The sequence below is a fragment of the Sardina pilchardus genome, chromosome 14, assembly GCF_963854185.1.
Source record: "Sardina pilchardus chromosome 14, fSarPil1.1, whole genome shotgun sequence".
In the NCBI taxonomy this organism is placed as follows: domain Eukaryota; kingdom Metazoa; phylum Chordata; class Actinopteri; order Clupeiformes; family Clupeidae; genus Sardina; species Sardina pilchardus.
This window is the reverse complement of record NC_085007.1, coordinates 4,496,490-4,561,803: the sequence shown is the minus strand read 5'-3', so window position 1 is coordinate 4,561,803 and position 65,314 is coordinate 4,496,490. Positions and strand designations below refer to the sequence as shown.

The following is a 65,314-nucleotide window of genomic DNA, read 5'->3' as shown; positions in this document are numbered from 1 at the left end:
TATTGTGATCAACACTGAGCAAGAAAGAAAATCACTTTTAGGTTACATGACAAACCAAATTTAACAAGACTAACTGTTCCCTGTTCAACTGAAGCAGATAACATCCTGTACTTACATCTAATATCTGTCCCCATAAATCTAGTTCCTATATCTGCTCTGTAGTTAATACATGGGTGCAGCCAATACAAGGTTTTGTCTTTCTGAATGGGCATACTATACCATCATGTGTTTCAAAAACAGAGCATTACTGTACCTGTCTCCACATTCTGGGTATGATATAATTGAAATATAACTAATGAGAAGACCAGGATGCAGTTGATGATCCACGTCGGTACTTCCGTATAATTCCACATGTTTGTGCTATTCTGAACAACACTGTGAGATAAATATAAATGCTTTTAGGTTATGTAATGACAAACCAAATTTGCTTTTTATTTTAGAGAAGATTAAAGAGGAACTAGGATGGCGATTTCATCTCTGGTTTCGGTTTCGTTTTTCTTTCTCGCTCGTTTTATGCTTGCATTTTCTCTGCAGAGCTTCCCCGACAGCTTTAGCGTGTATATTTATACATGTATAGGCTATATTTAAATATATAAATTGCAAGCGTGGTTCTTCGTCTCAGACTTCCAGATGTAAACAAGGAGCGATCGTCTCCTGCAGAAAGTTGCATAGGGTCTCTTTAAAACAGTTCAGTTTGACTAGTGCTGGTTATGGCCTTGCTGACATCATACAGTATACGGAGCCCAGAAGAAGTCATAAGGTGTTTTCTAAATCAAGTCTATATATCTATTTGACTATCAAATTGTGAGCTCATTTGACGAGATTGTGTGCACAATAGACCTCTGAAGTTCGCCTACAAAAATAGGCCCCATATACATTTTTAGATAGTTTACAAATGAATTACTAACAAATAAAAGACTAAGGCCCAACTTTATCATAGCCATCTGAAAAACAAATATTGTAATTGTTTTTAACTAACTGTTAATCAATAGAACATAATTTATAGTTCAATAGTTAATCAACCTTTGTAATGGTGTGTAGCACCGCATTATGTAATAACACCGCATTATGTAATAATGTAATAAATGTGCACGCCATTATGTAATAATTGCCGCATTCTGTAATAATCTGCCGCATTATGTAATACACTTCTTGAACGCAATATGTAATACATTTTGCTGCATTATGTAATAAGTTATTACATATTGCGGTTGTTACTACATAATGCGGGTGTTGCGTTTTATTTTTTTGCCAAATGTAACAAATGGTGCATTATGTAATAACCAACCGAAATTGACATTTTCATTGATTAAAAACAGCTTGATAATGTGTATTTTACTCAAAAGTAATGCTTACAAATAAGTATTAATTTAACGATGCAATTGAGTATTTAAGCAACTAAATGAAAAACAATTCAGCTGCAACATACAGCCTAACACACTGATCACACAATGGAACTGCAGAATAATAAAGTGAATTTTAACAATGTTCTTTACCTACAGTAAAACAGGCCATGACTCACATTTCACACACATAGCCTAACTATCAGTATATGGAGGGAACTGCCTGTTCAGGCACTTAGCCTAAGCCGCTACTTGATATTGCTCCTCCTGCAAGGTACTGATTGGGACTCAGTGCTGGCTATAGGCCTGCTAGTGGAAAGGCAATGTTTAAATGTAAGTTATTAGGGCCCGAGCACCGAGGTGCTGAAGCGGCTACACCATAGGTGCAAGGCCCTATTATTTTTGCTCAGATTAAATTTTTTCACCTACTTGGCATTTTTGCCTTTTTTCACCTACTTGGCATTCTCTAAAACTCTAAATTGGTAACACTACTAAGTGACAGAGCTCTGGCCTAGGGTGTGGCTCAGGGACTCTATAGCGCCACCTAACGCGTTGTCTGTTGTGATTGACATTCACGGAAATGGCCCAGATTTGGTGGATATGTGTGTTCTATTAATCTAAACAATTTTACATTTAAACTTCATAGTGAATCTTAGAGGAATTTGAGTTATGATTAGGATTATGATTTCTGCACATCACATATTTTGAAAAAAATCTCCTAGATGGTTTATCGAAATCATGTCATATAAGCACTAAAATAATCTTGAGGGGTTGCTCAAGAGGAATTGCGACCAGATTTTTTAATTTTCGAAGTATATCGAAATGGCGAAGGTTTGAATTATGGCGTCTTATTAAGAAACAGGAAGTTGGTGTTATAAGCAGAAAAAAGGTTTTAAATTGGATGTAACTTGGCAGCTACATGTGGAATTGCTTCTGCTAGTCAGAGATAGAGCTCTGGCCTAAGGTGTGGCTTCGGGACTCTATAGCACCACCTAGCAGCACGTTATCTGTTGTGGTTGACTCAAACATTCAAGAAAATGAACCAAATTTGGTGGGCACATGTGTTATTGCTATCGCTAGTCAGAGACAGAGCTCTAGCCTAGGGTGTGGCTTAGGGACTATAGCGCCACCTTGCGTGTTGTCTGTTGTGGTTGACACATACATTCACAAAAATTAATCAAATGTTGTGGGCTTGTGTGTTATTGCTACCGCTGGTCAAAGACAGAGCTCTGGCCTAGGGTGTGGCTTAGGGACTCTATTGTGCCACCTAGCGCATTGTCTGTTGTGGTTGACACATACATTCACGAAAATTAACCAAATTTGGTGGGCTTGTGTGTTATTGCTATTGCTAGTCAGAGACAGAGCTCTGGCCATAGACCTAAAAGAAATGGACAAACAGACTCCGTTGTTCTCAATGGGAGGGGGCTGAAACAAAAATCTGTTTACTTTCCATCGTACTGCGGAGACTCGTACTCATTTTGTGACGTTAGCCATCCTGAATTAGTGAATTAGTGAATTAGTTTTGCCTTCGATACCCTATATAGAATACACAGAAGCTATAAGGGCGACACAGGGCACATGTTACATGAAGTTATGGGATCGCAATCTATGGCCGTCCATGGGAGTTAGCAGAGTGTTGATCACCAGCTCAATTCGTGTCTCTACCTCCGGGAATATGCCTGCCCCCTTGGCTGTGGCCTACGGTGTGGCTTAGGGACTCTATAGCGCCACCTAGCGCATTGTCTGTTGTGGTTGACACGTACATTCACGAAAATGAACCAAATTTGGTGGGCATGCATGTGTTTTGCTATAGCTATTCAGAGACAGAGTTCAGGCTGAGGGTGTGGCTAAGGGAATCTATAGAGCCACCTAGTGTGTTACCTGTTGTGGTTGACGTATACATTCACAAAAATGAATCAAATTTGGTGAGCTTGTGTGTTATTACTGTAGATGGGGGGGGGGGTGGGGTTCGTGTCGGCTCCATTCGCCAGTGGCTCTGCGTGGACGTATATTGGCGGTCTGGCTGGGGCATGCGGTCTGATCAGATGTGCACGGCTGTGCATTTAGTGGGATGGGGGGGACGGGGGAGGTGGGAATGCTGGGAGTGGATGGCGGAGGGGAGGGCTGTTGCGGCATTGTATTTGGATTGGGCTCGCGGTCCGGGCCTTCTTGGGGTGGTGTTTCTAGAGTGGAAGTCCAATGGTTTTAACGATTTTAATTACATTACACCAATGTCCAATGATTTTAACGTTTTTAATTACACTACATCGCCTCCCTACGCCTCCCGACCCTGTCAACAGGATGACAGGATGACACGTCCAAAGACATGAAGCATTCTGGACTTTTGCTCTGGGGGCGCTGCTTCCGGGGGGCCTGGGCGGCGGGGCGGATCAGACTGTGTGTCCTGGTCGGGCCGTGGTGTGTGTTCGCGCGGTGTTGTGGTTGGGGTGGGGCTGGCGCGGGCCCCGTTCTCTCTGCTCGCGGATGGTGGTGGGGGGTGTCTGCGGATGGGTGGCGCCGCCTGTGGGCGGACTCTGGCTGGCCATGCTCGGCCATGCTGCTCCGACGCGCGGTTCAGGGGTGGTGTGTGGGTTCGCCTGGGGGGGGCATTGTGGGTGGGTGGATGTTTGCATGCGTGGTGGACGATGTGCGGGATGCCTCTTCGGGTTTAACTGGGTAACCTATTCCTACGCACCTGTCCCCACAAAAGAGGTGTGTAAAAGCGTTTTGTAAACCCTCTATAGTATAACCATTTATATCACCATTGATATACTTATTAATACTTAATATGACTTACAGTAATACTAACACACTCTATTTCTCTTCCCTTTCCCCTATACCTCACCTGTGAGGTAAACCATTACCAGCCATCAACCATCTCTGTGCCTGTCCCTCATCACACCTGAAGTCACATCCCTCTGACTGCCCTACCATCGCCATTGCCTTCGCCATCCCTATGACTGCCCTAACATCGCCTGCTGTGGTTCCCTGCCCGAATCTTTGGCCCTCGGATCCCAGCGACCCATCACCTTCCGAAATAACTAATGGATTACTAATGGACAATTTATTCCCTACACTGGACTATTTGAACTGTCATTGTCATTGTAACTACAAATGACTGTACTGTAACTGACCCAAGGCAGATGGGTTGGGCCCTTGAGTCGTGGGTCTGTCTGAGGTTTCTTCCTATATGTATCTCCAATTCTAGGGAGTTTTTCCTTGCCCCTGTTACTCATGGGCTCTCTTTGAATGTCTAACACTCTGTAAAGCGCCTTGAGACATGTGTAATGTATTGGCGCTCTATAAGCGACATTAAATTGAAATTGAAATTATTACTGCCGCTAGTCAGAAACAGAGCTCTGGCCTAGGGTGTGGCTTAGGGACTCTATAGCGCCACCTAGCACATTGTCTATCATGGTTGACACATACATTCACAACAATTAGTTAGGCTTGTGTGTTATTGCTGCAGCTAGTCAGAGAGCTTTGGCCTAGGGTGTGGCTTAGGGACTCTATAGCGCCACCTAGCCTGTTGTCTGTTGTGGTTGACACATACATTGATGAAAATTAACCAAATTTGGTGGGCATGTGTGTTGTTCATGCACATGCCCACCAACAATTACGTATTGCTTTGTTAGATTCCAAAATGACCGGGCCCGCCATCGCCGCTTGCAGCTATATTTATTATTATTAATTTTGTTTTATTTGGTTGTACTACAAACTAAGCAGGATTTAGACTGAGATACTGTGTCCTCAATGAACTTGAAAAGACAACCTTTTATGTTAATATGTGTTAGCTTAGCTTATGGTTGGCTATGTCAACACCAGCTAACTTAGCCAATAATATAATAATATCTGTTAACAGAAAACAGAATGCATGGCACACCCATCTTGTGCACAGCCCATGTTTAATTATTTGGTGCTGTATGTCTTATCTTTGCTGCTGCTTGAGCAAAGACAGAGATTTACTTGACAATCAGAAGCACTTACCTCCAAACCTGATCTCATGACTAATATGACTGCAAATATTAATAGAAAAGAACCCCTTGTGCGTTTAAATGAGCACAACCAAAGTTAAAAGGTGGATTGTTACAATTAGTCAGGTAGAACTTTGTGGAATTTGGGCATAAGTGTGACATAAGGTACTAATGCAATTTTTTTGCATAAATTGATAGTTTAGGGGGTGTCCTTTCAGAATCTCATGGGTGCCGCTCCGGCACCCTTGAGCATTTTCTTTAAAATGACATCATCTGCCACGCCCCTTTTTTATCATAGAAAGTCGTCTGAATATACATTAACATATAAACCCATCATGTATGATATCAAATTAAAGGTCTTCTCATGCATGAATCAGCTTTGACCATCAAAAAGATAAAAAAAAATAGTTCAGGTCCCTTCAGAGAACAAAATACCATTTGCAAAGTGACCTTTAAGGTCATATTACGTTCCTTTTTGCTGCATAATAGCTGACTCTAAATCATGTCATATTTTGGTATTAAATTGAATAAATGATGGAACTGCCATTTAGCCTAATACAGTGATTCTTAACCACAGGGCCGTGGCTCAGACTTATGGTGATTCTTAACCAGAGGGCCGCAAGAAATGTTCAGTGTTGCACCTGTTGGCCGCAAGGGCCGCGGTACTGAGTAGATTATCAAATGAAGACATCAGAGATATGTAATGCATGAGACTTAATTCCATTCACCAGAGGTGGAAAAGTCCAGCTTCAGAAAGTAAAAGTCCTACCACATATCTGTGCCAACCACTCACTCAAACCAGCTGATTCTATTTAACACAACTCTTCAGCCAGGTCAAGCAGCTAATTGATGAGATCACCTGTTAAGTGCACAGGTAGAACCAATACATGATTGGACTTTTACTTTCTGAAGCTGGAGTTTTCTACCTCTGCCATTCACCTTGTGGGTATATCTGTATCGAGGATATGTACTGCAAATGCTGCTAGCTACGTTAGCACATTGTCGTTATACCTATGCACTCACAAGAATCCTTACAAAACTGCTGGGATTCTGACACTACACATTTCACTAAAGGGGAGACTTGCCCAACGTGTTAGAATGAATGGATGGCCAGAAGTTCATCGCCAGAAAGCTACCATTAAGTGAATCCAGCCATGTCTAAAAACAAATACCGTTAACGTAACGTAATGAAATTGCACTTGTGAAATGTCTACCAATAAATACAAAAACGTGCGCTTTTTGGATGTGAATTATGAATATTAAATGGGCCCCGGGCCACTTTCTACTATAACAAATAGGGCCTCAAGGTTGAAAAGGTTAAGAACCCCTGGCCTAATACATACAGGAATACAATCATTCAATAGTAATTCATTATATTGTGAATATTATAGCAAGTCTGATGCACCCTAGTTAGTTAGCATGTTAGTTATAATTTCCCTTGAATCTGTCACTGAATTTGACAGCAATGTTGTGAGGTACTTCCCAGGTAGTTAAGCACATTAATTATGACTGTCCTTGGATCCCCCACCCCCCCCCCCCCAGAATTACAGAAAACAATATTTTTCATCCTATCATTTTTTTAATGCTTTAAGAATAGACACCAAACAGGGTAAAGACAGCTTTCTTCTCTCTATCCTGGTCACCCGTAGCCACTTGAAAGTAACCCATGTCAGGTCCAAAGTGGGGAACAGCTGTGCCTTGCCCGGTGCATGAAGCGCCTCCTCTATCCGTGGAAGTGGGTATGCATCTTTGCACATGACCATGTTCAGCTTTCTGTAGTCACAGCAAAAGCGCACACTCCCGTCTTTTTTTCGCACAATGACCACTGGCGATGCCCAGGGGCTGCTACTCTCTTTGCCCCACTATTTCCTGTACATGTTGCTTGAACTTTTGATCGGGTGGGTGTCACCAGTTTATATGTTATGTCATGTGTCACTGTAGTTGTGTAGCCATAGTCATTGTCGTGGCTTGAGAAGACATCCCCGTAGCTTTTCAACAGTGCACTAAGCTTTACATGCTGTGCCGAGTTAAGCTCTCCTGCAGCTATCTGTACTGGAAGAGGCATACATTGGTGTCCATCTTTGGTAGCCTGAACACTGTTCAACATGCAATACCCCATCCATTTCATCAAACCCCACCACCTCTTTTGGACAGATCCTCTGTGACTTGGACACCACAGCTACCCTGGCCCTGGATATTAGTTTTATGGCCTTCTCACGGGTATTCATAACCCCGACAGGGACTTTTCCACCTGCTGCCTTTCTGAGTATGTTGGCAACCAGAAGCCCCTTCTGGATGCTGATCTTTGGAGTGGCTTCCACCAGGAATGGCATTCCACTGTTGGAGGCACCAGCCTTCAATCACCTTCTTACTGTGTGGTGGGATGGTGATCACTTCTCTGCCAGCCACCTTGACAAACCCAATTTTGCCATCTGAATCCAAGAATTCCACCTCATTCTTGACCCTAGCCAACACACGATGGACACTTGCCTCTGGTGGAGCAGCCTTTTCATCCTCATTGCATCCACACCCAGCAGAGAGGTCACTAGATCTTTGATGATGTTCATCCCCATAATGCCAGGGAGCCCATTTTTACATCTTTACAACATCCAGATGGGTGTCTCTCAGTATGAAGATGCGACGCCACTAAAGAGTGGTTCCAAAACACTCAACATCTGCTTCAAGACAACCAAGGACCGGCATGTTCAGTCCATAGGCTCCACCCAATGGGTGGACTTTAGCTGTTCCTCCCCAAAGTGTTCTCTAAAGTGAGACTCTTTGATGGTGGTGACCTCAAACCCAGTGTCCCAAAGGCAGCTTGTCTTCACTCCAGAGATCATCAGGTCAACCGTCCAGCAGTGACCAAATGCATTTTGTTTCAGGAACTGGTCGACTTCAGTGTCAACACAGTCTGCCAGCGAACTCCTGATCATTGATTAACCAGGGGGCCTTGGTTCGCTCTCTGGTGGAGTATTCTGTGCACTGTCTGCCTCTCCTGGAGCATGTCTTTGCCGGGTGACTTGGCCATGACTGTTGAGACCGGACTCTCCACATGTGTAGCAGATGTACTGCCCTTCCTGGTCTCTTAATGGCTCTCTCTTTGGGTCACGAGGTGGTCGTCTGCTTCAGGGATCCATTGCAAAGGTGATGAGCAGTGTGCAAATAAAAATGAGACTTTCAGTGGAGGATACTGATGACAGCGAGGGAGAAATGTCTGATTGAATGAATGTTCTTTGGAGGAGACATTTGATGTTTGTGATGTGTACAAGGCCAGCCTGGCAACATGTTCTTGATATAGTTGCTTTCAGAAATCTGTGATAAAGTACTACTTTGTTGTCTATTTGATTAATTGGTGAGGGTTGATACAATTTGTTGCTTAGCCTACCATTTCAGAGGTGTGACCGTACCAGATTTTACAGTAATTATGTTCTCTGGAGGGATAATTTTTAGCATTTTTTAAATTGACATCATTGATGTGTGTTTGAGAGGAGCTTTCATTTGATACCATACATGATGGTATGGTTTTATACAGTAATGTGAGTCTAGTTCTTTTTTTATGGTCAACAAAAGGGGGCGTGGCAGATTATGTCATTAAAAACTTTTTTTTTTCATCTTTTTGATGGTCAAAGCTGATTCCTGCATGAGAAGAGCTTTAATTTGATACCATACATGATGGGTTTATATGTTAATGTATATTTAGATGACTTTCTATGATCAAAAAGGGGTGTGGCAGATGATGTCATTTTAAGGAAAATGCTCAAGGGTGCCGGAGCGGCACCCGTCAGATTCTGAGTCTACACCCCCTAAACTATCAGATTATGCAAAAAAATTGCATTAGTACCTTATGTCACACCTATCCTGGGGTTCTACCTGACTATATATCATGGGCTCTCTCTGTAAAGCTCATCAGGATAGGAGCAGGCTTCACTCACAAGTTTGGCTATATTATTTTTAATATAAAATTATAAGCTACAATTGAAAAACCATTTATTCAACAGACGCGTTTCGGCGTTCTGCCTTCCTCAGTGTGTATATGGGGAAGGCAGAACGCCGAAACGCGTCTGTGGAATAAATGGTGATTATTTATGCACTCTGTAAAGCCCCATGTGTAATGTTTTGAGACATGTGTAATGTTTTAGCAATCTATAAATGAAATTAAATTTAAATTGAAAAAGAGCCATGGGACTGAGGTAGAGTTAACAAGCCATTTTCCTCCTGCAAATACTCCACATTATACTGCCAGTTTTGTTTCTCACTGACTTGTAGTCTGTCATAATAACTTCTGTGGCTGCCTCAAAATATGTTTGCAGTAATTTGTTTTAGAACCAATTATGTCTAACCAATAGTATAGATATAAAAATCTCATCTCAGATCTTAACCTATATATTAACATCTTATTTCTTTATATTGACTTCATTCACAAATAATGTATTGATTTGTTTGCATTACTGTCTGAATTATCTGTAAGTGTTCAGATACCAGTTAGATCCAGAAGACATGTTCATGTCAGGGTCAGACGTTGTGTCTGTTACCAGTGCTACAAAATACATTTTTATACTCTTTCAATACTAAATCAACTCATGACATTGCATGCAATGAACAATAAAGTTAACACATAAACAAATGTTTTCAGCATTTTGTAAGCTAATTTCAATATCCCACAACACAAACAGCCCTCTTGGTTTGCGTTTAGTTGACCCTAGAACAAAAACACTGAAAAGACAGGGAGATGAATTTAAATGGTCATCGTAGGCTATCACAGCACAGCAGTACTGGAAGTGCAATCAACTCAGTCACTATGTTTATAAACATCCGCTGAAATGTTCCGAATTCTCAGACAACCTTTTGTAAGCACTTTCAACAGTTTGTATCACTGGAGTAATGAAACGCTCCAAATTTTCAGAGGGAAGCGTTCTTGTTTTGTTTTTCGTACCAACAGTACTCGGTGGTCTTGATAAACAGAGATCTATGATCATGTGTTTTAGCAGATTATATTCATATTTATACATCATACATTAGGAGTTTGGAGAACAATAAATGCACTTCACTCCCAAAGAGGGACCATGCTCTGGACCATTTCAGCAATAATACAATACAGTACAGTCAGTGTTCTCTTTGTGCTGATAGAGCCGCCATGTGTCTGAACATCAACATAGTGAATGTTCTGCATCCGGTTACATAATGAATGCTCTGAAGACCTCACTGGACATGGACCAGACAGATAAAAAGACACATGCACAGGAATGTAGTAAACAGCCCCAAGCTTTGGTACTGAGGAGATGAGCAGAGCCAGATGTACAGTATACAGACGGTCAATGTATAGCGGCTATACTATATAGCCTATAGGAGACAACAGCTTTATCCCATGCAGTCACTGTTCTTCTGCTGTCAAATTTGCAGAAGACAAAGACAAGTTTGCAGCCATTTGTATTTGTTGTATTGATAATGAGTCTCAAAATAAGTCAAACTAGATTGTTTTCTCCCTAACCCTCGGTTAATGACACTTGGTTAGAAGTCAGTTTATGCAGTGCAGTCAGTCACCAGTGATACTGTACATCAGTGGAGCGTTTGGCTGTGCATCTGTAAATGTTACACTGCCATCTTCTGCACTGGGATGGCATGAACTTTTGTACACTAGAGGGGGGTATACGACAACATTATGCATTGTAGGTAGATGGAGACAATTTGCCACCTTTGAGTAGAAAGTGAAGAAGTATCTTGCGTAGATGTCCTGAAATGGAGCTCTACATTTGAGATGGTGTTTGGCCAGATGACTGCGAATTCTGCGGCAGTGGTTTTGGAAGATGTCTAGTTTATGTCTGACACCAGGATTCTTCTCCATGTAGCATGATTGACAAGATATTCTTTATTCAGAGTTAAGTTTCCAGCCGTGTGACGTTTGAGTTCGAGGTGTTGCACGAGGAAGCGAATGCCTGGCTGGTCTTGGACATTCTGTCCAGTATATGTTTGTCAGCTGATCCATCTGATGAAATTTTGAGCACAAATACATACATTTGCGTTAACGGGAAGTGATCAGGCTTGCCATAAACAGGCCCTGGACCAATACAGGCACTTCTGTGCGCCCAATTCTCGAAGTGTGTTGGCTGATACTGACTTTAGACAGGAACTGGCTGCTACATGTATTTGTATGTTGGTCTTAAGGGGCCATGTCAACCCATCCCATAACCACTCATTTGATATACAGTATAGTACCACCTAGTTAAAGCTGCTGTCGGCAGCATTTTTTTAGTCATATTAACTTGAATTGTCATGGGATTCTGGAGGTAGAATATTAAATAGTCCCACTAAAGCCTGTAATCGTGCTTGCAAAAATTGTGCACTCCCCAAAAGCAATCACGTTAGGGGGGAGGAATTGCAGAAGTCAAAGCTTGTGCACACGCTGCTATCTAGCCCATGGAGGTATTAGGCACGTTCAAGTTCAACTCCAAATGACCTCTTGCAGCAGCGAGAGCTGCCGGTGGTAGCAGGGGAGGGGATACAAACGCTTGACCATGTTCTAGACTTGACCATGTGACGAAACACGAGGCACGGACCCGCACGGACCCTTGTGGATATGAAGAGGCATCTAAATACCTGCACATACGTCAGGGATGTAAAAGCCAATTGGGGAAAAGTCCTGACGTCATGAAGCCAGGGTCTAGGCTCCGCTGCGCTCCGCAGTAGCTAGAGGGCCACTGCGCCACTGCTGAGCAGCCGCCTGGCCACGCCTTGCTCCCGCGATAAGTTGAGGCCATGTGTACCGACTGCTGAGTCAAAAACACACCCATCTAGACCAACGTGGACAGATTTTTAACCACGTGCATCTTGTGCTGCGCAATTTTTGTGCTGCGCAGCCATCTCGACGTGCCTATTATAAGAACTGGAGAAAGTGAACAAGTCCCGCCCCCATTCATTTCAATGGGAATGCTAGGCTAGTGAAAAAATGCCAAAATTGACAATTTTTTCAGGCTTCAACATGGCGTTTCAAGGGACTTGTTTCCGGTGCCGTTTTACTAAATAAGTGCCAGGTTACTAGTAGTGCTGCCACTAACGACTAATTTTCTAACGATTAATCTTTCGACTAATTTTTCGATTAGTCGACAAATCTAAACGACTATTTTTTTTTTTTTTTTTAAATAGTCCATTTTATTCCATTTTATTCCATTCCATTTTGTCCATTTTATTTTTAACTCAACTGAAGGGCCAAAACATGACATATAGCCATAGATATAGATATGCTCATATCAATATCAGCCTACTTTTGTAGAGTTAATAATAGAATTAATAACATTACAGCCGTTAGAGACGGGAGACCAAAAATAAATAGGGGGTCAAAAGCAAAACGATTAGTCGACTAAAAAAATTGGCGTCGACTAATTTTCATAATCGATTAGTTCGATTATGTCGATTAATCGCAGCAGCACTAACACACACACACACACACACACACACACACACACATACACACACACACATACACACACACACACACACACACTATGCACACACTCATACACAAAGGTAGGGAATGAAGTAATAGATGGATGCAAAATTGACAAGCGTGATTCATATTAGCGGAGAGAATGTGCAGGATTGGGTGGTGATGATATTTTATACCACTGGTTATTTAGATTAAATATATTTCTCTGTAACCATGATGCAATTGTTAAACGTTATGAAGAAGAATTACACACTAAGCTATTTGGAAAATAGACATTTCCTTTACGCAGGAGAGAGAATGACAGCGCACATGATAGACGGCCAATCCACCAACCCACACAGACAATGTGCTTTTGCGACCACCAGTAATTTTTACGTAAGAAGCATTGTATTCCTCATAGACCTGTCACTGTTATTCTCTTTAACTACCTTGAGGGATAACTAATTTATTTATTTATTTTCATGACAATTTGGTGGAAAAGCCTGGGCACGAGATAACACCATTAAGTATACTGAAGTGAAAGTATTTTTTTGAACGCACCTGTCCAATCAGTTGAATCGAAAGGGAAAGTACAGTGTGTGGCGGGCACCGTGAGTCTGATCTTGCTTTTGATTATTCCTGGGCTGACTTTCAAGTGGTATTTGATTACATAATCTGAGGTAAAGGCTGAACAATCCATTTAATTTCATTCAACAGGTTTCAACTTTCAGCGCCCTGAGCGTTGAGGAAAAAAACTGTTAGCGTCGAGCGCTGAACTTCATAGAATTTCTATTTACAATTTACCGTCGATCGGCACAAAACCGCGATTGGTGGACACAGGCTCACAGTGCTGCGCGCTACCACCACACGCACTGCGTTACGCACTGTGCGTTGGGCACCAAGGGGCGTCGGGGCACAGACATTTATAGGCTTTACTTCAAACTGCTTTTCATTCTTCCGAACGTGTAGGCTACAATATCAAAATACAACAACAACATGTTACATACAATGATGATATGGATCTTCTCAATCTCCACTATGCAGCAGATTATATATAATTTCATTCAACTGGGAACGCACCATGAATGCGCACGAGATGGAGGGGTCCGAGAGCTGGAGTTATCCGGTTCCCACTTAGCCTGACTGTCGCCAGACCCTTGCTCTGGCGAGAGTCAGGTTAGTTCCCACTACTGACCATTTAGAAACTGCGAGCGTGGCGATATCTACCATAGAGCGGTCATGTCCTCGGTATTTCTTTCTTCATGTTCCGTTTAAGTAGCCTAAAACTAGCTGAGGAGACAATTATCATTGCCTCAACGCACCGTCAAGTGTCACGTAGCCTATTGCAGTCACATGCCCGTATGTAGGCTACCACAGAGACCGCCAATGTTTTTACTTTATTTTTTGTTTCATTTAGCAAGTGAAAAAGTGGAAAATGCCGACGAGACCATCGTCCTTGCCAGAACGCATCGTCAGGTGACATGTAGGCTACCTCTGACATGTCAAAACGAATGAGAAAGCTAATGGTTAAAGATGCAATAGCGTCAATACTGGTGCTTATCTGTACTGGAGATGTTATTATGCTGAATTCAGTCGAGCAGGGAATATGAAGCTGGCTCTTGCACAGTGAGAAGGATGAAGAGAGGACAAGGAAATGGAAATGAGAAAACATCCAGGATCCAGGACTGAGGAGAGAGAAATGTCTAATGAACATAGAGACACAATAGTATGCAGACAGGCAAGTTGATTCATGCGTATAGTGGCTTATTTTTTTTATTTTTTTTTCACAAATCGTGACATAGAGAGGGGAGCACCATCAGAACTGCTTATGCATAAAGCCCAGGATTTTGTGCGCCTCTGGTTCAGAGTAGTTGTAGCCCAACTCCAAAACCAATCTACAATACACAAGTGAGATACCAGAAGAACAGGCAGAGTCAAATCGCACCAAACAGGCTACATAAGCAAATGTGATGTTCAATATACTTGGCATTTCATGTGCTGTATGTAGTTGCTATTTATTTAGGACAATTTTGAAAAAATATCTGAATGTATAAAATGTTAGACAAATGCGCACGCACACACACACACACACACACACACACACACACACACACACACACACACCAACTGATCCGGAGCTCATTTGTTATCATCAGTAGGCAATATTTTGAACACTGTGCTACTGTAGCCTGATTGCCATCGACTTGAAAGGCTCTGTGAGACTTTAGTCTGACCAAGAGCCTGTGCTACACGGTTTCTCCAAGCGCTTGGTTGACCCGCCTTCTTTAAGTGCCTTGATTTGCTATTGGTCGATGTCAGAAAGCGGTTTGCCGAGTTTAAGCCAATAACAACACTCTTTCCTCTGCCTTGAACACGCCTCTAACCAGAGCCGTTGGAGCTGCTCAAAGTTGATTGGTTCTCGACCAAAGGGGGCAGTTCCGCAGATTTGGGGAATTCAGAAATCCTTTCCGATTAGCAGTTGACCAGACCAGCGACAGCAACGCCGAAGGTGTTACATCACTGGGAGGGCGTGCCAGGCCTACTGTAGACCACCACACTTTAGTCTTGCACTTTGGTTTTAAATGTGCTATACAAATAAATTTTACTTACTTACTTACTTGCTGAGGCATCACCGCAATATACTACTGATACAGGTATGATGCCATTTAGAGTAGATTTATGGACAAATATGGTCTTCAATTTACTTGAAATGGTCTAATATGAACATGTTACGACTTCTCAGAAAGTTTGATATGTATGCATATATGTAAGGGATAACGGCCGACGAGGTGACCGGTTCGATGGAAATAATGGCTAGGTGGAGGTCTAGAACTCCGGCGACGTGCGAAGCACGGAGACGGAGTTACCTCCGCCGTGCCATTATTTCCATCGAACCGGTCGACCTCGAAGGCCGTTATCCCGCTTATCTCCCGTTTGTATTCATAACTTGTATATTTAGAACATAGTTTTATTCCACCGTTGCGTCCGTTAACATCGCTAAAACTGTCTTGACTGTGGGACTACTTTCCGCCACATATCAACTTTCTACTTGCAGGACAAAACTGCCGTTACTAGTTCTAAATGGATGGTTGCTATGGCCAAAAGCCAGTCGTTAGTTCTAAATGGCTGGTTGCTACGGCCAAAAGCCAGTCGTTAGTTCTATCTCTGCCGTTGTCAAGCGGGCATTTCCCAGGATTCTGATTAACTTTAACTTTGAAAGATCGCTACTTTTATAGCCTACATGGCATCCAACTAGCTACAATCCACCTCCGTCATATGCTACAATGTTACTATGGTTCTGCACGTCTGTATTTCAGCTTGGATGCAACGTGACAGTTCATTTAAACTTCGCAACGAGTTTGGCGAATTAATATTCAAGTGTGATACGGGAACTACTTCGAAGGTAGCAGGTTATACGAAGTTAATGGCCACCCCATTAGCCAATCAGAGAAGAGAATTCCATTGTTGAGGGAGATAAACATACATATACTGTATATGATGAACATAACCTAAAACCAATTATTTTTCTCTCAGAGAAACAGAGTTGTCAAGCAAATACAGAAACTGAATAATGGAGCAGATGAGAATTTGCCTCCAGGTCCTGCTTGTGGTCATTGGAGCAATATTAGTAGCACACCTACTACAAAGACTTAAAGGAGGAGACCATATTGAAAAGGAAGACAAGCGTGTAGTGGTGGGAATCGATCTGGGCACCACCTACTCTTGGTAAACTCTATTCAGAACTTGGAGATTCAAGACTTACATTCCGTGAAGACACGTGCTAGCTCACCTTTTTCCCACTTTGTTTCAGTGTCGGAGTCTTTAAAGATGGCCGTGTGGAAATCATTGCCAACGACCAGGGCAACAGGATCACCCCTTCCTGTGTGGCCTTCACTGCTGAGGGAGAGCGTCTCATTGGTGATGCTGCTAAGATCCAGCTGACCTCCAACCCCGAGAACACCGTTTTCAATGCTAAAAGATTTATCGGCCGCACCTGGAATCATTCTTCTGTGCAGCAGGACATCACATACCTTCCCTTCAAGGTGACCATCTGTCTGAAATTATTGTGGCATAGCCTTAGCTATAAACAATTCAACCCAAATTTACGAAAAACTTGGGACATAGAAATATTAAGCAAAATCAAAATGGTTTGATATTCAAATCATCTGAACCATACATTTGATGAAGAATGGTGCATCAAACATCATCAGTTGTTGAGTAGAGGAAAATGTAGTGTTTTGGAAATGTGTGTTAATTTTGAATTTGATGATGGCAGGGCAAGAAAAGGCTGCAAAAGTGGACTTCCGCTAAAGACAAAACAAGGAGGTGATAATTATATTTATTGGCAACATGATCGTGAATATAAATGAGCATCACAGATGGGTAGAATATTATCAGTAAAGAGCTGGAGAGCTGAGTTAACACGCCCTATAGTCATGTCCCAGTGGTGTAATGCCAGGCTCAGTCTAGCTACGTCAAGCTAGGACCCTTTCGTGCACATACTCAAAGCTGGTGAGCTGTGAGCAAGTGCTAAAGCAAAACCAACTTGGCCTAGGCTACTGCACGTCCCCTACTGTATGTTCCCCTCTTGTTGTGTCACTTAATTTCAATACAAACTGAGACAGCGGATTCCTATGGAAACTCAAGCACCCACGCAATAAATAGCTTTGTAGCAAAAATGTCATTTTACCATGACTCGAAGAGTGTTGTAAACCTGAAACCGAAACTTAACCGGTGGAATAGGCGAACCACCGGGCCAGCAATAAACTCAGATGTTTCAGGAGGTAAAAGCCCCGGTAAGAACCAAACCAGATTCTGTTCAAATATACACTATGGCTACTGAAAAATGTAACGTTCACTTATCAAATGTTATTTTGGTGTTTTAAAAAGCATCATTGTTTTAGAATTTCGAACGAAAGGGGCGGTAGGCTAATTGGTGCTTTTACGATAATGTATAAAATGATCTGCCTTCGGGGATTTGTGGAACTATTACCTACAACCCTTTGGAGGTGAATAAAGAATGTAAAACTAGTTATAGTCGTCAGGCCAACACCAGGAAATGTGCTTAGAAAACACTTTTGATGGCATTCTCTGTTAAAAGTTGGGAACCATGCTAGTGCAAGTTATTAGAGGGCTCTGAGGTTCCAGAATCCAGTTGTTGCCAAAATCATATTCATAATTTAAGGTCAAATTTGAAGGTCAAAAGGTCAAAAACAATAGATTTTATGGTTTGTCTTTTTGGGTGGGTCTATGTTCATGGCATTCTTTGTTATAAGTTGGCAGCCATGCTAGAAGTTATTAGAGGGCTCTGAGGTTCCAGAATCCAGTGGTTGCCAAAATCATATTTATAATTTAAAGAGTCACTTCACCCCATAACTCCACCCACTTCACATTTCTGAAAACGGCTCTCAAAATGGGCGAGACGTTCTGAAATTTGAAGAGAGAGTGCAGCACTGTTGCAACCAATCAACCATGGTGATTTCGTGTCAATCTGGGAATGAGTGCTGCAGACATGGCTTATCACAGGTAGGCTAATCAGGGCAGCAGGTGTTGGGGCGTTTCAGTCCTAATTTGTAACGACCCGGTGACGTAGTGTCGGACTAGAAGTGCAGGACAACGTCAGCATTCCAATAGTATTTTGGACCAACATGTCATGGCATGTTTTCAAACGGTAGTATGCGCCAGAGAGCAATATCTCCAATACAAAATCAGACGAAATGTTACTTTTGTCGAGAAACACGATTTTTGTCAATATTAACCCTGGTAATAGTACAGTTCACCACTTATGAGTATTTTCAATCAATCAACAGCTCAAAAAACCTATTTTAGGGTGCAGTGACCCTTTAAGGTCAACTTTGAAGGTCAAAAGGTTAAAAACAATAGATTTCATGGTTTGTCTTTTGGGGGGGCTCTATTTTCATGGCATTTTTTTTTTTATTGTTTTTTAAGTTAGCAAACATGCTAGAAGTTATTAGTAGGGTCTGAGGTTCCAGAATCCAGTGGTTGCCAAAATCATATTTATAATTTAAGGTCAAATTTGAAGTAGTCGTCAGGCCAAGACCCTTTAAAAACACTTTTGGTGGCATCTTTTTATTAAAAGTTGGCAACTATGCCAGAAGTTATCAGCATGGATTAAGATTTCAGAATTACTCTTTGCTAACATGGAACTTGACCTTTAAGGTTAAATATTGAGGTCAAAAAGTCAATCGAGGTCAAATTTCAGGTTTTCTCTATATTGTGATGTACGTTCATAAAATGTAAGATTTTTAAAATAAATATGAGATATTTAGTACATGAGGGATGGAAATTTCAAATATTTATAACTAATTTGGACATATAGGATGTTTATGCCCATTACTCCTTTATGGTATAAATGACAAAAATGTTTTCTAGAGTAAACTGTATATTGCTAATGAATAACAAGAATGCATGTTAAGAGATTGCTCCCTTTTTGTAATATTTGTCATGTTGCACTTATTGTTGCTGTATTACCAATAGGCTGTGTCGTCCTGATCATAATCCACCCCTGCATTGTTAAGACATCTATCCGCGTCACAACCGCATGCAGGCTGTCCATTCTTAAAGGAACACTTCACCGTTTTTTTTCATATTAAACTACATGTACATTATTCCCTTAAAGGGATATTCCGCCATTTTGGGGATTTTCCACCTCCCCTCGAGCAAAACAATTGATATTTACCCTTTTCCCGTTCATCCAGCCATTCTGTGAGTCTGGTGATACAATTTTTAGCTTCAGCCTAGCATAGATCATTGAATCGGATTAGACCATTAGCATCTCGCCTGCTAGCATCATGGTTAAAAGTGACTAAGATTTCCGGTAATTTTCCCATTTAAAACATGTCTCTTCTCAAGTTAGAAAGTGCAATAAGACCAACTGAAAATGAAACCTGGCGTTTTTCTTGGCTGATTTGACATGGAACTACACTCTCATCTGGCGTAATAATCAAGGGAAGTTGCAAACGTACCATGGGCGCAGTGATATCACAAACTACTTCTGCTTGTTGCCTATGGGGACTATTTTCAGATGCTGCGTCATATCACTGCACCCATGGTACGTTTTGCAACTTCCTTTTTTCGTAACATTTCTATTGCCTTTTTGCCTTTCTGAAACAAGTCAGTCATGTCTAGCCCCCAAGATGTGCATGGTGCTTTGTGCAATGTCACCTTGAGGCCCATCCCGTCTAACACCATGTAACCGTTCTGGGGTGCGTTTCTAGAAGAGTTAGCAACGGCGTTGTTAAACCACCGTGGTGCGACGCAACTTGCGATCAAACAACGACAGTGTTACACCTGTTTCCAGAAAGCATCGTACTTGTGTCGCAATTCGCTACCTCCGGTGTTCGAACACCGTTGTTCCAACAACGTTGTTGAGGATGCAACGGCACATTTCATTGGTGGAAAAAGTGTCAACGTATAATACCCCACCCACTAGAAATTCTCTGTCACTGGATGCCTATCACTTGTCTTTTATAGATCCTCCTTTCCTTCCTCGATCCTCGTCCTCACTGAATGATGGGGCGGCAACAATGGGATAGAGGACCGAGGATCGAGGAGGGATGTTGAGAGGCACCCTCTATGTGTCGACGTGTCTAATTTAAACCCAAAGTGATTCATGCTGGCATTATCATTGCTATCAGGAAAAAACGTAAACCTATGCAAGCACATAGCTGCTTAAGCTGTCCAATAGGCTATATGTATTTGTGTGAAATATCTAAAAAATATATGTACAAAATATATATGGCCTAGACTAATTACAAATTATCACAATACTAAATCAGTGTCTGGTGGTTCAGCTGTTGCATGTCAGTACATTGCGCGCGCGGCCCAAGTTCGCATCTTACCTCTCCATGTCACTTTTGAGTAAGAGCAGGAATACCACACACAACAATAGGTTAGACCCTAAATATATTTAATTTAGGGCGATTAAAAAAATTTATCTAATTAATTAGAGGCTTTGTAATTAATTAATCGAAATTAATCGCATTTTAATTGTATATAAATATATGACCTGAGAACAGTGAGAAGTATTTTTTTTTCACATGGATTTTTAGTATAGCCTACTATTGGATAATGACTGAATACATAGGCCTAAGCTTAAGCAACAAAAATATTGTTTATTAATAAGTCCAACAGACCAGTGCAATTTTTGCCATAAAGTGCAGCAATACCATATTTAGAAATAGTACATTTTCAGAAATTCATGTAGCCTATAGATAGGTAGACCTTCTGTAAACTATAATACTGTGATATCCTGTTAATTGTGTCACCTGTTACCTTGAGTTGAGTTCATGAAATTGTTACTGGGAGGCGGAGTTTACGTGTGTGCGTGTGTGCTTGTATGCGGTTCTGAGTGTGAAGTTTCTTTTAGGTCTATGAAAGTTGGACATGGAATTAGGTGCGGTGGATTACTGTTATAAGCGTGAGTTGTGGCTGTAACAGCAACTCGGTTGCTATTTGTTTAATAAATAAAGCTCAGAGGTTTCCCTCAAGTGGAGTATCACTTTGTCCACGCTAGCAGCTAGCTGCTTTATGTTTTGCACTGAGGTGATACCTGCGGTGATACGTCCTTGTTGCATAGGTTGCACACAACCATGCTCTTATCTACGCTTCCATCCGTTCGTTTTTTGTAACAACATTTCCCATCCACGGGGCCAACCAACGCGGTCACATCAGCTTCTTTGTTCATGTTCACTGTGCCACTGTGGTTTGTTTTGTCTGAACCGAACGCCTTACTTGGTGCTCCAGTATAATCGGTCCGTCTGAAACTCATCCAGTGAGAAACGTTCCGCGGTGCAAAAATAAATAGGCATACGATTAAAATGCGTCAATTTTTTTAACGCATTAATGTTTGTGTAATTAATTAATCGTAATTAACGCGCTAAAGTCCCGGCCCTAATTTAATTGCTTTACATCGAGTGGCCAGGAACACAACATCAGTTTAATAGTTCCACGACATTACTTATTAGGGTTATTTCCATGTTTCACTAGTCAGAAACAAAAGCATGTGTGATGCATACGGAAAAAGAACCTACGATGTTGTGATGATAAGCCACCTGCCTTAACCACTATACTAATGAACGGTGTGCTTGACCCGAGGGTTTGTAAATCATAACAGTAGCCTACCAAAATGCAAACCAACACGCAAATGAACGCAAGGTAACACAAGTAGCAAGAATGAGCCCAACGGTATTTTAATTTATATTAGCCTACAGCATAGCGCAATCATTGAGTCACGAGAAAAACAACAACTTAGTGATTTTTGGTTGGGCGCTTGTGATTTTTGGTTAGGCGCTCCTGACACTGACGACATCACCAAACGGAACTCCCAAGGTACGACAGAGGTGCGACTGCCCAGGGGCAGTCGTTCAAACGACCAAACTTTGCGTCCTTGTTTGCGATTGAGAGTTTGAACTACCTTTTCTAGAAACACCAAATCTACGAACGACGGAGCGAACTCCCAAGGTTGCGACGCAAGTTAGCATACGACACTTTCTAGAAACGCACCCCTGGGTGGTGCAAGTACACAGTCCAACATGACTTCTTCCCAAATGAGGAGACGGTCTTGCAAACAGTTAGGGCATGGAAGCCGAGTACATTATCCACAACTACCTGAGGTAGACTCTCATTGATAAGGTGTACTGGGTAGCACTCATGAGTGAGACCTCCAAGGAACATGAGTGCTCCCCAGTACACCTTATCAATGAGAGTTACATGGTGTTGGTCGGGATGGGCCTCAAGGTACATGGCACATGTTGGTGAACATGGTACATTAAAAGGTAGAAAATTATGATCTTTCTGATAGATCTCTGTTTCTCGAAGTCATCGAGCACCGTTGTTTGGGGGCATGTTCAAGAGTACTTGTGACCTCAAGAAGTGTGATCTGTGTGAAAAAGTGCCAGCATTCTCCTTTAAATCTCATTCATGAAATGGTAATATTGTGAATCCTACCACATATATCCATTCTTACAGGTGTTTGAGAAAAACAGGAAACCCCACATTGCTCTTAAAGTTCGTAGCCAGATGAGGAGTTTTACACCAGAAGAGATCTCTGCCATGGTTCTCTCTAAGATGAAGGAAACCGCTGAGGCATATCTGGGAAAGAAGGTAGTGAGCTACAGTACCACTAGCAAAAAGAATAAAATAAAAATAAGTTAAACAAATATATTCTAATATTCTGCTACTGTAAATGTGACAAACTGTTTCAAGGTCACCCATGCCGTGGTCACTGTTCCTGCTTACTTCAATGATGCCCAGCGTCATGCCACCAAGGATGCTGGAACCATCGCCGGCCTGACTGTGATGAGGATCATAAACGAGCCGTAAGTATAGCAGCCAAGAGCAGCTGGATCTACATGTGTGTAATGTTCAGCTGGACATGTTCTAAGAGGTAAACATGTATTTGAAGAGTTCAGATGCAAAAGCAGGCGGATCTAGACAGATTTAGAGGCTTTTTCATCTGAACCCTTCATTTTAAACCCCCAGAACAGCTGCTGCTATTGCTTATGGTTTGACCCAGAAGCGTGGGGAGAGAAACATCCTGGTGCTTGACCTTGGTGGTGGTTCCCTTGATGTGTCCCTCCTGACTATTGACAGAGGTCATGTTATGGTCAGAGCCACAAACGGAAACACCAGCTTGGGTGGAGAAGACTTTGACCAGCGCGTCATTGAGCACTTCATCAAGCTATGCAAGAAGAAGACTGGCAAAGATGTTCGCAAAGACAAGCGTGCTGTTGAGAAGCTGCGTCGTGAGGTTGAGAGAGCCAAGCGAGTTCTGTCTTCCCAACATCAAGTACGTTTTGAGATTGAGTCTTTCTTTGAGGGTAAAGACTTGTCCGAGATCCTGACCCGTGCCAAGTTTGAGGAGCTAAACAGGGTGAGTAGAGAGAGAATTAAAATTGTACAACATGATAGTTTTGTAGATCATACATATTGTGCATGTTTCTGAGTATTCTGCTGTGCTACATTGTGCTGTTACCTGCATTGCAAACAAACATAAACATCAAAACGCTTGATGCACGCATGCGCACACACACACACACACACACACACACACACACACACTCACACACAAGCTAACACTATCACTTACTCAGATGCTTATGTTTCTTTTTGGAAATGGTGCTTGTATGATGTTCTTATCAAATCATGAAAATACTGTATATGAATTTGATGACAGCAACCAGTCTCAGAAAAGTTGGGACAGGGGCATGTTTGCCCATGTGTTGCTTCATCTCCTCACAAAATGCTGTAAATGTTTAGAAATATTTGATGAGAATGATCAAATGAATGATTCTTGTGTGGTATACAGTAGAATGTCAGCTGCTCAAAAGTCTGAGGTCCTCTATCATGTTTTTCCATTCCATGATCCACCCAGTTTGACCGGGTCAAGTCAAGTCAAGTCAAGTCAAAATCAGGGCTGGACTGGGACCAAAAAACGGCCCGGGCATTTTTGGCCATAGTGGCCCACCATGATAATTTACACGATAAAACATATGTGCACATTGTTTTGCTTGTAAAACATATTTAAGTAAACCGCAGTAGCCTGCATGGAAGCGAGTAGACTAGCCTACCCTTGCTAAAAAAAATATTAATTATTATTATACTCTCTCTCTCTCTCTCTCTCACACACACACACACACACACACACACACACACACACACACTGTTAGGATAGGTTAGATCACATGGTAGGGCAAGCACTAGGCGCGTTCAAGTTGGCTGCGCAGCACAAAAACTGCGCAGCACAAGATGCACGTGGTTAAAAATCTGTCCACGATGGTCTAGATGGGCGTGTTTTCGACTCAGCAGTCGGTATCACATGGCCTCAACTTATCGCGGGAGCAAGGCGTGGCCAGGCGGCTGCTCCGCAAAAGAGCAGCCGGTCTGGAGGTACTGCGGAGAGCAGCGGAGCCTAGACCCTGCCTTCATGACGTCAGGTCTTTGCCCTAATTGGCTTTTACATCCCTGACGTGTGTGCAGGTGTTTAGATGCCTCCCCATATCCACAACAGTCCGTGCGGGTCCGTGCCTCGTGATTCGTCACATGGTCAAGTCTAGCCAAGTCTACACTACGGGAAGTAGAGAGTGTACAACTTCATAGCAGCGTTTGCATCCCCGCCCCTGCTGCCACCGGCAGCTCTCGTTGCTGCAAAAGGTCATTTGGAGTTGAACTTGAACACGGCTACTGACTTACAGGCGGGGCTTCAGTGATGTCACTACCTGTGGCTAATGAGTAAAGACACCTGCACTGATTTAGTCAGGGGGCCAATTCTGAAAAGGGCTTCCGTTAAGACTTTTGCGGACATGTTTTGGTACAAGCGGTCAACCTATTTTTTTAGTTAGAAGACCCCCATAGGTAAGATATTATGGTGGTTGTCAAGCAAAATGTTTTTTTTTTTTTACTTGTGCAAGCAATTTCAGGCCAATTTTTTGGTTTCCTGCTCAACATGACATGCCAACGATAAATGTTGAATATCTCCACAACCACAAGGACCATATAGATAAAAATGGTATGGAATGAAAGCTAACACTCGTGGGATGTCTGCTGACGTGTCAGAATTAACATTTATTGTACAGTATAAGAGACAACAGACCTAGAACATGAAAAAAACAATCTCCGCCTAAAGAGAACCAGTTTTCAAAGTGAATATCAGATTGGAAACATAACATAGCATTCCAAAACCTCTATCAATCAGTACCCCTATATATGGGAATGAGTCATGCCAAGTTTAAAGCTTGTAGGGAGAGACAGTGCACTGCTGCACATGTTGTAATACTATAATGTTATGGCGAAAATGTAGAACTGTAGATGGTGGTCTATGGTGCTATTTGACTTCATTAATGTACCAGGTTGTGACAAATTGTGTTTAATGGACATATCACTATAGTTATCAATTCTACCCAAACATAACTGCTCTCTCAGTTCTTTAGGATTAGAGGTTAGTAACTAGTTAGTAGTAATAGTCGTATGGCAAAGACATTTTTCCCCATCCAAGCAGTGGTGCTCGGGTATAGGCAGCCAACAGAAAAAGGCACATGAAGGATGGCATGCTTTCCCCCCAGCTTTTAACCACAGAGGTCAGGTGCTTGGAGCTTGGTGAGTACAGGTCAGGTGCTTGGAGTTGACGATATGTGGATGTGAGGAAAGTAGAAGTCAGTGCAGTACCAGGCAGTGTCGATGTCCCTGACCAGGACTCAGACTGAGCACATGGTCCCTGGGTACCTTCTGTTGGCTGCCTACCTGAACACCACTGCTTGACTGCACTGTAAAACCCGGGAAGTTAACTTAAGTGTATATAAGTCATTCAGCTGAGTTATTTATATGTGTGTAGTTTGTGTTGGGATAACTTTAAGGAGTCAAGTAAACTACTGTATACTCATTTTATTCACCTAATTTCAACTTGAGTAAAATACAGTCATGGCTGAAAGTGTTGGCACCCATGTTAAAGTTGACTAAAAAGAGGAATATAAAATCATCTTTTGGAAATTGATCTTAATGCCTTAAGTAATAAAAGTAGAACATATCCAACCTTTAAGAACACCAACTTTCTATGTGAATGAATAATGTATCATAAATAAATAAATGTATTGGCACCCCTATGTAACCCTATGGGAATTTAACACAAATAGGGGCAGGCAGATTTTTAAAGGCCACTTATTTCATTGATCCAGGATACTATGCATCCTGATAAAGTTCCCTTGACCTTTGGAACTAAAATAGCCCCACATCATCACACACCCTTCACAATAACTAGAGATTGGCATGGTGTTTTGTTCAGTTGGCCTATTAGCTGGTTTGATTTGCATTGAGCTCAATGAGCATCAAACAGGCTAATAGGCTAACTGAACAAAACTGAACAAAACACCATGCCAATCTCTAGGTATGGTGAAGGGTGTGTGATGATGTGGGGCAATTTTAGTTCTAAAGACCAATGGAACTTTATCAGGATGCATAGTATCCTGGATCCATGAAATAAGTGGCCTTTAAAAATAAAAATCTGCCTGCCTCTATGGGAGTTGAGAACATAGGGTTAACATAGGGGTGCCAATACGTATGACCCCAGTCTTTTAAGGAAGAACATTTATTTATTCATGATACATTATTCATTGCATGGGGTGCCAACACTTTCAGCCATGACTGTATATGCCACTCATTTCAATTAAGTAATCATGGCAAGAAGTATATTCACAATAAGAAATGGCTGACCACACATTACATTTCCCAGAATGTCACTGTCCATAGTATTCTTAACACATTAGCACATATTAATCTTGACTGAAATTGAATCTTAAATGCAATAGTTAAACTATATTTACGGCTATACTATAGCTGTTATGTTATTGTGTTATTTACATTGACACCACACACCATCAAGCAGATGACTATCCATAACAGACTTGGCCTGTGGGCTGATTTTAAAATCTTAGATCACTTGTAATGCTTCTGACAGACGTAATGATAATCTGAAGATACAGTATATCATGACGGCCAGTACTGCCATGGTGATAAATATTATGTTTCACAATTACCATCATTCTGCAGTAATCCTATTCATTTAATAGAAATTTAAACCTATAAAAAAAATCCTGAAATCTTTACTCCTGAAGCTCATATCCTGTCCATAAGAGGGGTAATATAGTTACTCAATGTAAACATGCATAATGTGTCTGTATCTCCCCAAGAGACAATACAGACAGACAATAGGAGGCTCAATCACACCATTGGGATACTCAACTTTGTGATACTTTCAAGTGACTATAGGTCAAAGTCAAATTGGGAAACGCAATCAACTTTGCATTAGGCCAAGAAAAAGTGAACTTCAAAATGTTCTTTATATTTAGTTTAGTTTATTGGTTTTGTTTGACAGGGACCATGCATAGAATAACTTCTATACCAGGGTTAGCTAAATAGCTAATTTGCACCTGTAGTCCCTGGGATATTTTGAGAATGGGCTTCTCCTTAATGGTATATCTGACCATATTCTGAAAATCATCAACACAATATTTTTGCCCATCACCTGGTAAACAGTAAGAAGCCACAATTAACAGCTAAGAAATACTTATTAAAAAATCAAAGAAGCATTTACCCATAATCCATAGAAAATGATAGCTCACACATTGAGTACATTGCATTTTTTTGTGTGTAGGCCTACAGTACATAATTCTTACTTGTCAATGTCATGATAATTCACTCAAGTTGTTATCAGGTGAATAAAATTAGTGTAGTTTACTTGACTCCTTTAAGTTATCCCAACACAAAATGCAATACTGTACAATATACTAATAACCAATCCAGTTGAATGACTTATTTACACTCAAATTAAATGAGTTGCCAAACTCAAATGTCAAGGCATCCGGTTTACTCAAATAATTTCAGATAGGGTAGCTTCCCAGGCTTTACAGTACTCAAATAATTTGAGTTCAGTTAACTTCCCGGGTTTTACAGGGGAAAAACATACCTTTGCCATACGACTATAACAAAGTTGTTATTGCTAACTACTAACCCCTAACCCTAAAGAAGTGAGAGAGCAGTTATGTTTGGATTGAATGAATAACTATAGTAATATGTCCATTAAATATCATTTGTCACAACCTGGTATATTAATGAAGTTAAATAGCACTATACACCACCATCTACAGTTCTACATTTTCACTGTAACATTTCAATATTATAACTTGTGCAGCATTGCATGTCTCTCCCTACAAGCTTTTAACTTTGTCTTCACAACCACCCTGATATCTTACCTATTTGTGTCTTCTAACAAAAAAAATAGGGTGACACTGACAGCTTGAACCAAAACATGTCTGCAAAAGTCTTAACGGAAGCCCTTTTCAGAATTGGCCCCCTGACACAACAGTGGCCCTTGTGGTGTGATACTCTTGTGGTATTTATTGATCATTATTTTTTAATGATCATGCTTGCACACAAGTTGGATTATATTGCACATTTGCCCAAAATTACAGTAGGTAACATGGAAGAAAAAGGAAGCACTTTGGGGGAAAAATCCGCTTTTTCCATTTTTAAGAATATAGTGTTAAAATGGACAAAATAACATTTTCTAAGCTGACAACCTGTCTAGAACTCATGTTGAGGGGTTAAATATCAATACTGGATAGGTTGTATGCTTGTACCAAAAAGTGTCCGACAAAGTTTTAATATCAGTTTTGGCCCCCTGACTAATTGGGGGGTGATTGGTTTTTGGGTTAGGCCTGCAGCAGAGGCCTGGGAACATGTGTCTGTTTGCCACAGAAGACAAAGGCAAACTGAATCCCCTCATTTTTGAGTTAAAGTATTTTGGATTATGTTTTACCACCAACAAAGAAAACTGAACAAGGGATCTGATGCTTGCGCTGGCCATAGACTATCATAGAGCCACCGGGCCGTGGGAGCCACAGGTAAGTGACCTCTCACTGGGCTCTGCCAAGCTGACACGCACACACACATCCACATGCTAGGATACACTTCCACGCATTTCCATCATATAGGGCTAGTGGATAGAGTTAGCTGTGGTGGGGTTGAACTTTACTTTAGGTTGCGACTTGCGGGAGGCTTTTTACTGATAATACCCTAGACAATAAAGAGCTGGCCTCGCCGTTTCGTAACACACACACACACACACACACACCTTGATACTATTTAGAGAAGATGTATAGGCTACACATCCCAAAACATTGTCATTGTTAATTCCATGGGCTATCACCATTCCTGTTTCATTCCATGCGTCTGATTGCATGTCTGTGTGAATGGGTGTCTGCTTGTCTGCGCAAAGAAATTTGATAGTTTGCTTGTTGTACTGCGTCAAGATTGACAACAATTTCGACCAATCGTGACTGTCTTAAGATTTCAGAAGGTTGATGGCGAGCCAACAACTCGTTAATTTGATGGGTATCGCAATTCAAATGCTGCAAGAGGGGTAGGCCTACACAGAAACCACACAAAAAGACGCGCTCACACTATAAAACGTTGTTTTGCTTAACTGGGTGCCTAATCCTACATAGTAGGCAGGTTACATCTAAAAGAAGCAAGGGGAAGCAGCAGTCGCAGATTTCAAACTTTTAATTGTTCGTTGTGCGCCCAAAAAATGCAGCCAACATTTTGGCTACTTCTTACCTGGCTCACAGTAGCTATTCTGGCCTCCTCCTCAATCTGTCCCTGCTGGGTCACGTCTCTCACCTCTTCCTCCTCCTCCGAATCAATTTGAATAGCTACTCCTTCCTGTGTAACTACTCTGTTGCACACTCGCATGTGCCTCTCTGAAGCCTGTACACTCGGTGATGCTTCTGCACTGCTGCTATGTCGACAGCCCTGTTTGAACTTGTGGTGGCAAACATTTCTGTAATTTTAGCACATTTTGCTGCATCCACTTGTAGGCTTTTGCCTTTTTTCTCGCAACTTCTGTGCGCCCCCCTTGCGCTTTTGTGGTTTGTCTTTGTACATTTTCATATACGGACGGTCTCAAACTCCGGTCGAACTCCAGTCAAGAGGGAGATGAGGCCGGGAGGGAGACAGGGAGGGGCCTGAGATGTCATTGGACTAGCCCAATGTCCATTAAGGCAGTCAACCAATGGGCCGCGATTCGCTACCGTTGCGGCCGTACGCTACATAAGCCTAATTTTTTAATTATTATTATTAGTAAATTATGACAGCCTCGGCCCAAATATATGCGTCGGCCCACCGGGCATTGGCCAGTCCATGCCTGAGTCAAGTCAAGTCAAGTCACGTTTATTTATAAAGCACAGTTTTGTAAGCTCAAACCCAAAGTGCTGCACATGCAGATATCAAGACATGCTGGACGGAGCAGCGTGAATCACTAGCGTACCCGTGCACAGACATTTAAGACAGGAAACAAACAGATGAACAAACGAAGACGTAACAAAGAATTATATCATATTCATAATTTACTGCAGTTATAAATAGCAGCCTGTCATCGGGAGTGGTTCCTGTTAATTTTAAACAGGCCGTTGTCCAACCCTTGTTAAAGAAACCTGGACTGGACTCCACTGTTTTGGCTATATTTAGGCCTATTTCCAAATTGCCCTTCACTTCTATTCCCAGCTCATGGATTTTATAAATGAACAAAATATTAGTAAGACTTTCCAATCCGGTTTTAAAACTTTACACAGCATCATGAATCAGCACTTTTAAGAGTTTTTGATGACATCTATTTAACTACTGACTCTGGTCACTGTGTTGTACTTTTACTTTTGGATTTGACTGCAGCTTTTGAGACAGTGGATCATGACATCCTGATTGCTCGTTTGGAGCAGTGGGTGGGCATTTGTGGCACACCACTAGAATGGTTCAGGTCCTACTTATCCCAGCGAACCTTCTGTGTTAGCCTTGCTGACTCTGTGTCCTCCACCGCTCCCCTGTCACAGGAGGTGCCACAGGGCTCTGTGCTTGGCCCTCTCTTATTTTCCCTCTATCTACTCCCATTTGGTTAAATTCTCAGGAAGCATGGTATCTCTTTTCATTGCTATGCAGATGACAGTCAGATCTATGTCCCTCTTATAAAGGCAGACTCTGACTGTGTTAAGCCATTGCTAGAGTGTTTACATGACATTAAGACCTGGATGTCCCTTAACTTTTACATTTCAATGAAAAGAAGACAGAAGTCATGGTCTTTAGTGGCACTTCTGTGACCCCCCTGGTTGATCTGGGCTACCTAGCACAGTATCGCAGGCCAGTCATTAAAAATCTGGGGGTAAAGGTGGACACTGACCTTAAATTTGATACCCAGATTAAAGCTGTGGTGAAGTCCAGCTTTTTTTCAATTAAAATCAAAATAACGTTATGCTTAAAGCGACTGATTTCGCTTTGAAGAGTCACATATGTGCAGAATTCACTTTGCCATTGTTTTCCTGAAATATTCACACCAGGTCTTCCCTGAAAAAGAGGTCGCCTAGAAGGTCATATATGTTGCTCAAAACCTGTGTACATCATTCAGAATTGATTTAGCCTTTCCAGATGTGCAAGATGTCCTCCATACAATATGGGTTTACAAGATTTGCAGTTTTGCAGTTTGTTTCACTGTTTTTATTTGCATTTTACTTAACATCCCAACTTTTACTGATTTGGGGTTGCAAGGTTGTCAGCAGCTGAAAGCTTTAGTAAATGTGACTGAAATTAACACAGTGCTGCCGTTTTCCCCCTTTTGCAGGATCTTTTCAGTTCCATCCTGACGCCTGTGCAGAAAGCTCTGGAAGATTCTGACCTGAAAAAATCTGACATCGATGAGATCGTGCTGGTCGGTGGCTCCACTCGTATTCCCAAGATCCGGCAGCTAGTGAAGGAATTCTTCGACGGAAAGGAGCCCTTCACAAGTATCAACCCTGAGGAGACTGTGGCCTACGGAGCAGCTTTGCAGGCTGCCCTGCTTTCTGGAGAGGAGGGTATAGGTATGTAGTCTATTTCACATACGTTATTTACCTATTCACTTGAGATGATGCAGCCAGGTATGTGGCCTATAATGCATCACTGAAAGGTTTGATGTGACTTAAAGAGCAATCGAATCCTCCTCAGGGTCATTTCGTCCACCTCCAGTGTCTGTACACAATCCTGGTTAGATGGAACACTTATAGTATAAGCCTAATGCATATTAAATGTGTGTGTCCGAGGGATTTAAGTGACACTGTTTAGCTTGGCAAGTTTAATTTTAAAGCAACACCATGTAGTTTTTCAACCTTAATAATACGTTTCCAAGATCCTTGTGATGGTACATCGATTTACAATAGGTTGAATGACACGTCTGCCATTTTTACTGGCACTACGGAACTTTGGGTTTCGAGTGGGAACCCGAGCACAAAAAGAACTACAAAATTCGACTAGGCCTACTTTACAGCACACACTTCCCCCACCACTTCCTCAAATTCAGTGATGGCCGAAGCAGCAAGGAAACCGAAAGTGTTATGATACAAGTGTAAACTTTGTACAGCCTGATTAGATGTGGAAGTAGCGATTTATGATGAAGCCCCTTTTAGGAGAAAAAACAGTCAGAAGTAGCCTAAGCCTATGCAGGCTCGGCGCCAGGGGGGGGGGGCATAGGGGTCCAGGCCCCCCCAAACAGGTCTCTGTGCCCCCCCAAACAGAGTGCTCTGTAGTAGATATTTTGCAGTATTTTGCCCCCTCCCCCCAACAGGTGCCCCCCCCGTCGATGCTCATAGCTCCCCCACTCGTTGCTCTCTGGCTCCGAGCCTGAGCCTATGTCTAAACTGTGTACACATTTGGTAGGGCTAGCCTACGTTCTTGAAATAATATTTTAGGCTAACAAATGACATGTTTGTTATTTACTTTTCTGGTGAAAGTGTCTTGCCATGGGCTATATTCAAAATGTCTCTGTATCTTTGAGATTTGAGCATAGGGGTAGGCCTATCTATGAACTTTTTGGGAAATGTGCAATATCATTGGAGTGTTCTCTTCTTAAATTGGAGTTATTGATTACTATGTCTGCCGTGCCCACTGTAATTCCATTCTGTTGTCCTCTGTTGTCTATGTGGTATGCGTGAATTGGTGTTTTGTTTTTATGATAAGCAGTTGTATGCAGCACTGTAATGCCCAAGACAAATTTCCCTTCTGGGACAAAGTTCATCTTGTCATCTTATCTTATCTTATAATGCAAATCGACTTTTGTACTTTGCAGATAGCTGCATATTATAATATTGATATATGCCATTACTGTAGGCTACCTTCCACACAAACAGTTGAATTATCCATTCTGTGAACAGTAGCCTATACTGTTATGACACTGCCATATAAACACAAGCTAGGCGATCTTTTGGCGTTTGAAAAAAATAAAACCCATGAAATTATATTCATATGATATGTTGAAATGTATGCCACTGTACCTGGGATAGACACGCAACGCAGGCAGTCTTTTGCCCAAGACGTGAGAACTCCTTCTGCAGAGTTCGGCTTGTCAACAAATGCACGTGTATCCCCTGTGGGGTAGGCTATCCTAGCTCAGTAGGTTAGCGTTGCTCAAATATGATGTCTTACGAAAGTGGCTCTGTCTTACAGGGGAGCTACACCAGACGCGTAACTGAAGCGCTCCGTTAGCGACGCGTAAAATCCATTTTAGAAGATGGGTCTATTTTTTTCGAATGTACGCGCCACTGTTGCGTCTGATGTAGCTACTTCCATTGACTACAGTGATAATTAACTGCTGCGACCGGCTGCAACATACGCGTCGCTAACGGAGCGCTTCAGTTACGCGTCTGGTGTAGCTCCCCTGTTAGCGTTGCTCTATCAAGAGAGTTTTTGCTGTCTCTGAGGAACACCTACCGGAGGACATCAGGTGCAAGCCAGGTTTTGACAGACCCGGTCGAAGGAAAAGAGGCAGGCGAGGTGGAATTAGACAGCGACTCCAGCGTCGGGTTAACAAACCACCGCTCCCCACCATGATACTGAGTAACGTCAGATCTCTCTGTAATAAAATGGATGAGCTAAGTCGTCACTGCCATGAATTCAGAGAGGCAAGCATCATGGTCTTAATGGAGTCATGTAGGGATATACCAAACAACCTGATCCAGCTGGACGGTTTCTCTTGTGTGCGGGCGGACAGAGTGGCGACATCTGTAAGACCAGGGGTGGGGGCATTTGTGTTTAAATGTGAAGGACACTTGGTGTAATCAGATCACAATCAGAGAGAAACGATTTGTGACCCGGACATTGAGGTACTTTGTTTGACAATGCGTCCCTATTATTTATCCAGAGAATTTGGGAGCGTCTCAATTTGCGCTGCCTGTGCCCCCAGGGGTAAAGGCTGGTGTGGCGGCGAACCGCCTGGCAGATTGTGTGCATATAGCCAACTTCAGAGAACTCCAGGAGCCCCGATGTTCATACTCGGGGACTTTAATCATTGCCGCCTTGAACAAGCTCTCCCTGGATTTTACCAGTATGTGAAAAGTGGCACGCGAAATAAAGTTTTGGACAAATGCTATGGAAATATTAAAGGCGCATATAAAGCCAAGACGCTCTCCCCCATCTTCAATTCCGACCATGCTGCTGTATATCTTGTGCCGACCTATAAGACGGAGCTAAAATCATCCAAACCCCAACGAAAAACTGTGTTGCAGTGGACTGAGGACGGCATAGAGACTTTGAGACAGTGTTTTTCAAAATTTAGAGGGAGGGTACCATGTTCAATTTTTTTTTTCTTTGGATGTATTAGGTATATTAAGATAATGGTTTGGCTAAGTTTAAATGGTTACTCTTTAGGTGGTAAAATTTTGAAGCAAATCTGAGATAGTCAAGCAGAAGGCATTTGTTGAATTGAGGCGGAATGACCCATAATTTAAATACAATGGACAATGATTTTGCACAAACATGCCAGTTTTCAAATGTGCATAGGAGTGCTCTTTTCAGGGTACCCAAAGACGCTTTACAAAGACAAAGAACAAGAAGGATACAAAAGGACAATACAGTACATACAATACAGACATGTATACAAACAAATACGCAAAAAGAACAATACAAAGAGTAGAAGAGGGGGTGGAGAAAAAAAAAGAAATTTGTCAGGTGTTGTAAGTGATGTTGAAAAGATGGGTTTTGAGGTGATTTTTGAAGGATGGTAGTGAGTCAGCATTGTGGATGGCCAGGGCGGGGATGGAATTCCAGAGGGTAGGGGCGGCGATGGCAAAGGCTCCGTCCCCTATGGTGCGATATTTGGTCCTGGTGGTGAGGGTGTTGGCAGCAGAGGAACATGTTCGGTGGGGGTGAATGGGGCAGTGGAGGAGATCTGTCAGGTATGATGGGGCACGGTTGTTTAGGGCTTTGTAAGTGGTGAGAAGGATCTAGCTATGTATGCATTGTTTTACAGGAAGCCAGTGAAGTTGACGGAGGATGGGCGTGATGTGTTCTCTGGAGGGGGAATGAGTGAGCAGTCGGGCGGCGGAGTTTTGGACATATTGCAGTTTTTGAAGAACAGTGGAGGGGAGACCATACAGGATGCTATTGCAATAGTCGAGTCTGGAGGTGATGAAGGCATGATTTAGTGTTTCAGCAGCTGAGAGGGAGAGAGTGGGTCGGAGGCGTGCTATGTTCCAGAGGTGGAAGAAGGATGTTTTGGTGACGTGGTTTATGTGTGACTTGAAGGAGAGTGCAGGGTCCATGTAGATGGCAAGGTTTCTGACCAGGGAGGAGGGAGTGACAGAGTGACCATCGATGCAGAGTGAAAAGTTCTGGGAGGTGGGGAGGGCGGATTTAAGGGGGAGTGCCCCAGACTGAGCCTATATACAATACCAGACAAAGAACGCTTTGCTTTCAGAAGACAGAGGGGAGGGGTGAAAGAATCTTTCAACAGTATTATAAAATTTATCTTTAACTGGAAAAAAACAAAATGAGTATGTATGGAAGTTTCAAGCGACTCTGACATGACTCATTGAATTGCTTCAACAGAAAGCCTGGTTCTTCTGGATGTGTGCCCCCTGACTCTTGGCATAGAGACTGCAGATACAAAGAATAATAAGGAACAAGTGATGACCAGGCTAATCCATAGGAACACCCTGGTGCCAACCGAGAAGTCCAAGATGTTCACCACTAACCAGGATAACCAGACAGTAGTTGCTATCAAGGTTTATGAAGGTATAGGGTTATTTTATTGACTACATTTTAAAGTGCTCAGCAAAGAGGCACCAACACCGACATGTTGGGCAACTATTAGATAAACAATAGATTTTCTTGAGTGGCACCAAACAAAATAGAAGTGAATCTAATGTAATCGAAAATCAAAGGCTGGGATTATACTCGCTGTTAGACCAAGCGTAAGCGTATGTGCCCGTGTGCGACCTGCTGTGTCCTGTGTACAGACTCGCTGCAGCATTATGCACCCAACTGGAGGTCTTCACTAGGGGGAGACTATAGTAACATCAGATGTGGATGTGGCCATGTGCCATTGTTTACTCTCATGATTGCCCCCAGCTTCGATGTCGATAATGCATCTTGCAGTCACCTTTTTTTGGAGTCATCACCCCCTACTTTCTTATCAGTATTGCATCTCGCGGATGCGTCATGTTCGCTTGCGATGACGTGCACGACCGACGCACCAAACGACCGCAAAATACGCGAGGCAGCCATGATGCGAACACGAGCGCGTTGTCTGCAGCAAGTCTAAACCCGGCTTAAAGCGGAGTGCGCTGTGCTTGTGTCGGTGCCAATGGGTGGAGTGCATAGATGTTTTGATTTTTTGTTTAGTGGTAGTGGAAGCATGTGATGCACCAAAAAGAGGTATGCTGACATCGCATTTGATTTTTCCCTCTTTTCTTAGGTGAGCACAACATGACCAAAGACAACAATCTGCTGGGGAGTTTTGACCTGACCGGCATTCCTCCAGCACCCCGTGGGGTCCCAGAAATAGAGGTGACCTTTGAGATTGATGTCAACGGTATCCTCCGTGTAACTGCTATAGACTTAGGAACCGGCAACAAGAACAAGATCACTATCACCAACGACCAGAACCGTCTGACCCCAAAGGACATCGAGAGGATGGTGAATGATGCTGAGCGATTCGCCGATGAAGACAAGCGGTTAAAAAAACGCGTTGATGCCCGCAACGAGCTGGAGAGCTATGCTTACTCCCTGAAGAACCAGGTGGGGGAAAAAAAAGAGCTGGGCGGCAAACTGTCCGACGATGACAAAGAAACCATCGAGAGAGCCGTGGAGGAGATGATTGATTGGATGGAGTTCTTCCCAGAGGCCGCTGCAGAAGCATTCAAGTCCAAGAAGGATGAGCTGGAGGAGGTTGTTCAGTCCATCATTGGCAAAGTCTACGGCAACACAGATAGACATCTTCCAGAGGAGGGTGAGGGTGAGCAGGATGAGAAAGACGAACTGTAGTCATGGTTCCTGCTTGCAAATCACGAACTCTGTAACTCCACATTACGGTTTTATTGATAGGATATGTTGTGTACAACATGCAACAGAATTATTAAAATTTGAGCCTTGCCTCTCGAGTTCACCTGCCAACCCTGTAAGGTTCCGTAACTTTCACGCATCCCTGAACTTGAAACCAGAGCCCGTCTCTGTTGAAACTTCCTGTGCAATCGCGAAATATGCTTGTCAATCAAAAAAAATGACGGTTCCTCCAATCATCATACAGAAGCTCGGCATCCGAGCCATCCCACTGTCCCATTCACCCCCAGAGAGGCCGGGCTTCCCTGGATATGACGATTTTGCGGCGTTTATCCAATATTCATCTAGCTTTTCCTGCACTGAGACCAGCCCACTCCGTAGTGCCATCGAAGTCCAGTGAGGCCGAGCCTCTATGGGGATTTTAATGGATCGTGTCGTCACAGCAATGCATTAGACGTGCGAAATCATGATAGATGACAGGCAAAACCTTGTTGTAAAACGAAACTATAACGATATAGCCATGAAGTTGAACACGTTTTTAGCATGTTCTAGTTGAAATATTAGGCTTGCTAATGTAGCTCATAATAGGCATTATTTCATGCAATTTTCCGTGATATTTTAGAGGAGGCTGAGCCTCCCCTGCACTCAATGAGCAATCGCCTCTGATATGAACATAAGCTTTATATTTCCATAGAGCCTCGGAAGCATAGTTTTAAAGACCAAAAGGTGTTTTCATCAATTTCAATTTTCATCCCTCTAAATTTTGTTAATTTTTAAGAGGCATTATCTCATATTAGCAGTGGCTTTGGTGGATGGTTTTACTGTTGCTGGAGAGAGGAACATCATCTGATTCAAAAACAGTTGTCGTCTAATTGGGCCACAGATAATGTGTGCCGTGCCAGGAGGGTCTTTTGGGATCCTCCTGGCATGGCACACATTATGTGTGGCCCAATTAGACGACAATTGTTTTTGAATCAGTAGATGTTCCTCTCTCCAGCAACAGTAAAACCATCCACCAAAGCCACTGCGAATATGAGATAATGCTTCTTAAAAATGACCGAAATTTAGAGAGATGAAAATTCTGATTTCAGTGGTGTAGATAACCCCCTAGTGCACCTTTTGGTCTTTAAAACTATGCTATCTAGGCTCTATGGAAATATATAGGTTCCTATCTTTATCAGGATAATCAGTGTAGCCATTGCAATTTCAGACATTTTCAGCCAAGAATTGTTGGATTTGAACTCCATAACGAAAAGGGAGGGTTTTAATTATATGGCTGTTCATAGTTCCACATACTAATCACACATACAAAGTATGAGCCGATTTGGCCGACCCCCATCTTCCGACCTCTGCCTGGTTTTCTCATGCAATGACTTTTAAATCCTATAGAAAATCTGTAGATTGACTTGAAGAGAGCAGTTCATCGCCGTTCCCCTCAGAATTTGACTGAATTTGAACAATTCTGCAAGGAAGATTGGGCAAATATTCCCCAATCTAGGTGTGCAAAGCTAATAACAGATTGATGGCTGTAATGAAAGCAAAAGGAAGCTCTACACAAAGTAGTAAATCGGGGCATGATGACTTTTCCAACCCTGTTATTCTAGTTTTTCCCTTTTTCATTAATTTTCAGAACTGTTGTCTTTTTATTCATTATTTTGATGTTGTACAGCTCAATTTGTAAATAAAACTGGAAAAAGATTTTTTTTAAAAATGGGTTTTTATTTCAGGCTGTAAGACAAAAAAGTTACTATGTCAAAGGGGTATGATTACTTTCTATAGGCACTGTATATAATAAGTAAGTAATATAATAACTAGATGTATATATTAGTATATCCAGTTTTAGGGTCTGGGCTGTTTGCTTTTTGATGCTTGCTGTACATATTCCCTTACAAAAAAATAACTGCAGTTTTTTCGAGGTACAACTGTAAATATTTCCCCCAAATATTCAGAATATACTCAGAAATCTGCAGTTTGACACTTGAAGTATTGCAGTTACTTTTTTTAAGGGTAGGAGGCAACTTGCTCAAGACATAGCCACTGAACTGGCTCCCCTGATTCCATTCAATATTTTTTCAAATATTGTTTTGACAGGATCTAGCATGTTTCAAGCTGCACGTTATCATGAGCGCATTTAAACATGAGATTTTATATATGTAGTCAGTCACCTGCATTCGAATACGGAACATGCGATTGACATGCCATTATATTTCACAACTTTGTAAAGTACTGTGGAAAGACTGGCAGGCAAGCCGCAGACAGATCAGGGGATTCACTTCCCTGTTTAGTTGGCCTAGGCTAGGCTAGCAACACACACTGAGAGAGATGCGTGTAGATAGACATCAAACCAGGGAACGAACACAAGTTTATCCGACTGCTGTTCCTGCTGTTCATTCTCGTGAAGTTTCTTCCGTTTTTCATGCCCTGAATGGTAATTCGGTTTCATGTCCATCTTCTTAATGTAGCCTATGAAACACTGTTGCTGTACCTGTAGGCCTGTCTGTCACTAGCTTGACTCAAGGGGAGACAGGGATTACTTGCTGGGCCCTACACAACTTACGTAGTGTGCGTACAGGCAGAACCAGCCCTGCCAGTATGTTTATCTTTGGAGTAATTTTTTGAGACGGTCTCCACCTCTAGAAGGCAATTGTATGAGTGGAAGCATGTGTGGAAATATATGTGGAAGCATGTGTGGAAATAGGTGTGGAAATAGGTGTGGAAGCATGAGTGGAAGCATGTGTGGAAATATATGTGGAAGTTTGTGTGGAAGCATGAGTGGAAGCATGTGTGGAAATGTGGAAGTATGTGTGGAAGCATGAGTGGAAGCATGTGTGGAAATGTGGAAGTATGTGTGGAAGCATATGTGGTTGTTTGTGTGGAAGCAGGTGTGGAAGCATGTGTGGAAGCAGGTGTCGAAACGTGGAAGTATGGTGAAAGCATGTGTGGATAGCGTGGGTGCGTGTGTGAGGGGAAATGTGTGTGTGTGAATTGTGTGTGTGTGTGTGTGTGTGTGTGTGTGTGTGTGAAGGGTGTACTGTGTGTAAGTGTGACAACAGTAGCCTAATAGTATGAATGAAGGGGGGAAATCAACCTCCATGAGCAATGTTGTATGTTACAGTGTACAAAGTTGATGGCTTGTTGATGTCTAAATATATACAGTACAAAGTATTTGAAGTAAAGCTATGTAAAGTCATGATATGTTCATATGCTTTGTGAGTTTGTGTGTAAAAAAATAAATAAAAAATAAAACATCCTCTTTAGTTTTATCAATAGTTAATAATACCTCTCTGCACAGGAAAGTTGAGCAGCTAAATGCTTTACATGTAACTATGTTTTACAAAGTTTCTAAGTGACAAGTAAAATCCTTGTATGTTGTGTATCAGTGGAGGGAATTAAATTAGTTTGTCTGGCAATTGTGACACTGTTGAATTACCTGTAGAGAGATGTGAATTAATTTAAAATGTTTCAGCAATTTAACACACCTGCTGTGCCACACTGATACAGATTGCAGACTCCACTTCACAGCAGTGACGTGTGTTAGCGTGTACCAGCATGCAGCATGTAGTCTAACAGTGCAGTGGGTGGAATCCATTTTGAGTTTGACTGTCAAACATTACATTTTCCGGTAAGTAGACTTGTGTTGAACCATTGTTTTGTTAATGATTGCAGGGAAGTTAATGTTCACAGACGTTTTATGGATTGAAAAAGATTGAGATAGACCGACCTTAACTGCTGACCTATTGGGCATATTTTGTTATAAAATTAGACTAGTCCAACCCTATAAGCATAGCAGGGGAAAGCAGGGAAAAAGATTGAAACAGCTAAAAACTGATGATGGGGTGTCTGTGGTGTAGGATATGAGGTCATTATCATGAAACTGCTGAATATTCTGTGAAAAAATTCAATTCTGAAACCTATAAATGATCTACAGTAAAGTAGGATAAGTGACCATTTGCAAGTCAGACATGTAACTCAGGAAACCCCCTAGTTGGATCTTTTTGAAATAGTAAATTACACCTGTTGGTATTTTACAATTTAATTATTATTTACTTTATTTACTTGATTTTATTTTATTTTTATTTTATTGTCAAAAACAAATATACATCTAATATAGTTTGTCTAAATGTAACAGACTAAACACTTCCAACACAGGATCACAAATGCAATTTAACTGGGAATCATTGGGAAACTAGATATTATGGTAAAATAACAGCGGGATTCCAGTCCAGTAAAGTTTGCTCCAAATACACATAAACTAAAAGAAGAAAATATAAAAGGCAAAATCCAACAGAAAACAGTTTGAAGACAAGAGTGGAAGCCAGTGAGGCACAAACCTCTTACTGTTTTCATTAAACAGATGAAAGTGAAAGTACGTTTTTGCAGTTCTCCCATCAGTTGTATCTTAAAATGCTATTGAAAGTAAAAAGTTTGTGTGGGGCTGGTACCTTGTGACTCAGATTTGCTCCAATCGTCTTTGGTTATTTCTTGACTGGTTCTACAACTTGCGAATCAAGTTTTACAAGAGTCGTCAAGCCAGCAGCTTTCCTGCTGACAAACAAACCAGACAACCATCAAATGGACAAAACATGTTTATGTGAAAACATAAACTCCATGGCAGAAGTTGTAGCCTAACCCCCAAAAATTGAGTCCATAATACAGAGCAACACAAATCAGACCACCTTAGGGCAAACAAGTAAAACAGAAAAAACTCAAAGTATGACTCCAGTCACTGAGATGCCAGAACAACAGCCAATAAAATGAATATATTTCCCAATTATGTAAGTACAGTACATAATACCACACGTGTTTGTGAGTCTGCAGTTTTAAAAGTCCAGGTATAATATTTTGAACCAGCCCTGAACAAAAGGATTTTGTCTGAAAAATCGATATCATATGCCGTGACTCTAAATACAGTTTTTAAAGGATTTTTGGTTGGATTTTTGATTTTTGGCTATTTTTTATTAATAAGCTACATTATTATTGCAAATATCGTATTATTTCTAATGATGTATTGTGTTATTGTTAATGATTATAATGTTGATTGTAGGCCTTTATATAGCCATATACACCATGTAGCACCGCATTATGTAATAACACCGCATTATGTAATAATGTAATAAATGTGCACGCCATTATGTAATAATTGCCGCATTTTGTAATAATCTGCCGCATTATGTAATAAACTTCTTGAACGCAATATGTAATACATTTTTGCTGCATTATGTAATAAGTTATTACATATTGCGGTTGTTACTACATAATGCGGTTGTTGCGTTTTTTTTTTTTTGCCAAATGTAACAATTGGTGCATTATGTAGTAACCAACCAAAATTGACATTTTCATTGATTAAAAACAGCATGATAATGTGTATTTTACTCAAAAATGATAAGTAAGGGGACAGTATGTCAACTATTAGGTAGAACCCCAGGATAGGTGTGACATAAGGTACTAATGCAATTTTTTTGCATAATCTGATAGTTTAGGGGGTGTAGACTCAGAATCTGACGGGTGCCGCTCCGGCACCCTTGAGCATTTTCCTTAAAATGACATCATCTGCCACACCCCTTTTTGATCATAGAAAGTCATCTAAATATACATTAACATATAAACCCATCATGTATGGTATCAAATTAAAGCTCTTCTCATGCAGGAATCAGCTTTGACCATCAAAAAGATGAAAAAAAAAAGTTTTTAATGACATAATCTGCCACGCCCCCTTTTGTTGACCATAAAAAAAGAACTAGACTCACATTACTGTATAAAACCATACCATCATGTATGGTATCAAATGAAAGCTCCTCTCAAACACACATCAATGATGTCAATTTAAAAAATGCTAAAAATTATCCCTCCAGAGAACATAATTACTGTAAAATCTGGTACGGTCACACCTCTGAAATGGTAGGCTAAGCAACAAATTGTATCAACCCTCACCAATTAATCAAATAGACAACAAAGTAGTACTTTATCACAGATTTCTGAAAGCAACTATATCAAGAACATGTTGCCAGGCTGGCCTTGTACACATCACAAACATCAAATGTCTCCTCCAAAGAACATTCATTCAATCAGACATTTCTCCCTCGCTGTCATCAGTATCCTCCACTGAAAGTCTAATTTTTATTTGCACACTGCTCATCACCTTTGCAATGGATCCCTGAAGCAGACGACCACCTCGTGACCCAAAGAGAGAGCCATTAAGAGACCAGGAAGGGCAGTACATCTGCTACACATGTGGAGAGTCCGGTCTCAACAGTCATGGCCAAGTCACCCGGCAAAGACATGCTCCAGGAGAGGCAGACAGTGCACAGAATACTCCACCAGAGAGCGAACCAAGGCCCCCTGGTTAATCAATGATCAGGAGTGGGCTGGCAGACTGTGTTGACACTGAAGTCGACCAGTTCCTGAAACAAAATGCATTTGGTCACTGCTGGACGGTTGACCTGATGATCTCTGGAGTGAAGACAAGCTGCCTTTGGGACACTGGGTTTGAGGTCACCACCATCAAAGAGTCTCACTTTAGAGAACACTTTGGGGAGGAACAGCTAAAGTCCACCCATTGGGTGGAGCCTATGGACTGAACATGCCGGTCCTTGGTTGTCTTGAAGCAGATGTTGAGTGTTTTGGAACCACTCTTTAGTGGCGTCGCATCTTCATACTGAGAGACACCCATCTGGATGTTGTAAAGATGTAAAAATGGGCTCCCTGGCATTATGGGGATGAACATCATCAAAGATCTAGTGACCTCTCTGCTGGGTGTGGATGCAATGAGGATGAAAAGGCTGCTCCACCAGAGGCAAGTGTCCATCGTGTGTTGGCTAGGGTCAAGAATGAGGTGGAATTCTTGGATTCAGATGGCAAAATTGGGTTTGTCAAGGTGGCTGGCAGAGAAGTGATCACCATCCCACCACACAGTAAGAAGGTGATTGAAGGCTGGTGCCTCCAACAGTGGAATGCCATTCCTGGTGGAAGCCACTCCAAAGATCAGCATCCAGAAGGGGCTTCTGGTTGCCAACATACTCAGAAAGGCAGCAGGTGGAAAAGTCCCTGTCGGGGTTATGAATACCCGTGAGAAGGCCATAAAACTAATATCCAGGGCCAGGGTAGCTGTGGTGTCCAAGTCACAGAGGATCTGTCCAAAAGAGGTGGTGGGGTTTGATGAAATGGATGGGGTATTGCATGTTGAACAGTGTTCAGGCTACCAAAGATGGACACCAATGTATGCCTCTTCCAGTACAGATAGCTGCAGGAGAGCTTAACTCGGCACAGCATGTAAAGCTTAGTGCACTGTTGAAAAGCTACGGGGATGTCTTCTCAAGCCACGACAATGACTATGGCTACACAACTACAGTGACACATGACATAACATATAAACTGGTGACACCCACCCGATCAAAAGTTCAAGCAACATGTACAGGAAATAGTGGGGCAAAGAGAGTAGCAGCCCCTGGGCATCGCCAGTGGTCATTGTGCGAAAAAAAGACGGGAGTGTGCGCTTTTGCTGTGACTACAGAAAGCTGAACATGGTCATGTGCAAAGATGCATACCCACTTCCACGGATAGAGGAGGCGCTTCATGCACCGGGCAAGGCACAGCTGTTCCCCACTTTGGACCTGACATGGGTTACTTTCAAGTGGCTATGGGTGACCAGGATAGAGAGAAGAAAGCTGTCTTTACCCTGTTTGGTGTCTATTCTTAAAGCATTAAAAAAATGATAGGATGAAAAATATTGTTTTCTGTAATTCTGGGGGGGGGGGGGGGGGGGGGATCCAAGGACAGTCATAATTAATGTGCTTAACTACCTGGGAAGTACCTCACAACATTGCTGTCAAATTCAGTGACAGATTCAAGGGAAATTATAACTAACATGCTAACTAACTAGGGTGCATCAGACTTGCTATAATATTCACAATATAATGAATTACTATTGAATGATTGTATTCCTGTATGTATTAGGCCAGGGGTTCTTAACCTTTTCAACCTTGAGGCCCTATTTGTTATAGTAGAAAGTGGCCCGGGGCCCATTTAATATTCATAATTCACATCCAAAAAGCGCACGTTTTTGTATTTATTGGTAGACATTTCACAAGTGCAATTTCATTACGTTACGTTAACGGTATTTGTTTTTAGACATGGCTGGATTCACTTAATGGTAGCTTTCTGGCGATGAACTTCTGGCCATCCATTCATTCTAACACGTTGGGCAAGTCTCCCCTTTAGTGAAATGTGTAGTGTCAGAATCCCAGCAGTTTTGTAAGGATTCTTGTGAGTGCATAGGTATAACGACAATGTGCTAACGTAGCTAGCAGCATTTGCAGTACATATCCTCGATACAGATATACCCACAAGGTGAATGGCAGAGGTAGAAAACTCCAGCTTCAGAAAGTAAGTCCAATCATGTATTGGTTCTACCTGTGCACTTAACAGGTGATCTCATCAATTAGCTGCTTGACCTGGCTGAAGAGTTGTGTTAAATAGAATCAGCTGGTTTGAGTGAGTGGTTGGCACAGATATGTGGTAGCCTAGGACTTTTACTTTCTGAAGCTGGACTTTTCCACCTCTGGTGAATGGAATTAAGTCTCATGCATTACATATCTCTGATGTCTTCATTTGATAATCTACTCAGTACCGTGGCCCTTGCGGCCAACAGGTGCAACACTGAACATTTCTTGCGGCCCTCTGGTTAAGAATCACCGTAAGTCTGAGCCACGGCCCTGTGGTTAAGAATCACTGTATTAGGCTAAATGGCAGTTCCATCATTTATTCAATTTAATACCAAAATATGACATGATTTAGAGTCAGCTATTATGCAGCAAAAAGGAACGTAATATGACCTTAAAGGTCACTTTGCAAATGGTATTTTGTTCTCTGAAGGGACCTGAACTATTTTTTTTAATCTTTTTGATGGTCAAAGCTGATTCATGCATGAGAAGACCTTTAATTTGATATCATACATGATGGGTTTATATGTTAATGTATATTCAGACGACTTTCTATGATAAAAAAGGGGCGTGGCAGATGATGTCATTTTAAAGAAAATGCTCAAGGGTGCCGGAGCGGCACCCATGAGATTCTGAAAGGACACCCCCTAAACTATCAATTTATGCAAAAAAATTGCATTAGTACCTTATGTCACACTTATGCCCAAATTCCACAAAGTTCTACCTGACTAATAGGAAGACACCTCTGGCAGATCCACGACTCAAAGTCCCAACCAATCGGTCTAGGGTCAGTTACAGTGCTCAGTAAGGGCATTTTAGTGTGGTACATGTAGTCTGTTAAACTATGACCTTTTAAAAGCCATTTTCCACTGCATAGTATCAGCTCAAATCGCCTCGACTCTATACCCCCTTTTTTTTTGGTTTTCCATTAGCAAATTACCCTGTACTATTTTTGGTATCACCTTTTGTTAGGTTCCAAGCGAGCTGAGGCGATACTAAAAGGTGATGTGAAAGTATTGCAGGTTACTGATTGCTATTGACATTGCTGTGTTCTGGACAAGACCGTCATTTAAACGACGACAAGTCACAAGACGAACAAGACGAGTCATTTGAACGATGCTCATTGATCACGCCTCTTGTGCAGAAGAAACAAAGCGCAGCCTCCTAATGATCAATCTTAAAACATTGAGCTTAGTATGGTGATAGCCAGACTACAGTAGGTAAATGGATGACCAAAGAGCTTTCTGTGTGGATCATAGTAAACCGAGATAATACCATGGTAAATAGGCCTATGCAAAAAACATGTATCCTAACAACCAATTAGCATCATTCAATTGTGTTGTACTGTGCAAAACCATGGTAGTAACAACGGTGGCCAATGGCCTTATGTCCAGATTTACATCGGACAGTCCGGATTTTAAATGCCCTGTCCGGCGCCTGGCGCAGTCTCAACTCTTATTTGATCTCCTTTTTGGAGTTGCATTGGGACTAAAGAGCCTCACTCTAGAATCTCACACTAAAGCAAGTTGCGCAAGGCCTATCCCACGTCTCCCCTTGAGTCAGGCTAGTGACAGGTATACAGGTACACAGTTATAGCGACAGTGTCTAGTCTTATACATGAGTATTGCATGCCTCCGTCCCTTCCTCTCTGTTAATGATGCACAAACTTTGGTTCACTCTTTCATTATGTCTTGACTAGATTACTACAACTCACTTTCTTTGGTCTCCCTGCTAATTCCCTTCACAGATTGCAATACATTCAAAACTCTACAGCCAGGGCAGGCTCTTCACTCATACCAATCGATCTGCACATATCACCCCCATTCTCCATCAACGCCACTGGCTACCAGTTCCGTCCCGGGTTTAAATACAAAGTACTGTACTACTACTCACCTTCAAAGCCCTCCACAACCTTGCCCCACCCCCCCCCCCCCCCTACATCCGCAACCTCTTGACCCCTTACATTCCTTCCTGCTCACTCAGATCCTCTGACCATAACATTAACATTAACTATCCCTCGGACCAGACTCTCCACACTGGATGGCAAGTCCTTCAGTGCCTTGGCCCCCAAGCTCTGGAACTCCCACCCCCAACCTCTTTGTGACTGTCCTTCCCTACCTTTCTTCAAAGTACATCAAAGAGTTCATATGCAAAAGCCTCTAAATCCACTTTTTGTCAAAAATGAGATAATGATGGTGAGTGAATGCTCTTCACATATAGTGTAAGTTAATTCAATAATTTAGCTTCAAACCTCACTAAATACCATTCTCTTCCTGGTCTGAAATATTGATTTGTAGGCGAAACCCTATAGGAGCCTGATACAAAATGCTCATTTAAAAGAAAAGTGGTCAGACGGATTTAGAGGCTTTTGCATCTGAACCCTGTTTCTTGTATTTTCCTTGTTTGTAGTAGGGATGTTAACCGGTGACTGTTTGACCGATGGTTGACCGTATCCACGTTAGCCGACCAAAGTTGTCGCTAGTCGGTTAAACAAAAAAAAAGAGGCATCTTTAAATTAGGCTAAAGACAGTGGACTAAATGCTACTACAGCTAGCCATCTCATTCCAAGAAGATCTTTTTTGCGTGAAGTTAACAAATTATCCCTCTCACTCAATTTTTCATAACGCCTGCTTGTAGGCTAGGCTACGTAATAAACCAATAAAAACATTTGGCACGAGGTCACAGCGGTGGCCGGTGCGTCTTTTGCAATCTGGAAGTGTGCCGTTTTATCCATTGGTTTTATCATGTTGCAGTCTAGGCAACTTTCCGCATAAGATGGGCTTAGATTTGGAAAGACATTACATCTACATTTCAGGAAGGGTCATCAATGGTAACAGATAAGGTAATGATCATCTTTCGTTATTGTTGTTAGCACTTCCTCAAACTAAGCTGCGTCTCTTCGGAGCTGTCATTTTCATAAGCGAGCCGTTTCAGCCATTTCAGCTTCAAATGAGCTTCTAACGCTAGACAAACGCCTTTATTTGCAACGCGATCACCTTGTACCCAAACCATTTTCGGAGCAAAGGAACCATTTGTCCTCCATTTACAAGCTCCTTGGTTTGCAGGACTCATTGGCGCTGTAGGATTTAAAAAAGTGACGTGAGTGAAAGGGCGGCGCCGGGGCTGTGTGTATGAGCGTAGGGCAGAGAGATGAGAGTTGGAAAATTGCGTGGCTGTTATTTCAAATAGCATAATTTATTTTCAACGAATCAGTTAACCGGTTTCAACCGGCTAATGAGCCTCGGTGGTCGGTCAAGAAAATTTTTGGTTTTCGCCATCCCTAGTTTGTAGGCCTACTGTATTTCCCCTCCACTATGTAAAGTGACCTTGGATTTGAGAAAGGCACTATAAATTGAACTTTATTATTATTAAGAAGAAACTGAATTACCCTTAAAGGCATGAGGGACAGAAGAAGAAACTTCACAAGAATGACCTTTGACACCTCCAATGTTTAGTGTTGTAAAGACATCAAATAGCCTATTATAGTTACCAAATTGATAGCCAAGGAGTCAGAAGTGAACACACATGAATAGCTATAAATACAAATTGGTGTAGCTTCCAGAAAACCTTAAAGGGATATTCCGCCATTTTTGGAAATACGCTCATTTTCCACCTCCCCTCGAGCAAAACAATCGATATTTACCTTGTTCCCGTTCATCCAGCCATTCTGTGAGTCTGGCGATACAACTTTTAGCTTCAGCCTAGCATAGATCACTGAATCGGATTAGACCATTAGCTTCTCGCTTGCTAGCTTCATGTTTAAAAGTGACTAAGATTTCTGATAATTTTCCCATTTAAAACGTGTCTCCTCTCAAGTTAGAAAGTGCAATAAGACCAACTGAAAATGAAACCTGGCGTTTTTCTAGGCTGATTTGACATGGAACTACACTCTCATCTGGCGTAATAATCAAGGCAACTTGCAAACGTACCATAGGCGCAGTGATATCGTACGCAGCATCTGAAAATAGTCCCCATAGACATCAAGCAGTAGTAGTGCCAGTAGCTGCAAGTTGCCTTGATTATTACGCCAGATGAGAATGTAGTTCCATGTCAAATCAGCCTAGAAAAACGGCAGGGTTCATTTTCAGTTGGTCTTATTGCACTTTCTAACTTGAAAGGACACACGTTTTAAATGGGAAAATTACCAGAAATATTAGTCACTTTTAAACATGAAGCTAGCAGGCGAGAAGCTAATGGTCTAATCCGATTCAATGATCTATGCTAGGCTGAAGCTAAAAGTTGTATCGCCAGACTCACAGAATGGCTGGATGAACGGGAACAAGGTAAATATCGATTGTTTTGCTCGAGGGAAGGTGGAAAATGAGCGTATTTCCACAAATGGCGGAATATCCCTTTAAGCTCATTTTAGTAAATTGTGCGCTCATTTTAGTAAATTGTACACTCCATTTACTAGGGTGCTCATTTTACTAAATTGTGCTCTCATGTTCATTTTGAGTGCATAATTTAGTAAAACAGGTGCATGATTTAGTAATTGAGCCCACAATCTAGTAAAAAGAACACACAATCTCTCGCTATACAAAAGTATCTTGCAATATCCTGGACTTTGTATACAGCAGAGTCCTATGTCATCATTCTTGCCTCACTAAATGTCTTCCTTCCCAGTGTTCTCCTTTTCGGTGATATGGAAATGGCCACCTATAGTAACATGGGGTGCCTCTCGTGTAAAGTTTATACGTCCTCCCTCACTTCTCGGGCCTCGATCCTCACTGATCTACATAAAGAAAGATAGACGAAGGGATGGACTATCGTTGTTGCCGCCCCATCATTCTTTATGTAGATCAGTGAGGATCGAGGCCCAAGGAGCGAGGGAGGACGTATAAACTTTACATGAGAGGCACCTATGGTTATCGTAAAGTGCCATTTTAAAGTGTAATCCTGTAAATGTGGAAATGGACCATGTGACCTTCAAACACATGGTTGGGTTGTGACCTGGTGGTTGGTTGTTCTGCATGATGCGCGTCAACCTTGTCCATTAGTGTATGGCCTCCTAATTCAAACTGCTCCTAAAGATAGAGAAAGAAAAGGGAAAGAAAAAAACATGCAGAAGATTTTAGAGAAATGAAAAATACAGAAAGTGAACAAATATAAGATCTGCACTATGACAAAAATAATATGGCTCAATTTTAGTTTTAGAACATGAGAGCAACCAGGATTGTCAAAATCATATTTAATCTATATCTTTTGACAGGATACAAATGAAACCTACTTACGATGAGTAAACACCCTCCTGGAGGAATTTTACAAACTATAGGTGATGAATTATTCATTATTCTCAATTCAGATGTGTTGAAAATAACTCTCGCAGTTCCTGAAAATTGTTTGGTAGTTCAACACCCACCAACCTGCACTGCTGCTCTTGGCCCGGTTCTCCACGCCCCTCCAGACGGGGGCGCTGGCCCCCTCGGACCGCCCATCACCCCTCCTCCTCTTCTTCACCCGTCGTCTCTGCTTGGCCTCTGTCAGAGCGTAGTACTTGGCAAACTTGTTGACGAGGATAGGAACGGGCATGGTGATGAAGAAGACTCCTGTCACGGCGCACAGACCGGCGATCACCTTACCAAGCAACGTGACCGGAGTAATGTCTCCGTAACCCACGGTCGTCATGGTGACCACCGCCCACCAGAGAGCCCTGGGTACGCTGGTGACGCCCGAGTTGACGGCGCGCTCGGCATAGTAGATCGGGATGGAGAACACGAGGAGGGCCACAGACAGGGCAATGCCCAGGAGGCAGAGGTCGCAGACGCTGGCCCGCAGCGCATGCCCCAGCGCCCGGATGCCCGTCACGCACGTCGCCATCTTGAATATCCGCACGAGTCGGACGCAGCGAGCTGCACGAAGACATCCCAGGATAAACGCTGTGAACTCAGACATCAGCCCTCGCCGACTCACTTCCACGAAGAAGGGCAGGATGGCCACAAAGTCAATGATGTTCAGGGCGCTCCGGACAAACTTAAGCTTGTCCGGGCAGCTGATGATGCGAATCAAGAACTCAATGGTGAACCAGATGTTGCAAACGATCTCCACTATCATTACAGCATTTGTTTGATAATCGCGGACCTCATACTCTCCATCATTGTATTCATATTCAACGTTTAAGAACATTGGCCCCAATACTTCTGGGAACTCTGGATGTGTCCCAAGGCAGAAAGCAACTGTGGACATCAGGATGAAGACTAAGGAGAGGATGCCGATGAGCTGTCAATGGAAAGAGCAAACACACAACATAGCACTAACTACAACAATATAAACATCAGAGAAGAGTATTTTTGCACAGGATGTGCCATATAACTCTGACATACCTAGTTTGTCATAGGTAATAAAATAATTCAGTACAATATTCAGTTTTCTTTTATTTATTTTCTAGTGGTTCTCCCGAATCCTGCAAAATGTGCATATAATCTGAAATGTTATATCCCAAGAAGAAGAATCTGAAATGTTATATCCCAAGAGAAATTAGGCCTCTGGTCCTACCGAACTGTGTAACTCAGAGGTAGGGACAGGCATTTATTTTACAGTAACCACATGTTAAGACATCACTAAAATCCTGCCTGTAAATGCTTCTCCAGCCATGTGACATAACCTAATAAAATAATATTGTGATTATTTGGGGATATTATTGTTCTAGGCTTTGCCATCATTGTACAATCATGTTAATGGGGCACTAAACAAACAGCAGAATTATAATATATTTTTCTCTGAAGAAAATAATCTTCGACACTTTCATCTTCAACGTGTACAAACTGCAGACCTATTTCCGGAAGAGTTGCCTGCTACAACTCTGGTAATTACCCAAGTCAACATGAGGCAACTTATCGAGCAGAAAGATCAAGCACATGTATGGACTACAACAACGATCAGAAAAATAGCAATGGACAAACCATAGCTGCCACAGAAGAATGGGGATCATCAAAGAGGGCCCACATCTTTGACATCCGAACTGTGCATGTCTGCATCCTCCCTGGCCCCCCCACCAGGGTGCTGTAGTCTGGGGGTCCCTCATCCGGTTCGAACTGAGCCAGTGCCTCCTCTGCATCCCGATGCTGTCGGAAGTTCGTCCAGCAACATGGCTCCACGTCTGTTTCACTGACTCCCCAGAAGGCAAGCTCCTCTTCAAACGACTGACCGCATACACCTACCGGGCAGTGCAGTTTCCCAGTGCGGCAGTAGTTTAAGATGGGGGCGAACGCTCCCGGGTCCCGGTTGAAGAAAAACTCAGAGGTCGGGTGTTTCAGTGGGTCAGCACTGGCGTCAGAGACGAGGTTGGCCAGGCGTGTGCCAGGGATGGACATGAGGGTGCTCTTGTAAGTTTCATGTCGCACACCACCAACGTTAATGATAACCCTCTCTGCTTCAGAGGCTGCAGGTTCAACTTGCATCAGGTGAGTAGGTGGGCTGGCGCTGCTGGACATTTTGTGGCTTTACAATTAAGTCCTGGAGGCTGTTTATGTCCTGTTTTAAAAATATAGTTCATTATGTCATCTGTTCTTAAAGATGAAACCAGTAACCTAGATACTGTATAGCCTATAACACTCTGATTCAAAAAGTAGAACATTGTTCCTCATAATCTACTATGGTCTATGCTGTAAAGGAGTTAAGTGACTCAAAATGTCCTACTTTATAGATAACACCCAGCACTATCCCTCATGACTCCCACCACTTGAACAAACTCGCTTTTTTTCCCGATGCCTCAGTAAGCCAGTAAGCACTTTGGTATATTTTCACAAGCTTCTTACAATGTAATTAAAAATATGTGTATACAGTATGATGTAATTAATTGGTGTTCTGAATTGGGTTCACCTTCATTCTTTCACCAATAGGCTAACCCTTTTTATTATTGAAGTACAATTTATATATGTCTAGTTTCTATATTTTTTGCTTTGGACCAAAGTGTCTGCAAAATCCCATAACCACAACCATCCATACCAACCATAACTCATTCAACAAGTGCCATTTACTGTAGATTCAATGTATGACCAGATATTGGATTGGATTTATCACCAAATGATTTTAATTCAGAAATTCTAAAATTGTGTGAGAATGAATAATTCTGTATAGCCTCAAATCGGTGGGCACATTCAACTTATTCCAACATTGTGCAGATCTGGCTGAATGTGTTTGTATTGTAAAAATTGGAACCTGACGTGGAGAAAAACACTTTTTTTCCACTTCTGACGATTTTTATAAATCTGAGCCTTGGCTTGGAATTGAGCATATGCACAGTCTAAGATCAAATCTGTGCGTAAATACGATTTATAAACATATCCCCAGGCCCCATTCTGCTAATTCTGGGACATTCTGCTAATAGGCTACTGTCTAGTCGGAACCGAACGACTGTTCTCCGACACTCTTGCAATTCAGTGGTCATAAAAACAGGAAAGCATTGTGCATGATTGTTTTGATTGACCTAACCTCGGCATTCAGGATTTGTCGTCGCATGCTTTATAAAACTTGAACATATCAACCTATGCGTATGTCTTACCTTCTTGTGAACCCACAACGCTGTCCAGACACGACAGATCTGTTAGAACTAATTCACATGTGCTCTAAGGTTACTCGGTTTCCAGATTTGTAGAGTACTACCAAATATCCTTCATTACTGCTCCGCTTTAATCCTCTCTGATAGGCTACTACTATAGAAGTAGCGTACTGCTGCTTGCGTCCTTGCCACTGTTGCCAAACTTGACACTCGTCGGAAAAGATCAAAATAGCATGATCTGCATCACTCGCATAAAGACAGCAAGTCCTCTATTTAGTCAATGCCAGCTACCCCTTAACTTTTACTTAGGTTTCTACTTAAATTAGTCTCAAGTCAAAAATGTAAAATATTTTATAAAGGCTATATTTTGACCCGTCCTCTTCCTCAAGAATGATTGCGAATTCCTTCGGCGGCCAGATGTTTATGGATCAACCCCTCCCCTCTGTCTTGAAAAGCCTTCTTAAATTAAGTCAAAATGATCTTTCAAGAGAGTGCTAGTTAAGATGTAGGCTAAATTTGCATTTTACATTTAATAACACTTAGTTAGATTTCATGTTTTTGCAGTGTGGATGAAGATCAAAATTATTTTTGTTCTTTATACATTTCTGGAAAACCTTTTGACCTGTCATACTGTATGCTTCAAAGCAGCTGTCTTTGTAGTGTCGCTAACGTTGCAGCTTTGCACCCAGGCATTATATTGAGTAATACACACCCATGCACACACACACACACACACACACACACACACACACACACACACACAAATCCACATGCACATGCACATAAACACACACACACACACACACACACATGCAGACACGTGCAGACACACACACAAACACACGCACACACACACACACACACACACACACGTACACACGCACACATACACACTTATACACAAAAGCAAACTTCATGCACACACTCAGTACACATGAGCTGCACGAGTAGGAGATATATGCATATAAATTGCACAAATAGGAGATATATACAAGTTAACAAGCGTCATTAAGTTATTTTGTGTAATAAGATGAGTTGTTGGTCAATCTGTGAAATAAACTTCTCTTACGTAAAACAACATAATGCAATGTTAGGTTAAAACTTGTACGATCATCTTACTGTAAAACGTATTGTTTATACTAAACCGAAGACAATACGACGATTGGAGGTTTTTCTTTTAGTCTTTACAGTAAGGTTCTGGGTGCACAGAAAGGTAAAGAGTTGGGATCAATAAATAATAACTCTGCCTAGTAACAAGTCTTGTAAAGATTATGCAGGCCGGAATATTGCTCTGCTGTGAAATGTGAAGGCTTCTTGCTCCTCTACGACTTACCTATCAAAGGATGGAAGACCAGGAAAGGAACCATCTTCATCTTGCTTCCTGCTTCCCATGAAGTAAACAACACAATTATAAATATTTAGCATTAGGATTGCATATTTTGTATTAGGATTGGTATTTTGGAGGGGGGGTTTACAGTAAAATCTTTTTGAAACATCCAAAACAACAGCCTAGAAATAAACACAGAATGTGTATAATCTAAAGAAATTATTTTCCCTTCATTTCTGTATTTCAAATGTTCTTTAAAGAGACCCTATGCAACATTTTAATAGTCATAAAATCGCTTAGAAAACGTTGTTTTGCTTGACTGACCAGTTTTATCGAAAGCAGTAATATTTCCTCCCATCCCTAGTGTCCCTATCCGCTATTGCAGCCTTGCAGTTTGTCCAGGGAGCGATCGCTCCTAGTTTACATCTGGAAGTCTCGTGAGGAACGAGAAGAACCATGCTTGCAATTTTATATACACGCTGTATAGGGGAAGCTCTGCAGAGAAATATGCAAGCATGAAAAGCGAAAGCGAAACCGGTGATGAAATCGCCAATCCTGCATAGTTTCCCTTCAAGGTCACTCCATGGCCAAGAAACGTCTACAAGTTATAGACTTTTTTTTGCGTTTTTCTAACATTATGTTCCTTTGCAGTTACAAAACAAAACACTGCACAAATTTCTAATTTCACTTCTGACTGTTGCTTCATTGCGCTCTGCAACGTGCCATTAAAATAGCAAATGTTATTGGAATTGAAATTAATGTTGTTGTGATTTTGTATTGCTGGTCTGGGTTCTCACAATCGGGAAATATTTCCAGGTTTAGCATGACAACTGGCTTTGTGGTAACTTTGATACCATTGGTCCAACATAGCCAATTACATTGATCAGGGATACATGCATTTAGAGGAGCCAGATTACCTCAGTGAGATGAAAATGAGTGGAGATACTATAGGCGGGGGGGGGGTCAGGCTAATCAGTACCTGTTCAGACTGCATGATTTCCACAGCACAGTGGGAAATGTAGGTTACGAATGTAACTATGGATCTGTGAGACCGAGGGATGACCGTCACTATCCTTGTCGCTCGGACCATTCTGAGGCGTTCAGGGATAGGAGACTGACCCGGGAGCATTTGTCGTGGAAAAAATGTTCCACTATGCGAATCCATTATCACTAATTAATACTTAACACTTAACTATATACTAAATAGCACTCCGGAACAAAGCGTCCGTAGGAGACAATACAGACAGGAGACTTCTGTAGATTGTTGATCTTTATTCCCCATATTGCAATGATAGTACAGCGAAAACAAAGTTTCAGGCTGACAGTCAAGACAATAGGGAGAGGGTGAGGTGTCATCCGCTGGCCATCCCGATGAACGTCCTACCTAAGATGGCGGGGTCTCATCTTATATACCTAAAGCACACTTCTTGGCGTCCCCGCTCGCATCACCCCATATTCTTTTAGCCAATCAGCGTAAAGTTTATGTCATTTTCCTCGGACCTTGTGTTCTTGTGTTTCTTTGCTTTGATATGCCAGGGGATGATATAGACTCTCTCTCTCAGACACTTTCTTCTTGACATTTCTATTATGGATGGTTGTTCCAAATTAGTTGTGTGGCGAGTTTTCTGGTACCTCAGACAGTGTGCCTCCCATTGTCCTCTATCGGACCCCGCCAGCTCGGACCCCGCCAGCGGATGACATCCCCTCTCCCTTGATCATGAAGATTCACCTGGTCCTTTCTCGGACCCGACCAGCGGATGACCTCCCCTCTCCCTTGAACATGAGGGTTCAGCCCTAATATGGCTTTCCGTCCCATATAACTCTTTGGTTTGCTTAGATGGTCAGTTAAGATATTCTGGATGAAAGTGCATTCAGCAAAACCAGATGCTAATGCTGGTGCTGATGTTTGCAGAAAAATGCCAGACACAGGAACACACAAGAACATACAGTACTGTATGCAGTAGGCCCCATGTTACAGCTTATGAACCACACTAAGATCAAAGGCAGTAGGCCCAATTTTAAAGCTTATGAACCATGAATGCATCCTGTGAATTCTGACTAAAATATCACATATAATCTGAAAACCACCACATATTCTCTGCTATTTATTAACGCAAGTCGTTCTGCTTCCGGAGGTCATGGACATGACTATTTTGACATATGGTCTCGGTGATAGGTAACCTGACTTTCGCCAGATCCTGTAGTTCGCTGTCTGCTTCACACAAGGATCTGGGACTTCTCGATAGGAGATGTATTTCTGAAGGCGGGTCCTTGTAAAACATCCTCGCATGTGATTTGATAAACCACTTGCCTGTTATCTTGAATGACGTGCTAGGCTTCTTCAAACTCTTGCCAAACCCGGTCGGAAGAAGAGTAAAAACATCCTTGCCACCAATAAATGTCTTCAAAACTATTCTCTGTTAATCTTTTAAAGAATGAATACTCGATAGATTCGACAAAACGGTTGAAATAGCAGAATCAATGTCAGCACAAGACTCCTCGCTGCGTGCCGCCATTGTTATTTGAATCAAACACTCGCTTCGGCGCTCCTGGTTGGTTGCTTATTTTTTGATCACTGGCCCAGGGGTTTGGATTGCCCTCGCGTCCAGACCCTTGTGTGGAGCTCAGCGAAACGCCTCTGGTGGAGCATGGCGGAACTACAAGGGTCTGGCGAGAGTCAGGCTAGGTGATAGGCAGAACGAAGGTGATCATTCCTTTTTAGACCGTAGTGACGGTCAGAGTGAGGTCGAAACAGATCCAGTTTGCTCTGGTATGCTCTGATGCAAACACTTTGCCTTGCAGCATCCCCAACCAGTTCATTCAGCAGCAACCGGACAGCAACATTCTCACATGCCAGATGTCAAGGCAAGTCATCAACCAAACCTACCTCAGAATCAGGAAGGTCACTGAACCATGTAGATCCTGATTAGAACATCTTTACAGTCATTCAACCATATGTTGACATTTAGCATGAGAATGGTGGTTCAACTTAGACTAGCTGGTCTGGTGGGGGACAACATTTTGGGACAACATTAAAGGATTTTCTAAAGAAAACACATTTGCATGTTTTTTTTTTTCTGAAGCTAGGAACCTCTAAAAAAACAATGAGACTTTGTATAAACTTGGTTGGATCTATACTGAAAGCATGTTTGTCTTCCATTCAAAGTTTGGTCAGGCTAGGAACTATACTTTTTAAAGCCCCGAGTGTCCACAAATTGCCTCCAAGATCATGCATTTTAGAGAGTGTAAACAATCAAGGGCTAACATAATATGAAAACAATAGAACTGAACAAAAATGACTTGAGATTCGGAGATTGAAATGGCGGAGAGATTCTATGAAGGTACTACTTGTAAACAGTCTTTTTAAAATAAACTTCCTGTGCATTTACAAAGTTCTCAGCATCTCGTTTTAAATGTTAGGACCCTCAGAAGTCTACCAATACAGTGTGGAGTTACTGAAGACATAACTCTTCCTCTAACAACCCAACAAACATTACATTATACAGACTCATCTCCTTCTTCTTCTACCTCTCTCTCCCTTGACTACACTTTGACTAGTATTCAAAACATCTGCACTCTCATCCTCTGTTCATGGTATTGCTTGATATAACATTACTTGCTACCTAACGTCTGCTCTACATAGTAGCTGAATGTTATGTTCATTTTTGTGAGTTGCTTTCATTTACATGTGTTTATTGGGTGTCATGAGCCTGCTGAATTAATGGGCCTACAACAAATCAGACAGAAAAAAAAAGAAACACCCCTCTAACACTTTCTTAAAACACTCCTTTTGTTCTGTCACTGAAACCAAGCCCTGTGACAAACATGCCTTTCCTGCCACAAATAAGTGGACACGCTGCATTTTTTAGTGACTGACAGAGTATCGGATACTGTCACAGAAAATTGCACAGTTACACAGTTATTTAAACTATTTAGCTGTGTGGCTCATTAGGGCCAGAACACACCAAGTTGACGGTTAGATGGTCATTGTAGTGTTTTAAATTGACAGTGGTGGTCCTAGCTTGTAAGACACCCCTGCGCGTGGGTGCTAGATGTTTTGGGCCCAAAGAAAAAATAATAATTCTGTGAGGACCAATTATGACAAAAATGCACAAGAGAGAAATATTTTTTATTTTATTTTTTGTATTTGGCAGTATGGCTCTGTTCAGAGGAAGTTCCCTGTCTTTCCATGAGCTCCATGGAAAGCCATGACAGGGAACAGCAGCACCCACTGGGGACTACCCTCCCAGTTTAAAACTTGGAGAGTAACTCTATTCCCCCCTAGAACAGAGCAAGCAACAATGACAACAGTATGCACATATCATCATTTCAAGTGAAAGCACTTTAAGGTGGAGCTGGGGAGGCAGTAGGTTGCAAATCAGGGAGACTGAACAGACTAACGCAGCTTAAATAAGGCGTCTTTATGAAAGAGATCACTTGCAAGCAAAGGAAGAGATCAGCTGATGTTGGCTGGGTTTGGCAGAGCCAATAAGAAACGGACAGCTGACAGCGGGCTTGACTAAGCAGCCTGCCAGAACTAACACAGAATGCTGGATCTTTGGGCCCCTTGGACTGTAATCATTATAGTAAGGGGTCTCTGAGGGCCCCTATCAGTGCTGGGCCCTTGGAATTGTCTATCTATTTCCAAGGAGCACAGTGTAATTACAGTAATCGTCACATTGTTGCCCTAAAGATATTCAATCTTGGTCGTTAACATTTTGCTTCTGAATGACTATAGGCTATCAAATGATGATGTTTCTCCTTATTTTTCTTCTTACTGTAACCTTTTGAGTTCTCCCAGAACCAAGGCCTATGACGGTCAAAAGCGCGGCGCAAAGCGTATAATCATCTCGACGCAACATGTATTCCTATTGCACACGTCTCTTTTATTGAGCAACGTGCCAAGGGGTGTGGCAATTAACGACCTAAGAAGGGGTCTAGCGCATTATCTAAAAATCACTATCGTTTTATAATTTATCGATTAACCTGGTCAGAAATCTATGGCGAGTTGTTTATATGTTATTTTAAGAGTGCATTATCAACAGTGATATGGGTGGGTGCACAACGCACCCTGCTTCTCTCATCAACAAGAACATGCACCAAGGCATACCCATGCAAAACATGACAAATGACACGATTACAGTACAATTACGATACAATAAAGATATTATAATAATTTAGACTTTGTTTTAAGAAAACCAATTGAATGGACAATGCACAGGGTATAACACAACTTTGTTTACAGTGATGGTTAAAAGTGTTGGCACCCATGCTAAAGTTGACTAAAAAGAGGAATATAAAATCATCTCTTGGAAATTGATCTTACAGTAAGTAAAAAATGAGGAAATCCAACGCCCAAGCTGTTTTTTTACATGCAATTTTTATTTCACTTTGCTTTTTGGGCTTATTTGAACCTAATTAGAATAAAAACTAAGCATCGTCTTTTGATATGATGTACTTTTAGAGAAAAATGATGTCCACATATGTGGACGCTGGGTCTGTACTTCCATAGAACACAAGCATGTAATAGAATGAAAAACGTTGTTTTTTTTCACATTGAACCCAGCAGTTCTTCCCTGACTGCTTTTGCATGAATGAATAACACATGCACACATTTTTTTTAACATGTTTTGAATATCTGAGACTAAAAACAACAGGGAAACATTGTATTTTTGCCCTTTTCGACAGTTAAAACTTTGGAAATAAAAAAATGACAAAGTCAAATACAAATCAATGTCATTCGAGTAGTCATATTTGTAAATCATTTCAATGGTAGGCTACAATGTACAGCTTTTAGGTGCACCAGAGTTAGCTGCAAGCTATCTTAGTTTACTAGCATATTAGATTTACAAGGATACAAAGAGTTTTAGTTGTCACATGCATATCATTACTAAAGTAAAGAATGCAGTAAAATTTGCCAGTTCCTTCACCTGTTGTGCATATGGGGGGGGGGGGGGTTGTAGAGGGGCAAGGGCAAGTGAAAAAAGCATTTAAGTGCATGGGGGGGGTTAGAGTAAGCTGCAGGGGGTGAATGATGTGTGTGTGGGGGGGGGGGGGGAGCACCACCAAGGGACAGAAGAAACCTTGGGCAGATCCACGGCTCAAGGGGCCAACCCAACTACCTGGGGTATCTAGTAGAGGGAGCCTGTAAGTGTGTGTGTGTGTATGGGGGGGGGGGGGGGGGGGGGGGGGGTCAGTGTGCTGTGTGTGGGGGGCAGTGGCATACTGATGATCCAGAGGGTGGTGGGCAGTGTGTTGAATGTCTGTGGCTAATAAGACGCTGGTAGGGGCAGTGTGTGTGTGTGATGGGGGGGTTGGCCAGTGTGCTGTGTATGTGGGGCAGTGGCAGATTATCCGGAGGGTGGTGGGTAGTGTGTTGTATGTATGTGGCTAATAAGGCACTGGTAAGGGGCAGTGTGTGTGTGTGTGTGATGGGGGGTTGGCCAGGGGTAGGGGCAAGTGCAAAAAGCATTTCGGCGGGGGGGGGGGGGGGGGGGGTGGTAAGAGTAAGCTGCAGGGGGTGAATGATGTATGTGTGTGGGGGTGAATGATGTATGTGTGTGTGTGTGTGTGTGTGTGTGTGTGTGTGTGTGTGTGTCGGGGGGGGGGGGGGCACCAAGGGACAGAAGAAATCTTGGCCAGATCCACGGCTCAAGGGGCCAACCCAACTACCTGGGGTCGAGCTAGTAGAGGGAGCCTGTAAGTGTGTGTGTGTGTGTTTGGGGGGGGGGGGGGGGGGGGGCAGTGTGCTGTGTGTGTGGGCAGTGGCATACTGATGATCCAGAGGGTGGTGGGCAGTGTGTTGTATGTATGTGGCTAATAAGACGCTGGTAAGGGGCAGTGTGTGTGTGTGTGTGTGTGATGGGGGGGGGGGGGTGAGTGTTAGCCAGTGTGCTGTGTATGTGGGGCAGTGTCGTATGATGATACAGTGTTTTGGTGGGATGTATGTTGTCTGTAAGTAGTGTGGCTTCCTATGATGCAGTGAAGTAGGGGGAGTTACTGTAGGTGAAGGTGGGGTAGGACGGCAGTCGTGTGTGTGTGTGTGTGTGTGTGAAAAGTTGAGAAGTATTGTAAGTGTAGTGGATTGCATGGAAAAGTGTGGTATATGTGAATTGCAATCAGGTGTGTTTGTGTGGGGTGGGGTGGGGGGCAGTGTGCTGTGTGTGTGGGGCAGTGGCATACTGATGATCCAGAGGGTTTACTGACATTTTTAACCCAACTAATCTATGTATGTATATGTGTTTAGTTGTTGAATTGTTATTTATTACATTTAGACAATGTACAGCTTTTAGCTACACAAGAAATACGTTTTTTCTATTTTTTTCTCTAGGAACTTTAGTCCCTGCGTACACATACGTGTACGTCATGTTTAGCGACATGCTAAGTTCTTATTTTACAGTTTTTTTTCCGATTTTTTTTGTCATGACTAATGTTCAACACTTCTTTAAATACCTAAATAAGAATAAGCTATAAAATAATTCAGGATTTTTTACCTGGAAGATGTTTGTGTAAGGAGCGGCCACTTGAATTTTCGCTTGTGTTTGCCGCCATTTTGTTTTTTTACCATAGTATGTTAGACTATTCTGACACCACCAGATAGAAGCATAAGTGCCCCTGTACGTGTCCAAAGCATCCCCAATACAGTAGTGAACACGATTGTGGACATACGAGCTAAAATGTTCTGTCCACGTATGTTGCCGCTAAGCCCTAAATTAAGGACACCATTTTTCTTTGTGAATGAATAATGTATCATAAATAAATAAATGTTCTTCATTAAAATACAGGGGTCATATGTAGTATTGGCACCCCTATGTTCGCTACGCGGCTGTCATAATAAAGATTGAAAAATATAATTTTATCTCTGAATCAACACAGAGATAAAATCAACACGCAAACAAGTATCGTAATTACTCCAGTTAAAGTGAAAAATCGATTTTATGATTTCATGGTTTTTTTTTTGGGGGGGGGGGGCTTTTTACGCCTTTAATTGGACAGGACAGTAGAGAGAATGACAGGAAGCGAGTGGGAGAGAGAGCTGGAGTGGGATCTGGAAAGGACCACGGGGTGGGAATTGAACCCGGGTCGCTGGCGTGCGGTGCAGGTGCCCCAGCCAGTTGCGCCACGGCTGGGGCCTGATTTCACCTTTTTAACATCATTCTCAATACATAATCGTGATTACGATTTAAAATTGATGAATCAAACAAGCCTACTTCAGCCCATCATTTTAACCTAGAATCATTTAAACTAACTTAACAACAATAGGCTAGGCCAAATAATATTTTTTTTTTCATTTAATTTTTAAATGTATTTATTTTTTTTTTACAATTGTTAGGCCTTGTGAAACAAAGCACCCTGAATGTGAAACCCACACATTAATATTTTACATTCATTTAAAAAAATATAAAAAAATAAACATTTGTTGGGGCGTTTTTGGCCTTTATTTGGACATGACCGTGAAGACAGACAGGAAATGAGAGGGAAAGAGAGATGGGGTGGGACCGGGTCGGACTTGAATCTGCGTCCCCGTGAGTGTTGGGACCTGCTCATGGTATGGACACTGTAGCCTGTTGTGTTACATACTTACTGTTACATACATTTTTTAAATGGTCAAGATTCTTCAAGAACCTGAGAAAGTTGAAACAGGCTGTTATCTTATTCATGCCCCCTTCGCCACTGCCATTACCAGAACAAGTCACTGAACAAGTCACTCAAGTTTTAACTGGGTCGCTCTTCTCTAAAAACCTGATGACTTGTGATTCCTGCATCATTTGCCATTGAACGCTGCCGGTGGACCTGTGACAAGTGGCAAGTCACAGCTCTTAGAATACTCTGGGCCTTTTTTGATCACACAAACATCTGGAGAGGAACAATTAACAGGTAAGAGGAACAGAACATGTTTTGACATGTTTCATATTTGATATCATTGCGCTGGTGCAGTAACAGTTATGTCACTTGATGCATCATCTGAGGCATCAGAGAGTCAGGGGATGAATGAATGTGAGCTCATGGCATCAAATGGCATGTTCGAACGTTTGTCTGGTTTCACAACCGATATGACAATGAAAGGGAGATACGTACAGTACTTGACTTCAGCAGATATGTGATGCGAATGATATAGATGTGATATGTGAATGTATAACGCAATGAAAAGATTATGCCTTTGACAGATGTGATATACTGTAATGACAACGAATTATATGCAATAGAATAATTGTGATTGTTTGCAGTGTATGCCTCATGCAATAATGATCATTTTGCAAGAAATGACAAAGCTCTCTACTGACAGTAATAACATACGGCTTGTTTATGATAAACCATGAAGTGAAATGTTAATGACAAAGCTCTTTGCTGTGCTTGATGAAAATAATCAAGATAATGTGGGGTCAGGCACTCTGATTTTCCACAAATTTAGTCTACAAGGTGTTTTGGTTTCATCATTAAAACCTGT

General features: G+C 42.0%; 2 protein-coding genes across 2 annotated transcripts; one reads left to right on the top strand and one right to left on the bottom strand.

The window, feature by feature from the left end:
* The first annotated feature begins 15,708 nt into the window (after nucleotides 1–15,708).
* LOC134100329 (endoplasmic reticulum chaperone BiP-like) lies at nucleotides 15,709–38,410 on the top strand. Its single transcript, XM_062553458.1, has 8 exons — nucleotides 15,709–16,463; nucleotides 16,549–16,780; nucleotides 22,728–22,862; nucleotides 22,965–23,077; nucleotides 23,241–23,631; nucleotides 31,918–32,155; nucleotides 36,153–36,338; nucleotides 37,021–38,410. Exons 1-8 carry the CDS (start codon nucleotides 16,309–16,311, stop codon nucleotides 37,587–37,589), a joined length of 2,019 nt encoding a protein of 672 aa, XP_062409442.1. The 5' UTR covers nucleotides 15,709–16,308; the 3' UTR covers nucleotides 37,590–38,410.
* A 12,930-nt stretch (nucleotides 38,411–51,340) lies between these two features.
* LOC134101203 (potassium voltage-gated channel subfamily C member 1-like) lies at nucleotides 51,341–53,472 on the bottom strand. Its single transcript, XM_062554803.1, has 2 exons — nucleotides 52,942–53,472; nucleotides 51,341–52,258 (listed from the first exon to the last, which is right to left on the bottom strand). The coding sequence occupies exons 1-2, from the start codon at nucleotides 53,470–53,472 to the stop codon at nucleotides 51,341–51,343; spliced, it is 1,449 nt and encodes a 482-aa protein (XP_062410787.1).
* Nucleotides 53,473–65,314: the final 11,842 nt, after the last annotated feature.

Excerpts from the sequence above, each read along its gene's own strand:
- LOC134100329 (XM_062553458.1), top strand. The coding sequence starts at position 16,309 with ATGGAGCAGATGAGAATTTGCCTCCAGGTCCTGCTTGTGGTCATTGGA. Across the intron at positions 22,863-22,964 it reads AGGCATATCTGGGAAAGAAG|GTCACCCATGCCGTGGTCAC; the intron begins GTAGTGAGCTAC and ends AACTGTTTCAAG. Across the intron at positions 23,632-31,917 it reads AGTTTGAGGAGCTAAACAGG|GATCTTTTCAGTTCCATCCT; the intron begins GTGAGTAGAGAG and ends CCCCTTTTGCAG.
- LOC134101203 (XM_062554803.1), bottom strand. The coding sequence starts at position 53,472 with ATGTCCAGCAGCGCCAGCCCACCTACTCACCTGATGCAAGTTGAACCT. Across the intron at positions 52,259-52,941 it reads ATTCTTCTGTGGCAGCTATG|CTCATCGGCATCCTCTCCTT; the intron begins GTTTGTCCATTG and ends TTCCATTGACAG.